Source organism: Perna viridis, chromosome 15, assembly GCF_037379345.1.
Source record: "Perna viridis isolate PV_CMFRI_1.1 ecotype Kerala chromosome 15, ASM3737934v1, whole genome shotgun sequence".
Classification (NCBI taxonomy): domain Eukaryota; kingdom Metazoa; phylum Mollusca; class Bivalvia; order Mytilida; family Mytilidae; genus Perna; species Perna viridis.
This window is the reverse complement of record NC_142459.1, coordinates 5669924-5739067: the sequence shown is the minus strand read 5'-3', so window position 1 is coordinate 5739067 and position 69144 is coordinate 5669924. Positions and strand designations below refer to the sequence as shown.

Below are 69144 nucleotides of genomic sequence, written 5' to 3'. Positions count from 1 at the left end.
AAAGTATGAAATATATATATGTATGGCAAGCTAAAGTGGACAAAATGAGTGTTTTCTAATATTACAAAATATTCATTTTTGTCCACTTTGGCTTGACAAATATATGAAGATAATCATGTTTTCATCCATTTCATGTTCATCGCCTGGATATATATAAAATATTTCTGCTCTGGTGTAAAACTCCATCGATTAATCAACCAATCAAATGTTTACAATATTAAGTGTTCAGCTATATGCATTTTTTTCAAGTTCAGAACCAAGTCTACTTTTTATGTACGTTCCAATGTTGTAACGTTTTCTTGCCGTAACATGCCCTGGATGCCAAAAAAGATTTAAAAGACATCGATCAATCTAATATCTGTATTCATACTGACACATACGCTTATTTAAACAGTTCATGGAGGCTGGTCTAAATGGTCTAGTTGGAACCTGTGTAGCGTAACATGTGCTGGAGGTATCCAGAACAGAACAAGAATGTGTGATTCACCAGAGCCTCAGTTTAATGGTTCTAACTGTAGTGGTGCCGACACTGAGAGACGCGATTGTAATACATTAAAGTGTCCTGGTAAAATAATTTTTGACAGTATTATCGTCGTTTGTATTGTAGAATCAATAAGTGAAATCTAGAATACAAGGTTTTTGTGTTGAGTCAGAAGAGAAGAGGTTTCTTTATAAGTCCAAAGCTGCAATAAACTACATTTTTCAGCCCGTGCAGGTCCGGGTGTTAAAAAAATAGGCCTGCAGCAGCGCTAAACTTGTCGTAAAAGGCGACTAAATAGTGCTCAGAACCTTAGCCGGGGGCTAGGGCGCTCTGCCCACAGAGCAACTGGGATGTGTGCCCTAGGTGTAGGAATGGGGTACCCCTGGCGTGTTACATGCTGGAGTTGTCAGGCTATAATACGGAAAACCTGACCGCAAACCATAGTGGTGCACCGTGTTAGGAAAGATGCCACGTTCCTCGCACGTTTAAGAACCCTGCTGTGGTATTCGATAGGAGTAGGAACCTTTGCGCTCCGCCACAGGAGGCTAAATTGCCCGACCTTACCCACCCCCTTTTTCCAGTGGCAATCAAAATTTGTCGACCCTATTATCCTTGTGACCCATCCTTTTTTTTCATTTCATGTTCATTTTATCATCCATTTCATGTTCATCGTCTGAATATAGCTGAAATATTGCTGCTCGGACGTTAAACCCCAACAGACAAAAAAAAACTAACGACTTTGCAGTTTCATGTTAATATTTGTCTTCAACGTCACTTTATCACAAACGATATAACAAATTGTTTATTATTTACACAGCACATTCATTTGTAAAGTGTGTATTTTCGCATATCGCATCATATTATGGTCTCAGGGTAGCGTGCTTACCTCGAGTGTGGGAGGTCGTGGGTTCGATACCGACCCGATCATCCTTTTATAAATTTATATTCACCTATGATTAACATTTTTGCACAAGGTTCAGGCATATCATCGAAAAAAAAACCAAACAGTTAAGATCGTTTTCTAATTTAAATTGCATATTTTTTGTAGTTAGCTCTTCCCAGTACCAGAAGGGAACTTTGATACCTCTTCCACCTTTATGGTTGCTGGTGATTGTCGTGGGTTTGACATTTGTATTATGCAATATAGTAGTATGTTGTATATGTCAGAATGGACGTGGTAACTATTCAGACTAGAAGATATTTTTATTTTCACGAAGCATCTCACATCCATATCTCTTTATTTCACATCGGGAATGATGACTACTGCATGTGGTATCACTAGTGGATAATGTACAGTTCTTGGAACGTGTTAACTTTCCATTCTATCGTGAATCGTGCATCGAACATGATGAATGGTACTTTGGAAAATCCGAATATATTACAGGTTTTAGCAGGTTTTAGTTTGGTTTATATATAAATGTGACGACTCTATTCGCTACACTGCTCCATCGGATCAAATTGATACAGGGAAGATATGTAAACGTATAGAAAGGTCTGAAAAATTCCCAACGATGTTAGAACTGTCAAATTTGCGATGCAATTTTTTGGTTATTCCCTCCGCGGGACTCGAACTCGTACCGCTGTGACATCTATGGCAACACCGCCTGCACCAAGTCCAGTGCCCTAGACCACTCAACCAGCTAAGCTATATAAAAATATAGCTTTCGCTGGCCGGGTCATTCCTCCTCGTAGGATTTATCTAGGGCTCTAACTTAGTACACGATAGTTCTGGGTGTTATTATGTAGGATAGAGGATCAAATTAATGATGCATGTCACAACAAATCAATATTATACAAACGTCTCAGAATGTGACGACTCTATTCGCTACACTGCTCCATCGGATCAAATTGATACAGGGAAGATAACGCAAACTTACAGAAGGGTCTGAAAAATTCCCAACGATGTTAGAACTGTCAAATTTGCGATGCAAATTTTTGGTCGTTCCCGACGCGGGACTCGAACTCGTACCGCTGTGACATTATGGCAACACTGCCTGCACAAAGTCCAGCGCCCCTAGACCACTCGTGCAGGCGGTGTTGCCATAGATGTCACAGCGGTACGAGTTCGATAGTCGTCACATACTGAGACGTGTATATATATATATATATATATATATATATATATATATATATATATATATATATATGAATTCTTACTGTATAATTTTCTTGAATTTTGTTTACGTTTTACATTAACAATTACGAATATTTTTAAACCGGGCGTAGTGGTAATACAATTTTCGTTTGACTATGTGTACAATATATACATTTTATGCATGAAAATAGCGCTACAATTATACATGCACATTTTCCAAAACTTTCAACAGTTCACTCTCAAATGAATTCCTTGCACTTTTCCGATATTTGTATTTTTTGGAGAAATTATAATTTATTTCTTCCTTTCGCCCTTTCATATATTTAATTTTTCATGTCTGATATAAATGAGAGTAAAAATATAATATACTATGCAAATGTATGACAATGTGATAAAACAGTTCTATCCTCGAAACTTTAATGTATACTATTTAACTATCCTCGAGTATTGTTTAAATACCAACCACAATTGATGACTTGGTGTGATTTTTTTTGCCAATTCAAAATCAGATTCATCTATTGCATCTTTTCAGTCACTGCATGTAGTGACCTAATAGAACAATTGACAAGTCTTAAATTTAATCAGATTAGTTTGTTTCATGAGACTTTTTATATAGACATCAAACAAACAATAATTGAAATTCAATTGATATCATTCACGAGAATATCTGCATGATGTTGTCAATCCACGATCAATAAAACTCCCCTAAGATAATTTACACCGAATACACGCTATGGTAGAACAGGCCAGATACCTGTGGGAATTTACGCAATCCAAGTACTGTATTTGAAAGTTAGCTTATAACAGATAATAATTATATTAAAGTATTAATAGGGTTGTTGTGTCTAATTCGCAAGCATACACATTTTCGTAAATGTGGGATTCTATATCAACCCTGAGTAATTATTGAAACTAAGACACAAATCCTACTTTTTAAAAACACACAATTTAATATTGATTATTATCACATAGAAACATAGACTACAGTTCTAAATCTAATTGAATCAAACCTAACAAACCAAAAAAAAAAAAAAAAAAAAAACAAATCAAACAAACTACCTCTAAATAAACGCAGAATGGATTTGCTGAGTTTAAAAAAAGTAACAGAATACGAAACACATACCACTAAAACAATATTATTTTAGGGCAAAAGAAAAGTTCAAACAAAAGGTACGTTCACCTTTATTTTCTTATTTGTTTCTTTTGAACATACATACATTATTACTTTGTATACTTTATAAATTAATTGTGAAGTTTACGCTCAAAACACAGTGTAATTGTAGTTGGTTATGATTGACGCTCAAGACATATTGTAACTGTAATTGAATCACGTGATTGAAAGAGGTTATTAATGAGGTTAATTCTTTCCTTGTTTAATTATATTCTTTAAAGATTGATAATTAATGCAGAGTGGAATGTCAATGCTTGAACATTTTAAAATAACGGGGTTTTTTTGTTTTGTTTTTTATTGTATTTAAATTGTAATTGATAGTGAATCAGACACAAACTTGTGACCAAAACAGAAGACAGAAGTTGATAGAGCTGAAGATGATGATCTACCTCTAAATAAATCGTTTGATTTCGACCTTCCGGCACAAAACTGCGATTATTGCCTTTAATTCTTACGTGTTAAACGATGAAAGATGGTATGAACAGGTCGACGAGAAAACGTACGAACAAATTCATGATTCTGAGTGAGAATATATATATATAATTTTTTGCCATTTTTTTATTGAAGATATTATTCAGTATATTGATCATCTGAAACTAAATAGGTTAAATATATCAGTTTGTTTGTTTGTTTGTTGGGGTTTCACGTCCTAGCAGCAATATTTCAGCTATATTCAGACGATGAACATGAAATGGATGATAAAATGAACATGAAATGAAAAAAAAAAGGATGGGACACACGGATAATAGGGTCGACAAATTTTGATTGCCACTGGAGAAAGGGGAGATATGTAAGGTCGGGCAATTTAGCCTCCTGTGGCGGAGCGCAAAGGTTCCTAGCGCTAAGCTTGTCGTAAAAGGCGACTAAATAGTGCTCAGAACCCTAGCTGGGAGCTAGGGCGCTCTGCCCCCAGAGCAACTGGGATGTGTACCCCTGGCGTGTTACATGCTGGGGTTGTCAGGCTATAATACGGAAAACCTGACCGCAAACCATAGTGGTGCACCGTGTTGGGAAAGATGCTACGTTCCTCGCACGTTAAAGAACCCTACTGTGGTATTCTTCCGGAGTAGGAACCACAGGGCTCCGCCACAGGAGGCTAAATTGCCTGATTCTACCCACCTCTCCCTATTTCCAGTGGCAATCAAAATTTGTCGACCTCATTGTCCTTGTGTCCCATCCCTTTTTCATTTCATCATCATTTTATGTTCATTTTATCATCAATTTCATGTTCATCGTCTGAATATAGCTGAAATATTGCTGCTCGGACGTTAAACTCCAACAAGCAAACAAACAAACAAACCTATCGAATACCACAGCAGGGTTCTTTAACGTGCGAGGAACGTGGCATCTTTTCCAACACGGTGCATCACTATGGTTTGCGGTCAGGTTTTCCGTATTATAGCCTGACAACCCCAGCATGAAACACGCCAGGGGTACCCCATTCCACCACCAAGGGCACACATCCCAGTTGCTCTGTGGGCAGAGCGCCTAGACCCGGCTAGGTTTCTGAGCACTATTTAGTCGCCTTATACGACAAGCTTAGCGCTGCTGCAGGCCTATTCTTTTAACACCCGGACCTGCACGGGGCTAAATATATCAGAGCTAAGGTTCATATTTTCATTGAAATAAAAAAAATGGAAAAAAATATTCAACGTAGCTCAAATAGTTACGTTTAGTAAAGTATAAAATACAAGCATTAGATTTGTTTCTACTTTTGCTGCTAAAACATTTGCATTAGTGTTTTTTAATCACGGGAACCAGGATTTTAGCAGAAGTAAAAAAAATGCTGGGATAAAGACTAGACGACGAAAACGCACACACACATAGAGAGCATGAAATAACCAAAATAACACGTACTTAGAAACAAAATCCTATCCCATAAACGGTATTATGTGTGAGTTGCGATATGAAAGTTTCATACGCAGGTGCTAACGTAATGTTACCACTACGGTATGAAAAATCATCGCTTTTGTCATATACTTTGGTAAATAGTTTTTCTTTTTCATCAATCTCTAGGTGTAAGTAAAGATATGAGGCTGATTTTCACGGTGTTTGTAGTATCCTTTATCTCAAGTGTTTTTAGGGTAGATGCAGTGTATAAAATCGCCGTAACTAGGATTGTATAACGATCTTGCGTCATCTATATTGCGGACGGAAGTTTGCCTGTCCAATTTCTTTACCTTCTTTAGTGTTCCTTTGCCTATCCAATTTCTTTACCCTCTTTACTGTTCATTTGCCTATCCAATTTCTTTACCCTTTTTACTGTTCGTTTTTGCCTATCCAATTTCTTTACCTTCTTTACTGTTCGTTTTCCTATCCAATTTCTTTACCCTCTTTACTGTTTGTTTGCTTATCCATTTTTTTTTTACATTCTTTACTGTTCATTTGCCTATCCAATTTCTTTACCTTCTTTACTGTTCGTTTACTTATCCAATTTCTTTACCCTATTTACTGTTCGTTTGAGTGGAATTTATGAAGTGAAGTCGATTGCTAAATCATAATCAATATAAAAAAGTACATGTAGAAATAAGGGATACATATTTAAAAAAAGGACTGATCCTATTCCGATTCATCACAATCAAGGATTGTGCATCATTTTTGAATGGTTGGGTAACTTGGTCCCTCTAAAAATCATATGATTTTCTTTTGCGCTTAAAACAAGTGAGATAATACAAGTGAGATAATAACCAATGATAAGAAAAAAAGATATAAACGGGCACAAGAACTACTAAATAAGATACCAGGCAAGTATATTGGAATAAGTAAAAGACAAAAAGAAATATTGGGAGATAATGCTTTTCATTTTTGGCCAAGTTGCAATTTGGCATTTAGGAGGGTGTAATTCGGTCGAGGGGAGGGGTGGATTTATTGATTGATTGTTGTTGTTTATTGCCGTTTCGGCTACCAGGGCCATATCACGGCAAGAACATTTAATGCAAGGAAAATATTAAAAGCAAGATCAAAGTCTCTTCATAAAATAATGAAATTAAAACAAACAGCTATTTACATATAAAAAGGTACATAAAAGGTGAACCTAAGACATAAAATACATATAGAAACATAACTTCGATAAAACATTTAAATTATTGAAAAATCAAGGAAGGTATCCAATTTAGATTTTATTAAATAAGCCGATGTTCCGCAAGAAATCGATAATGTTTTTAGATGAAACGGTCTTGAACAAATCAAATATATTGGCGCAGTCAAAAAAATTTTGCCTGATGTTGGCAAAATCCACACAATCTAGAAGAACATGTTTGATAGAGAAAGGGCAATCACATGGGATACACTCAGGTGGAGGATCACCAACAAGCAAATGGCCATGTGTAAATCTAGAATGTCCAATGCGGCATCTAGTCATGACCACTTGCTCTTTGCGATTGCCCGACCCGGATTGATGAACGCCTAGATCGGGTTTTATGGAATTGAGTTTGTTGTGTTCAAGACCGTCCCATCGGTCCTGCCACATCTTTAAAATATATTTCCTTATTAAAGGTTTCAAATCGGTGTATGGCAAACTAACGTTCTTTATTATTTCATTTAATGCCTTCTTGGCAACCCTGTCTACAACTGAATTCCCCTGAATACCAACATTACTGGGTACCCAGAGAAAAACAATCTCTATATCGAATTCCCGAAGTCAATGAATAAAATATAAAATTTGTAAGATAAGAGTGTTTTTCAGTTTGTGATTCTTAATTGCCAAAAGACAGCTCAAAGAGTCAGAACAAATAATAAACTGTGACAGATTAGATTGAGTAATCAATTTAAGTGCTAACAATATGGCTCGAGCTTCAGCTGTGAATATGGAAGCGCTTGATGGCAACCGTTCAGTTACAGTTCTGTCACCATGGACAGCAGCACATGCAACGCTATCGCCATCTTTTGAGCCATCTGTATACACCGTCAAAAAATCTGGATAATTTGCTTTAATTTCAGAAAATTTTTCTTGTAAAAATAAAGGATTGGTATCGGACTTTTTATATTCACGCAGATCAAAAATGAAAGAAGGGTGTGGAAGCTCCCATGGAGGGCATTTCGAAGTAACAACCGGTGTCACTGCATTGGTCTCCAAATGAATTGCTTCCAAATGAGGTTTTATTCGAATTCCAAAAGGAGGGGTTTTACTTTCATGTTTTCGATAAATGTCGACATAAATAAAATTAATGACACAGTCGTAGGCAGGGCTATCTGGGTAGGCCATAAGTTTACTTACATATTGAAGACCTAATTTCAAACGTCTGTCTCCAAGGGAGGGTTCATTTGCTTCGGCATAAAGGCTCTCAATAGGAGAGGTTCTGAAGGCACCAAGGCAAAGTCGCAACCCCTGGTGGTGAACAGCGTCTAAAATTTTAAGGTAAGATTTTTTGGCGGAACCATAAACAATAGATCCATAATCAAGTTTAGACCTAACCAAAGATCTATATAAATTTAATAAAATTGAGGTATCAGCACCCCAATCGGTACTGGACACCATTTTTAAAATATCTAGTGCCTTAAGACACCTAGATTTAAGTAATTTGATATGGGGAAGAAAAGAAAGTTTACTATCAAAAAGTAATCCAAGGAATTTTGTTTCTTCTACTATTTTGATTTTACTACAATAAAGAAAGAGCTCTGGGTCCGGATGCAGCTTTCGCTTTCGACAAAAGTGCATACCAACAATTTTAGATGTAGAAAACTTAAACCCATTCTCCAAAGCCCATTTCTCAATTCTTTTGAGGCAAAGTTGTAACTGCCTTTCAATATTACTCATATTTTATCCCCTGTAGCAGATCAAAAAGTCGTTTACATACAAGGAACCGTCAATATTGTCCTTCAAAACTTGGGCTAAAATATTAATTTTAATACTGAAGAGAGTGACAGAAAGAATACTTCCCTGAGGAACTCCCATTTCCTGTTCCTTCTCCTCAGAAAAAGTCGAATTTACCCTCACATTAAAATGACGATCTGACAAAAAATTAGACAAGAACAGAGGAAGTCTTCCTTTCAACCCCATATCAAATATATCTTTTAAAATACCATATTTCCACGTCGTGTCATAGGCTTTTTCTAAATCGAAAAAGACCGACACAACATGTTCATTTTTAGCAAATGCATTTCTGATGAGCGTTTCAAACCGGACTAAATGGTCAAGAGTACTTCTGCCTTGCCTAAAACCACACTGAATATTAGTAAGCTGTGCTTCTCAAGGAACCACACAAGGCGATCATTGACCATTCGTTCCATTGTCTTGCAGACGCAGCTTGTCAATGCGATCGGGCGATAATTTGAAGGATCCGTATGATCTTTTCCTGGTTTTGGAATAGGGACTACTGAAGCCGTTTTCCAAATGGACGGAACGTTACCAGAAGTCCATATCTCGTTCATTAACGCAAGAAGTGTATGTAGAGATGGCAATAACTCCAACATTGGTTATTAGATTTTTACAAAAAATTGTTTAATGGTAGATATCATAATTGCCATTTGCCAAAATTTGGCTAAACCTAACCATTTTTGAGTTATTTGCAAAACCTGCTTTTTGACTCCTATGTTCTATTTTTTGCAACAGCCATGTTTTTTGACAGACGTGCTCCAAATGATGACAAAAGCTCATTCGACTCTTCAGGTTAGCTAAAAACTGTAAAATTGCCCATTTTGACAATTAAGTGGAAATTACTCCTTCAAGGGGCCATCCAGTGGATAGTTTTGTAGAGCCTATCAAGCTGAAGGAGTACATTACCTTATGTTTTCCTCTGTCTATAATATTTTTCGAGTTAAAAGTCAAAAACTTTGTGTTGACAGCCATGTTTTATTTGTAGTCACTCTCTATACGTCCATTGGTCAGTGATCATGATTTGTGCAATATTTGGAGAGGATGGTGTACAAATGATAGCAATAGCTCAAATGACCTTTCTTGTCATTGCAGGTTAGGTGAGCATATACAAGTAGTATATAAACACAATCATTTCTTTAAAGTATGGGTCAAAATGAACAAAATTGATTTTTTTATCGTTTATTGTAATATGAATTGTATTTTTTTTGGAAAGATTAGAAATATTCAGACTTAAAATGATAAATTATGCAAGTTATGGCATTAGTAAACTACTGTAAAAAAAGCATACAATTATGTGTATGTACAAATATAGGTTACAACTTGATACCACTAGTCTTCTCTGGGACATAAAAAATTGGCAAACAATAATTGTTGAAGTTTTTACATCTTCTAAGTTAATTAACTAAGATAACACAGTTAGGCTTTAAAAGTGTAAAATAATGTTTATCACAGATTCTTTTCTGTAAAACAACCAAAAATAATTAATACATGTAAATACAATAATTAAGTACAAAACAGTATTTAAAAAAAGTACCAGTAGAAATAAAAGTTGTTATTAATTTAAAGCAATTTCTTCTTGCTCATCTCGGATCATTGTTTTTCTTTTAATAAAAGAGTTTAGATACTTGTAAAAAAAATTTTCGGCACACTGGGCATTTTGACCCCCTCTCCTCCAATTCTGCAGCACAAATGAAACAAATTATATGACCGCAACTTAGAAAAGAATCACAAAATCTGTCTGTACAAACAGTACACTTTGGAATTGGTGGAGCCTTCACAACCTGTAATAAAAAATAATCTTAAATATAACATGTATCTAACCCATATCTTTATGGTTTCACCAATGTATCAATTACATTTTTTGTACCAGTAAGCAATCATATTTTTATCATAATTTCAGTGCAATAACAGATCATATTATAGCCTTTAAAGTTTCATTTCAAATTTAATTGAAAGCAGTGGTGTAGGAGGAGTTGTGTATAAGAGTTTAGTAACCCCTAGGATTGACAAAAGTACAGACACCCCAATCACTATCCCCTGGCGGTACAATAACCTTATAGAGTTTTAATGTCGGTCATTTTGAAAATTGCCACCGGTCAGAAGTTGACATTATATAGAAAAGACAAGTATATCATGTCCTATTTCTACAACCAAGTTTATAATCATTCTGTTGACCCACTGAATTGTAGATTTTTTTTCCAAACTTTAAAAAATATTAAATGGTCACCATTTAAAAATGGCCAACGATCGTAAGTTGATATTATATGTAGATAGTCAGATAAACCATGTCCTGTTACTCAGCCAAGTTTGGAATTTATTAGTTGAGCAACTGATTTTTGAAGATTTTTTTTCAGTTCTTTTTATGTATTAGGTCTGCAATTTTGAAATGGCAGCCCACCTGGACTTGTTAATATGTGTCCTTAGTTAGACATTTTATCATCTTTATGTTCTATATTTCTACCAACTTGGAATTGATTGGTTGAGCGGCTGATTTTTAGGAATTTTTTTATATTTTTTTTTTCAAAATTTTGTCGATTGCCATTTTGAAACGTCGAACGACCAACGGTTCTGTGTCGATGTTGCACAACTTCAGGTGGGTCTTTTTTTGGTGCCAAGTATAGTAGCAATTATTTCAACCATTTCAGAGGACACCAAGAACAATTTAGTGGTTAGAAGAATAACTAGAGGCTCCTAGAAGCCTGAATCGCTCACATGAATCAAAGCCTAAAAATGCTAGCTATTTTAAAAATCACTGGTTAAAAATTTGGATAGAATATGGCCATTGTCACTAATTGCCAACTTCTAAAAATCTCCATTGGGAATTTTGAACATGAAAGAAGCGTGAAACAAATGTTCATGGTATTTGTTTGCATTATTCATGATTAATATCACTAATACTTTTCTGGTTCCTTACCGCATCCAAGATTTCTTTGTTAAACCTTTCTATTATAAAACAATAATTTGTTTCTATCTAAAATGATAAGACAATAATTTGTTTCTATCCAAAATGATAAATAGGATTGGTGACAATCAGGTGAGAAGATGCAAGCCATCAACTTATAGCCACAGCGACCATGTTGGTTGGTCAGCAGCCATGATTGGTGCAATCGTGATAGAGAACATTCTAGAGATAATTCGATGTGTGCAAAATTTCAAAGCAATCCCTTCAGTGGTTTTATAGAAGATTACATACAGACGACAGACAAAAGAGACAACAAGCTATGGCAATAGCTTACATGAACCTTTGGGTCAGATGAGCTTAAAATGTTCAAATCAATGTCACCAACACCCCCCACTTCGTTTGAGGAAATTAATAAATAAATGTTACCACTGGTGAAGATTCTGAACCATAGCTATGGTCCTGGTTAAAAGGTAATGTCCGATCAGGATCACTGGATACTGTTACTGGATTAATATGTGGAGAATTTAATGCAGGAATTCCAGGTAGGACTTCTTGACTATTTTGGGAATTCAATACTGGGATGTCAGCTCCTTGTTCTTGGTTGCTAATTGGAGAATTAAAAATGGCAGTATCAGGTAGGGCATCATCAGAACTACTATCTGTAACCACTACTGGGTCATCGTCCATTCCAGTTCCTAGCAGGTCAGGTAATTCAAAATCCTGACAAGAAAAAAATAAATACAAAATGTATAAAGTATATATAAAGTAAATATAATGTAGCTCTTTATCTTATCCCAATGTTATCATTCGCATTACACCTTACCAACCGAATGTCTTGTTATTTCCCATAACAATTGAAGATAGTATCACAAGATGTGAGCAACATGACATGTGAACAAAGCTAGCCAGAATCATATGTTTTATTCCTGCATAAAATTGGCATTGTGCATGAAACCTTTAGCAATTTACATTTATTTGCAATAAGAAATCAACAATGTGCGGCTTGTGCCTATGAACAGTATTAAACTGAATTTTAAAATCACTGCTTATAGGGGTTGTGTCACATACACTTATTCAGCATCTTATCATTATCTAAAATGTTTAATACCTTTCATTCAAATTATTATTAAATTTAAATATAAATTATAATTCTAAGAGGTTTTCAATTTTCATATTTTTAATTTATTATTTTACATGAAATAGACAAAACATTGGCCCAGGGGGCCTTAATTACTCTGAAGATACGATATTTTGAAAGACAAGGTAATAGACAACATTGAACAAGTTTTGAAAATGCTTTGACCAATAGTGATGACAATTGTCCACTTAACCCTACAGATCAAAGCATCTCTAAAACTACAGGATAAATCTATAATCTTATAAAATTTTACAGAACATATTGACAGCTATTAGAAATCATTAAACCCTTCCAAAAAACAAGAGCCTCCCAAAATCCTGCATCACTTTCCTGACTTAAGAGACACTGTAAATGACAACCAAATGAACATTTGAGCAAGCAGAGCATTTTTTTTAATAATATATTTGTAAATTGGTTTAAAATTTTAAGGCGAAAACTTCCACAGCACAGTCCTGATATTTCAAGAGCAATAATTTCTATGATTGATTGTTGTTGTTTATTGCCGTTTCGGCGACCAGGGCCATATCACGGCAAGAACATTTAATGCAAGGAAAATATTAAAATTAAGATCAAAGTCTCTTCATAAAATAATGAAATTAAAACAAGCAGCTATTTACATATAAAAAGGTACATAAAAGTTGAACCTAAGACATAAAATACATATAGAAACATAAATTCGATACAACATTTAAAATATTGAAAAACTAAGGAAGGTATCCAATTTAGATTTTATTAAATAAACCGATGTCCCGCAAGAAATCGATGATGTTTTCAGATGAAACGGTCTTGAACAAATCAAACATATTGGCGCAGTCAAAATAATTTTGCCTGGTGTTGGCAAAATCCACACAATCTAGAAGAACATCTTTGATAGAGAAAGGGCAATCACATGGGATACACTCAGGTGGAGGATCACCAACAAGCAAATGACCATGTGTAAATCTAGAATGTCCAATGCGGCATCTAGTCATGACCACTTGCTCTTTGCGATTGCTCGACCCGGATTGATGAACGCCTAGATCGGGTTTTATGGAATTGAGCTTGTTGTGTTCAAGACCGTCCCATCGGTCCTGCCACATCTTTAAGATATATTTCCTTATTAAAGGTTTAAAATCGGTGTATGGCAAACTAACGTCCTTTATTATTTCATTTAATGCCTTCTTGGCAACCCTGTCTACAACTGAATTCCCCTGAATACCAACATGACTGGGTACCCAGAGAAAAACAATCTCTATATCGAATTCCCGAAGTCGATGAATAAAATATAAAATTTGTAAGATAAGAGTGTTTTTCAGTTTGTGATTCTTAATTGCCAAAAGACAGCTCAAAGAGTCAGAACAAATAATAAACTGTGACAGATTAGATTGAGTAATCAATTTAAGTGCTAACAATATGGCTCGAGCTTCAGCTGTGAATATGGAAGCGCTTGATGGCAGCCGTTCAGTTACAGTTCTGTCACCATGGACAGCAGCACATGCAACGCTATCGCCATCTTTTGAGCCATCTGTATACACCGTCAAAAAAACTGGATAATTTGCTTTAATTTCAGAAAATTTTTCTTGTAAAAATAAAGGATTGGTATCGGACTTTTTATATTCACGCAGATCAAAAATGAAAGAAGGGTGTGGAAGCTCCCATGGAGGGCATTTCGAAGTAACAGCAGGTGTCACTGCATTGGTCTCCAAATGAATTGCTTCCAAATGAGGTTTTATTCGAATTTCAAAAGGAGGGGTTTTGCTTTCATGTTTTCGATAAATGTCGACATAAATAGGATTAATGACAAAGTCGTAGGCAGGGCTATCTGGGTAGGCCATACGTTTACTTACATATTGAAGACCTAATTTCAAACGTCTGTCTCCAAGGGAGGGTTCATTTGCCTCGGCATAAAGGCTCTCAATAGGAGAGGTTCTGAAGGCACCAAGGCAAAGTCGCAACCCCTGGTGGTGAACAGCGTCTAAAATTTTAAGGTAAGATTTTTTGGCGGAACCATAAACAATAGATCCATAATCAAGTTTAGACCTAACCAAAGATCTATATAAATTTAATAAAATTGAGGTATCAGCACCCCAATCGGTACTGGACACCATTTTTAAAATATCTAGTGCCTTAAGACACCTAGATTTAAGTAATTTGATATGGGGAAGAAAAGAAAGTTTACTATCAAAAAGTAATCCAAGGAATTTTGTTTCTTCTACTATTTTGATTTTATTACCATAAAGAAAGAGATCTGGGTCCGGATGCAGCTTTCGCTTTCGACAAAAGTGCATACCAACAGTTTTAGATGTAGAAAACTTAAACCGATTCTCCAAAGCCCATTTCTCAATTCTTTTGAGGCAAAGTTGTAACTGCCTTTCAATATTACTCATATTTTGTCCCCTGTAGCAGATCAAAAAGTCGTCTACATACAAGGAACCGTCAATATTGTCCTTCAAAACTTGGGCTAAACTATTAATTTTAATACTGAAGAGAGTGACAGAAAGAATACTTCCCTGAGGAACTCCCATTTCCTGTTCCTTCTCCTCAGAAAAAGTCGAATTTACCCTCACATTAAAATGACGATCTGACAAAAAATTAGACAAGAACAGAGGAAGTCTTCCTTTCAACCCCATATCAAATATATCTTTTAAAATACCATATTTCCACGTCGTGTCATAGGCTTTTTCTTAATCGAAAAAGACCGACACAACATGTTCATTTTTAGCAAATGCATTTCTGATGAGCGTTTCAAACCGGACTAAATGGTCAAGAGTACTTCTGCCTTGCCTAAAACCACACTGAATATTAGTGAGTAAGTTGTGCTTCTCAAGGAACCACACCAGGCGATCATTGACCATTCGTTCTATTGTCTTGCAGACGCAGCTTGTCAATGCGATCGGGCGATAATTTGAAGGATCCGTATGATCTTTTCCTGGTTTTGGAATAGGGACTACTGAAGCCGTTTTCCAGATGGACGGAACGTTACCAGAAGTCCATATCTCGTTCATTAACGTAAGAAGTGTATGTAGAGATGGATCAGGAAGATGTTTCAAAAGTTGATAGTGAATATTATCTAGCCCACTAGCGGTATCGTGGGCTTTAGCCAGTGACGATTTTAGTTCCTCTATAGAAAATTGAGAGTTGTAGGATTCAGCATTATTTGACTTGAAGTTTAATTTTGTCTTTTCTGCAGATGATTTAATTTTTTGAAAATCCGGTTTGTAGTTAGTTGAGGATGAATGTTTAGCGAATGTTTCAGCTAGCTTATTGGCGATATCTTTTTCGTTGGTTAGAGTGGTATTACCAACTTTAAGGTGTTTCACTGAAGAATTCGAATTTTTTCCTTGTACTTTTCTAATAAAATTCCATACTTTATTGAGGGGAGTGTGAGATTTAATACTAGAAACAAAATTTTTCCAAGAGGTTCGTCTGGCTTGTTTACATGTACGTCGAGCTTTTGCTCGAAATATTCGGAAGTTTGACAGATTTGCTGGTGTAGGATTTTTGTCAAACCGGCGATGGGCCTTGTTGCGTTCTTCGATCGCTTTGTCGCACTCATCAGTAAACCATGGTTTACTAGGCCTTTTTGGATTTGTCGAGGTTTTAGGTATTGTTTTATTAGCAATTGATGTCAGTCTTTCATTAAATAATAAAATGGGATCTTCAACATCCTTCATCGTTTCTAATCGTAATTCTTCAAGACAGTGGGCTTCAAATGAAGCCCAATCTGCTTTCTCAAGTTTAAAACGAGGTTGACGTTCCTCCGTTTTCGAGGATAAATGCTCCAAAATAATTGGAAAATGATCACTCCCGCACAAGTCATCATGAATTTGCCATGTAAACTCTGAAAGTACGAGAGGATCACAAATGCTTAAATCAATAGAAGAATACGATCCATTGCCTGAATGAAGGAACGTTGAAGATCCGTCATTAAATATGCACAAATCTTCTTGTTGAAGGAGCTCCTCAACTTTTTTACCTTTATCATTCGTATGATTACTTCCCCATAAAGGATTATGAGCATTAAAGTCACCCAAAATAATAAATGGTTTGGGCAACTGCTTAACCAAATCAACTAATTTATTTCTGCACAAAATTGAATTTGGGGGAATGTAAATGGAACAAACGGTTATGGTTTTATCAAGGGATAACCGAACGGCCACTGCTTGTAGATCGGTAGTTAAAGGAACTGAACTATGTATTACTCTGTCCCTAATAAAAATGGTAGATCCACCAGCAGCTCGTTCATTTGCCTCAGCAAATGTACTATACATTGTATATCCTTTTACGGAAATTTGATCCGTTTCTTTTAAATGAGTCTCCTGGAGACATAATGCAACTGGTAAAATAGACTGAACAAGAAGAGTTAATTCCAAAATATTAGCCTTTAAACCTCGACAATTCCATTGAAGTAATTTGGCCATTTTTATGGGTGACGAATGGGGGATATTTTCTCTGACTTGGATCCGCGACCACTACTCGATGACCTTCTAGTACGAGTGCCACCATTAAGGTCAATTCGAATTGACTGAGCGCGCTGCTCCTTGTATTTTTTCATGGCAACAGGATCTGTTTGGTCAATCTGATCAAGGTCGGGACCCAGCCAGTTTTCACCTGGACAAAGTCCATGATCTGTTGTTTCCATGTCAGATTCGGAATCCGAGTCCGACACCACAGGCGACACAATCTGTCGCCTAGACTTGGATTTCTCCAAGTCCTCCACACGAAAATTCCCCAACTTTTTGGGGGGTTGGACATTCTTCTGTTGAGATTTGGAAGACGATGACTGTTGTGATGATGGAGATGATTTTGAAGATGATCCGGAATTTTGGGATGACTGAGTCTGGGAACATTGGTGAGATTTCTTAGCTCTGGCCTTTTTAATTTCCTCTAAACATTTTTTGGATGGTTTCATTATTTTGGTGAATACCTCAGTGGGCAGTTTGGCAAGACCATTGATATCCTCTTTCCAACTCATGATTGTCTGCACCTCAACAGTCGAGGACAGACAAACACGCTTTGCAACACTAGCATAAGATGTTTTGCCAGATGCAAGAAAATTGTTGGAAAGGGACCACTTCTGGCGAGCTTCACTATATGAAATTTTGTTTTCAGTTTTTTATCTTTAAAATATCTTTTTCTTTCTTATAAAGACGGCAATCTTTAGATGATGACATGTGAGCTTCCTCACAGTTTCTGCATTTCATATCTTTTCTGCAGTCGATTCCCTCGTGTCCTTCTTCAGAGCATCGGAAACAAAACAGTTTTCCTCTACACTGGCCCTTTCCATGCCCAAACTTCTGGCATTTAAAACACCGAAGTGGGTTAGGAATATACAGACTGACAGCTGTCCTGTATGGACCAATGTAGACATGAGATGGCACTGAAGTGGAACTAAATGTTAACAGGATTGTTCTCATTGGTGTGGTTGCATCTGCACGTCGAGAAGTAAACCTTTTCACTGACTTAACGCCTTGTGATTTCAGTTCCTCACAGATCTCTTCATCAGTCAAGGCGTCGAGGTCTCGACCCCGGTATTTAGGGACACCCTGTGACTGATTTAGTGACTTGTGTGCAGATGAAACCACATCAAGGTCACCAATCCTGGTTGATTTTAACAATTTTTAACAAATTTGATGATTGGCCAGGTCTGAGGCATTCAATTAAAATTCCTGATCTTATTTTCTTTGTATCTTTAACATCACCAGCTACACCCTTGATAGTTTTCTGTATTAAAAAAGGAGAAAGGTCATTAACATTTTTGTCTTTATCTTTTGCAGAAATTACAATAAATCTTGGCCAGTTTTTATCACTTTCGTCAGAAGAATTGCAGACATCACTTTTTCGTTTTTTTGAAGAAGAAACATTGGACTCCCCGTTGTTTTATGTCGCCATGTTAAGTTTTAGTAAGTTTCATCGTCTCTGTTCCCCACCCGCCACCGAGTGCCAACACGGGCGATGCTAGGACTCTACGGATTTCCAGCAGATAGCATCAGGGATTCCAGAGACGACATACTCGAACAGAGCGTATCTATCAATGGCGCATAGACAGCGTACTACTCGATTGACCCATGAGCCACCGCCTTCTTCATTTGCCATTTGTAAGCTTTTGAAAATCTTAGAAACATTGGATTTAACAAAATGCCATCAGTAAAGCAGGTGGACAAATGAAGGGCATGGCGTGACCAGCCGATTGATCGAACCGGGTCCATCCGATCTCCCGTTTAGATGACCTAAGAGCCGAGTAGCATATACAGCCGTATCCTCGATCATCCAGCCATCGATGACACGGGGGTTACGTCACGACTGGAGTCTAGATACGACCTTCATCCACTAGGACCTCCTCGCCCACCAATAACTCACGGGTTGCAACTCACGGCAAACAAGTAGGTGAACCCACTTTTTATTTTAAACACCGGGCCCACGGTCGATGTTCGGATCGCTTTAGTCTGGCCTCTAACCTTTGACCTTTCCAGCATGGGTAACCCTACCAGGAGAAAAAACTCCAGCTGGCATAGCTCTTAGGATCACTGAGGCACGCAAGCCCCCCTACCACGACAAGGATAGCGATCCACAGGGGGGCAATAATTTCTACCAAAACATAAAACAATTTTACCAAATGAATTAGCTTGACATTTAAGCAAGCAAAAGCTTTTTATTATCTCCAAAGGTTTTCAATTTATAATGCGAAAACATTAAAAAATGTATTTTTAATCCAACACTTTTAGAGGTCATGTCAAAAAGTTTGATTCTGAACAATTTGTGCTTTGTAGTCAATTTGGATGTACCTAACACTTACCTTATGAATTTAAGCCTTTACAATTATGACAATAGGTTTTAATGTAGCCAGTAATTTTGCAAGATGCTATATTTTGCTATATTTCTAATGACCTTACAGTCACGAAAATAAAAACTCACTAAATTTAGGTTTGCCATACATTTGTTTTAGAGAAATGAAAGTCATCTTAAATGTAATACCCCCGTTTTTGTTAAAAATCATGAAATGTGTGGTCCGGAAAAAAAACTAACTATACTATAGTACAATTTAGGTACATTATTGGAAAAAATTTAAAAAGAAAAAAATCCATTACTCGAGCATGGACACTTAAAATCGTGTTAGTTGCAAGAGGAGAAGATGTGTACCAACATGGAAAGAGGAGGAATGGTACAAGTCACCGTGTTTGTGCTGTGTATCAAACTGGAAACCAACCCCTTCAGAGTAAAAGTAAGAAATCTGTTAAAAATATTTTTCCACACCTGCCTGCCACCTAATGTTCAATCAACTTCACCCACTTTGTGACAAAAACTGCATTTAATCACAGCTATGACACCCATGTTTTTAAAACCAATCAATAATTTTGTAAAAGACACAATAGAAAACAGCTGCACTAAATTTTAGTATATTTAACCAAGTGTTTTCTAGATTTTGAAAAAAATTAGTAGAGGTATCAAGTGATGACAGAAGCTCACAGGGCTTTCTAATAACTTTTATTTAACTTACTATTTGGGAAAAACAATTACTTTCCTTTTTGAAGTATATCTCCATATGTGCTATCCCATCTGAAATCAACAACTCTAGTTCCATCCCCATTTTGACTTCTTATCTGTACATAACGAAAACCATCATAATACACCATCCTAAACTAATCTTCACATAAGTTTTTCTTTGTGGTGTCTTCCTATTTAGCCAAATAAGAATAATATACATATGACATAAAGAGGTGTAGTTCTTTTAGTTTTATTTTTTCACAAAATAGGACAAGGTATACAATTTTTTTACAACAGATTTGGCAATTATATTAAAGAAAATGAAAGAACCACAGTGAGCAAGATCACAGTACCCCCACACCTTCCAAAATATATTGTGGTGGTTACAACAATCTTCACCTTTACCTTTAACTTCCTGAAAATTTATACCTTTTGAAGAAATTAACTGAAAATCAATTACATCCAAGTCTGTACAATAATAAACCATTTCTCAAAGTTTTGTGAAAAAAAAATGCCAAAATACAAAACAGTTTCATATAAACAAGTTAAAACTTTCACTGTCTTGTGTTATATCCAATAAGGAGGTGCATGACATTGATCAAAATAAAACTTCAGACTATTGAAGAATTATTATAGAAAAGATTTCCAGGTTTCAAAATAGTTGTTAAAACATTCTTAATTTTGTGTCTGTGACTTTGGTTTTGATCTTGGAGAAAATGAACAATTTTTCTAGTAACTGTTTATTTCAGTTGGTTAAAAATGTCATTAACTGATTGAATTTTCCTGCAATATTGCTAAGGGAGGTAATTTGTGTCCAAATATGCCAATTTTGATTACTTTTGAAAACGAAACATCCTCTTTTTTTCTAATGCAATGTACTAGTCAATGTAAAAAACTAACAAAATTTCAATGACAAAATTTTTATTAACACCCATTTTTTTATTGAAATTTTCCATTTTCTTCAACATTTCAATGAAATTCAACCAACCCTTGGAGTTATTTATTATGAAAATGAGTTGGGAAGTCAAAATTCCAAAAACATGTCATGACATATTTAGTTTTAAAGAAAATTCAATGACAAGAAAAAATTGCTCAAGGGTCATGTACCTCCTTAAACATGTTAAACACTCATCAGAGATGCTCAAGTCAGAAGTTGTAAGGCACCAGTAAACTGGAAGATGAGCACAATATAAAATTTAAAAAAATGACAAACAGGGTGCCAAATTCTAAACTAAGAGCACCTTATGTCTGAGAATAGAATAATCTTAGGATTTAAAGAAGAGGCCCTTAGAAGCCTGAATCGCTCATCTGACTCAAAGTGCACAATTTGACTAAAAATTGTCAGTTATTGAAAAAATGACAAGTTGAAAATTTGAAGGGAAATGTCAAATTAAAAAAATATTGTCACTGCCATTCAACTTAGCATACCATGTTTTCGATGTATACCAAATTTCATTGAATCATGAGCAACATGAAAATATATGCAATTAAATGACTGCCAACTTGAAAATGGCTAATCAGAAAATAATGTTTCATCAGCATTCAACTTGGTATACCATGTTTCTTAAAAATCTGACTTACTTATTAATTTGGCAGGGAAAAAGGTAGCAATCTTGAAAATGGCTGCTCAGAAAAAGTTTTGGTCGTTGACATTCAACTAAGCATATCAATTTTACTACTAAAACATATCATTTTTCACTTCTAAGCAATGGTTGGTGGCAACATTTAGCCAAATAAGCATTTGACCCCTATGTTCTATATTTAGCTATGCTGGCCATCTTGGTTGGTGGTCGGCCATACATTTCACTATTTTTTTTATTTTGCAGCAAAGTTTCAAAACAATCCCTTCACTGGATCTTAAGACAATGAGTTTTTATGACTAAAGGGCAATAACTCTAAGGAGTTGTCATACAACTTCCACTAAATTTTGCAGAGCTTTTTATGCTGAAGAAGAAAAGTTGCTTCGGTGTTCCTCTATCTATTATACTTTTTGAACTATAAGCCAAAAACTACGTTTTGATCCCTTTTTCTTTTTTAAGACACAGTGGCCATCTTGGTTGGTCAGCAGCCATAAATTTCACGAACTTGGTAGGGGACATTATAGACATGTGGCATACAAAAATTCAACGCTATCCCTTCAGTGGTTTCAGAGAAGAAGATTCTTAAAGAAAAGTTAATAGACAACATATGACAGGTGGAAAAAGGTCGCCAAGTGATGGCAATAGCTCATCTGACCCTTTGGGTAGGTGAGCTAATAATTCAGAAATTTCAACAGTATAAGGTACATACAGAAATGGAGTGTTCTTTTCCATTTTTCTTTGTCCTTACAAGCTTAACAATTTCTAGTAAGCTGTTTGCATCTGTACTTGTGGAACAAGAAGTCTGCTCTGAACATACACCTGTAAATATAACAAGAGGCTCCTAGGAGCTTGAAATGCTCACCTGACTCAAACTGTACAATTTGCCTCAAAAACATCATCTATTTAAAAAATAACTAGTTAAAAATTTGAATGGAAATCAGAGATTTTGTGCACACAAAAAAATGTGAGAAACAAATGTTCACATGGTTCCTGGACTTGTATTTGTCTGCATTATATATATTCTAATGCCTCACCCAATTCTTATTCCACATATAGGATTTCTTTGTTAAACCTTTCTATTAATATTTATTCTAAAATGATGGGTTCAATTGGTGACAATCAAGTAAAAATGTAGCCAAATCAGCATTTTAAGAGTTATATTCTATCTTTAGCTATGGTGGCCATCTTGGTTGGTCAGAAGCAATATATTTCAAAAACTTTGTACAAGACATCCTAATAATGAAGTATTCAAGTTATAAATGAATTCCTTCTGTGGTTTTAGAAAAGAAGATCTTTAATGTAAAGAAAAGTTAATGGACAGATGACGGTTTGTTTGTTTGTTGGGGTTTAACGTCCGAGCAGCAATATTTCAGCTATATTCAGACAATGAACATGAAATGGATGATAAAATGAACATGAAATGAAAAAAAAAGGATGGGTCACAAGGATAATAGGGTCGACAAATTTTGACTGCCACTGGAAAAAGGGGGATGGGTAAGGTCGGGCAATTTAGCCTCCTGTGGCGGAGCGCAAAGGTTCCTACTCCTATCGAATACCACAGCAGGGTTCTTTAACGTGCGAGGAACGTGGCATCTTTCCCAACACGGTGCACCACTATGGTTTGCGGTCAGGTTTTCCGTATTATAGCCTGACAACCCCAGCATGTAACATGCCAGGGGTACCCCATTCCACCACTTGGGGCACACATCCCAGTTGCTCTGTGGGCAGATCGTCCTAGCCCCCGGCTAGGGTTCTGAGCACTATTTAGTCGCCTTATACGACAAGCTTAGCGCTGCTGCAGGCCTATTCTTTTAACACCCGGACCTGCACGGGGCGACAGATGACAGACCTCAAGTGATGGCAATAGTTCACATGATTCTTTGGGTCATGTGAGCTAATTATAACTACAAGTAGTTGTCATGTTACCATTAAAATTTTGGTGGTTCTATTTAAAATGTTTTTAAAATAAATGATTTGTAATTATCATTGAGAAATTAACAAAAGAAAACATGATACCAAGCACAGAATAATGTACATGCATATGTACATGATATATCCATAACAAATTTAAAGCCTAAAATATATATGTACTGGTCTAAGTATGGGCCCAAAGTTCTAGTTTTGGATAGTGAGATAAACAAAACAATGAGTAACATTATAAAGTTGAACACAAACTTTGCTGGCCACTTAATAATTGTCATGTCTTAATTGGTACAGGTATCTACCAATTGTGTCCACAGGAAATCCCATTACAAATCTAAAATATATATTATAACACTTGGCTAGCAAATAAATTACCATGAGGAACATATTGTGGAACCCATCTTTCATCTCCTTGCAGGAGCATTAACTCTGTATTTCCTGCTAACAGTAGAAAATAATCCTCGTCTATTTCCACCCCATCACTGTTTAATACTATTGCTAATGGTTCATCACCAGTCATGAATTTTTCTTTGCCTGAATTGAAAACTACATAAATCATTCAGTATCTTTTTGTGCATCTGGTTCAATTACTTCCTTCAGTTCCCTTTATATACTACATGTATCTTACAAAACAAAAGATATAATTTACATAAATTTCAATGTCTTTTAATGAAAGCTGCTTAACTTTTGTTTTGTTTTAGATTAAAAAGTTTCTTTTGAAAAGACTGGGTAATCTTGTTTGATTGGAATAATTATTTTGCCTTTTGGCCAGTGGAACCTACATGTATTTGAAAAAGATTAAACATTATTAAGCATCATCAAACTAGTTATTTTTAAAATCATTTTCATCAATGTTTTCTTCAGATTCTCCAATTTCAGTTTATATTTCTTACTGTACAAATGAATTACTCATTTTTAATTCATAAATTTGGCCAAACTAACTTTAAAAATTTTTACATTTTTTTCCGCTATAATTTAAAACTCCTAACATCTGATATGCACCAAAAGGAACCTAATATCCAAAGCAGTTATGGAATTTAATTGTCTCAAAAAATAGGTTACCCTGGGTGTAAATATGCAATATTTTCTCTATATTTCTATACAAATTATTCAAAAAATTGTTCAGTTTATCTCAACTTCAACTGCCTTGCAAAGTATGAAAAAATAGGTTGCAAAGAGTTGGCCAGGTCAACATATTTTTTCATTCTTTGCAGGCAGTTGATGTTAAAATAAAGTCTGCAGAACAATTTAGGTTTGGTACTCAATTGTACTTATTTGTACTATACTGGAACATTATGAAAAACATCTGAATTATACTTAACTATACTTAACTAAAGTCTGAAAATTTTGAAAATAATTATGGAAGTATCCCTCATGTAGCAGCGGAGAAATTTATTAAGATATTTACAATAAGGTAAATACATCCTGAAAAAATAGGGCATCTAATGGGACATAATATGATATTCTGCCATGTAAAATCCAAAATTCAAAGTCAATAATTACATGAAATTTTAAATATTTTTCAGATTAAGCTGAAAATTTAACTTGGTCTTTATTTTATTGCATTTTACAGCTGTGTAAAATATAAGGCAATCCCTTAAAGGCCTTGAGGTGCTTTAAACTTATCACATAGACACTCAAAAATACATTCACTTTAGTTCTTCAAAGTGACCCAACTCAAAAAACATTTCTCAGATTAACCTGGAAATTAAACTTGACCTTTATCTAATTGTACTTTACAGCTGTGCAAAATACAATTCAAATCCCTTGACACGTTTTCAAGTTATCATCTGGAAACTGTGCGGGGGACAGATGAACAGACAGACACCGAACCAAACGGAGGATATAACATAATATCTCACCACTTGATGTGGCAGGGTATAAAAATACTAAGGCTAATGGTTAACAGGAAGTTGTTGTGCCTTTGACCCTAGAAGGGGGCTCAAGTCACCTAGTCAGTCACATACCTAATATGTCAGATTTCCCTTTAACAGAAGTCGAGAAATCTGTTTAAGGTTTGTGGATGCATAAATTTGTGGTTTAGACAACTTTATCATTCAAATCGATGAAAAATTTCCATTTCATTGGGTACTAAATTGTTGTGATTTTGTGAACTATATAAATACATGAAAAAAAACATAGGTAATCTGTCTGCTCACCTTGTTACATAGTATTTTTGATAAGCAGGAATGGACTTAAACCTTTCAATGTTTTAATTGGTCATCCACGAAGAAAAAGGAGGTCGCAGTCTGCATTCAAAGCCTGCATTGTGCTTAAAGCTTTCCTTTTGACAGGCAGCGTCCTAACATGTCGATTAACTCTCCTTGTTATTAAGTATAAAGTAACTATTTTTCAGCAGTAAAATATTGGTAATGTAAGTGGTCATCCATCCAGAAAATATAGATCACAGCCAGCATCCAAAGCATGCATTGTGCTTAGCATCACTAGATGCACCTACCATACCAGTATCATTTATGTGCCACTTGCCAGTCTTTAACCATTCTTCTGTAAGTGGTCATCCATCCAGAAAATATAGGTTGCAGCCAGCATCCGAAGCATGCGTTGTGCTTAGCATCACTAGGTGCACCTACCATACCAATATTATTGATGTGGCATTTGCAAGTAAGCGTGTATGGATCTTAACCATTCTTCTCTAAGTGGGTGCGGACGCCAATGCCAGGGGTATCACATAAGCCCCCTCCCCTTCGTGTTTTTGTTTGTTTGTTGGGGTTTAACGTCCGAGCAGCGATATTTCAGCTATATTCAGACAACGAACATGAAATGAATGATTAAATGAACATGAAATGAAAAAAAAGGGTGGGTCACAAGGATAATAGGGTCGACAAATTTTGATTGCCACTGGAAAAAGGGGGATGGGTAAGGTCGGGCAATTTAGCCTCCTGTGGCGGAGCGCAAAGGTTCCTACTCCTATCGAATACCACAGCAGGGTTCTTTAACGTGCGAGGAACGTGGCATCTTTCCCAACACGGTGCACCACTATGGTTGCGGTCAGGTTTTCCGTATTATAGCCTGACAACCCCAGCATATAACACGCCAGGGGTACCCCATTCCACCACCTGGGGCACACATCCCAGTTGCTCTGTGGGCAGAGCGCCTAGCCCCCGGCTAGGTTTCTGAGCACTATTTAGTCGCCTTATACGACAAGCTTAGCGCTGCTGCAGGCCTATTCTTTTAACACCCGGACCTGCACGGGGCCCCCTTCGTGAGGTGAGCTAAAATGTACTTATATTTGTTAATCAAGTCTTGAAATGAGTGCACGACAACTGCTTTTCTTGTCATTCTATTTTGACTGTATATTTTTAGCGGAATCTGTACTTTATCCTTGAATGAGAAAAAAGAACAAAACCTTGAGACGTTCCATGAAATCAAAACTACAATAAACATGTATAATTTAAGATACTGAACTTGAAGAGCTGAGAAGTAATGGCAGAAAATGCAAAAGCAAAAAAAAAAATTTCTCAATCATGCAAAAATATGACAAACTTGTTAAAAATTGACAATTTTTACCTTTAAAAATCGAAACTGCAATAAAATTTCAGGCAACAACAAAATATTTGCTACGCCTGACACATATGTGTTGTCTATTTTAAACTCACCAGAGACCTCTATATATGAAGCCAAGAGTTGCAATTTTGATATCTTTACCATGATTACACCCAACCTGTATAACATCCCAGTTGGGATATATTCCTATGGGGTTATTCCCAATCTGATGACCTACTTACAAAACAAACAAAACGATTTCCAGATGACTGTTAGCAGGGTTTGAAGACTTGGTTTAGCCTTGATTGGCAAATCGTTACCCCCAACTGGCCCCTTGATCACTTGAAGTATTTTTGGACATTTTAACCATTTATATGAAGTATTTGTGTGGTTTCCCTAAGTAGCAAATTATAAAAACTTTCCATGCGTTGTTATGGAACCCATATCTGTAATATGCACATATATTTGTCATAATTTTTTTTTAGAAATATGAACTCGTTCTAAATGCATTAATAAAAAAGGTTAAAAGTCTCTTGCCGCCTTACCATGATTAGTTCTGGAGTGAGGGTATACAAAGCAAGGGGACTGACACTGTAAGCAAAAGGATTTTTTGCTACGCATGACTGTGTTGTCTATTTAAAACTCATCAGAGGCGATCTATGAAGCCAAGAGTTGCAATTAATCTAAATTTATCTAATTATCTTGATACTAACCATGATTACACCCATTTAACCTTTTTTATTAATGCATTCAGGTTATAGATAAGATGTTGGAATGTTCAAATATAGTGATAACTTTTAAAAAAATGAACAGTACTTACATTTTAATTTTTTTTTATCTACGCTGACTGTCATTCACGTCAGCAACAACCCGTTTTTGCAATAAAGTATCAATGATTTAAGTCGAAACCCTGCTTATGACATAAGGTTAAACGAACGACCTTGTTTATTATTTGGATAAAACAAGACCCTGTTTTGCGGCACATACATGTACTAGTATATTACCTATTGTAATGCACCCCCTCCCTTCCGGACCCAAACACTCCTGGTAACCTTTCTTTATTTTACTTTAAAATAAAAAATTGTTGACATTTTTTTTAATCATTTTTGATAAATGTCATTTGAATTTCTCTGGCGTCCTCCTAGCTACCTTAATTTGAACACCATTTTCGGACCTGCTTCCCCACGCTTTGTACAAAAAATATAGAAGTAATATCCAGGAGAGGGAGAGGGAGTGACATGACATTTTTCACCTACCTGATTATCCATGGCGGTACTAGCACTGCACGTGTGCCTTCACCGTGGTAAAATTACGAGATAAACATCTTGCCGAAAATTCGAATATGTATGTCGCCTTGTCGAGAAAATTATGTAAACATGACTTGATAATAAATAATTGAGCTGGTCGACTTGTCGAGATAGCTATGTAGACATGTTGTGAAAATAGAGATTGAAATCGACTTTTTCAGATCATTATCTCGACAATCCGACTTCTTAATCCCGAAAAGTTAACATGATTATCTGGAAAATGCAACTTCACGGTGGCAGCTACGAGCAACATCTCGACCTCAGGATGAGAATTTGAGATATTTGATGTCGACTTGTCGAGAAAAATATGTCGACTTATCGAGATATTTTTCGTGACAAATCGACATAAAAATGGCATTAAGTCGACTTTCCAAGAAAATTAAGCCGACTTGTCGAAATAATTATGTCGACAGCTCAACATCTTGATGGCAGAAATAAGCCTCCATACGGACCTTATACTTACTCATCAAGACAAATACGGACAGCGTCAACAATACAAAACTAACGGATAACATCCTAGTCTAAAGTTCTCAACTGGAGATCAGTTAAAGAATTTGTAAGAAATGGATTTCCCTGATAGACTATCGGGAAACAAACTGTTTATGATTCAAATAAGCGTCAGATTCATTCAGGTAAGACTTTTTATTTCTTTCAAGTTAATTTAAGTAGAAAACCTTAACAAAGAAACACATGTGGTGTTTAAAGTCGTTTAAAGTGAAAATTTGGAATAGCTAAAGGCCAAAACCTTCACAAGGCACTTAAAATAAGATGCTAAAACATGTAATAATTGGTACCTACTATTCTTAAGTAAAACTTATGAATATGCCCATTCTGGAAGCACATTGTTTTCTGTATATTAAAAGACATATTAAACAAGAGCAGTGCTCCAGGTCCCCAGCCTCGCAACAAAAGTACAATTTCATGGAATTATGCAAAATTATATTTTGTTAAGTCAGTGCGACCTTAAACTTAAACCTATTCATCTCAAAATCAATAGGTGTCTTCCTTACTCAATAAGCCTTCAACTCTCCAAGTTTGATGAAATTCTATAAAAGCAAGCAAACGTTAAAGCTTCGCAAACCAATTTTCGCCCCACAATTATATTTTTGGGAAGTCCGTGTGACCTTTAATCTACTGGCTAATTCCATAGGTGCCTTTCTGTCCCCATGACCTTCAACTCTGCAAGTTTGGTGTAATTCTATGAAGGTGTCCGAAAGGTTACGCTACGGAAACCAATTTTTGCCTAGAAATTATATTATGTCAAGTCTGTGTGACCTTGACCTTCAAGTTACTGACCACAAATTCTTTAGGTGTTTTCCCTACCCCATATACCTTCAACTATCCAATGTTGGTGAAATTCTATGGCGTTCAAAATGTACGCTCCGGAAACCAAATTTCAATTCAAAAATCCGTTTCATGAAGACTTTTGACCACAAAATCAATACGCTCCGGAAACCAATTTCGGACGGACGGACGTACGGACAGAAACCCGAATTATATACTCCCTCGCATTCGCGAAAGGCGGGAAACAACAAATGTTTTACAAGATACCCAAGATAACAAACATAATGCAGAAACCATACTCTTGTCTAATACAAAGTCCCACTTAAAACATTTCAAAGGCCCTTTTATTTTTTTTTTTTTTTTTTTTTTTTTTTTTAGCCCCGTGCAAGTCCGGGTGTTAAAAGAATAGGCCTGCAGCAGCGCTAAGCTTGTCGTTTAAGGCGACTAAATAGTGCTCAGAACCCTAGCCGGGGGCTAGGACGATCTGCCCACAGAGCAACGGGGATGTGTGCCCCAGGTGGTGGAATGGGGTACCCCTGGCATGTTATATGCTGGGCTTGTCAGGCTATAATACGGAAAACCTGACCGCAAACCATAGTGGTGCATCGTGTTGGGAAAGATGCCACGTTCCTCGCACGTTAAAGAACCCTGCTGTGGTATTCGTTAGGAGTAGGAACTTTTGCGCTCCGCCACAGGAGGCTAAATTGCCCGACCTTACCCATCCCCCCTTTTTCTAGTGGCAATCAAAATTTGCCGACCCTGTTTTCCTTGTGACCCATCCTTTTTTTTTCATTTCATGTTCATTGTCTGAATATAGCTGAAATATTGCTGCTCGGACGTTAAACCCCAACAATACGTACAGAGACTGATCTATCAAATGATAACAACTGGTTCTAAAATCATACTCAAACTCAACGAGTACATGGAATATTGAAATAAATGTTTCCGTCCGTCCGAGTTCGTGGAAATTATGTCGACTCTTAAAAGATGAATTGATTGCAAATTTGGCATCTGACTTTATTGAACGTAAGTTAAAGTTTGTACCATATGCACTTATAGGAGGGCTTTAAGTAGCAGCCGTCTTTAAAACTATTTGAAATGTATGTCATAACACACATTTTGGTTACCCTCACTTTGATCATTTGGTGAGTTGCCGTGGTAGCAAGTAACACATATTCTATTTATATAATATTTAAATACTTCGAATTGGTCATTAAACGTTTGATACATGCTTAATCAGATATACATGAAAAACGTTCTAAACATCAAACTTACTGTATTGAGAAATTACATTTATGTGAAAATCTTTATTGCCTACTTGATATAAATACATGTAAACCTTTTTAATCTATTTCATTACTATATATTCAGCAATAAATGTAATCAATATTATTTAATGTTTCAACCGCAGCTACACTGCTGGTTCCGCTCGGTGGTTTATTTTGACGGGTGTAAAATTTGGCAGTTATAAGACAAAAAGTATGCCAAAAACTTTTCGTTTCGAATTTTGAAAGATGCTAAGTGGTTCACTGTAGTTAAACGCAGAGTAAATACTACGTGAACTTTATTTTGACGCTTTTAAACATACCGCTTTAAATTTGCCAAAATTCGCATATCGCTAGTACATGTATAACTCGCTATAAGGAACCGTCTTTAGAAACACGTGCTTTTAATGCAATATTCATTATAATGTCAAAACAATTTGATAACCTCGGATGCATCATTGGGTCTCTACCCTAATTTATAATTGATCCACTGAATTTGTTCACACCGCTTTTAGTACGCCCAATTAGCATACTGCTAAAACCTTAATTTTAACGTTGAAACACACAAACAACGTCGGATATTTCATGGCGTTTTTATCATATTACATGGTTGATCCATTTCATTGTCTTTGTATATGTACATACTTGTTAGTGTTGTCTTTGTCGTAATTACCTTCAAATGTTTTATTGCAATAGCTGTTTTGAATTGACAGTTTGTAACGGTTCGATAATGACAATAGTGGATTTGCATTTAGTGTTGCCAGGCAAACTACTTTTTTATGAAATAAATATGAATCAATAAAGTCCGGTATAAAATATATGATAACTTCAAAGAAATATCCTTAAAAAGCTTTTGGAAGATTAATAGAATGAAATTATTTTTGAGAAATTAGATGAATGTTAAAAATGTTAGAACTGTTCAAGATATTGCTTCCAATATTTTTGTTTTTTTTTACTCTATATTTTTGAAGAGCATGCGTATGTTTTACAGTTAAATTAAGGAAGAAAACTTAGGGAAAGGGACATAACTCTTGAAATCAGTGATATATTTGTATCATATTCAATTTCACCAAACCCTATCAAGCTTTCACATGAAACAGAATGGCATCAGTCCGAGTTACTTTGATGCTTACATGAGATTGATGTAATATAACATTCCAATATTTTGTAAGAGTTGTGACCTAATCACATGTCCACCTCGTTAAGACAACACAAATGTTTAGATTATCTTTTCGCAAACATGCTTAATTGAAAGGGTAATCAAGGGAATCAAGGTTATAGCGGCAATCAAAAGAATGTAATCCAGGGACGAAGACCAGACATGGAAAACAGACATACAAAACAAAGAACATAAAATAACTAAAATCATACATACAAAGTAACAAAAGCAAATGAGCAACTCGGACTCGACTAAAACAGGGTCATTGGACCAGGTGCACCGGTAGGGTAAGCTCTTCTACCTGAAAGGAAAACGGAAGATAGGGAACAAAAAGTGATAATACGGACAGGTAATAGTCGAGCTGAAAACGGTTTTATTACAATAAGGCTATGTTCCATTGATGATGACCGCAGATAGTAAAACTATAACAACTTTTAAAAATGGGAACTTGGAATAAAATCTTTATTGTCATAAAAAAGCAACTTGTAGGAAGAATCAGTATAACGTAAAGTACAAAAAAAAATTTGCAACAAAATCAGTCGGAAATCCTATAAAACAAAACCTACTTAATCAATGCAATGAATAAAGTGTCACTATCTATAAAAATTAAATACATCCTATAAAAGCACAAGGCGGTTGATAACGTGATTAATGTGACGATATCAATTTTGATTCAGACAATGAGATACATAAACTCAAACGGCCTTTTGCAGCTTAGTAGGACATAATTGGCCAAGTGTCCGCGCCCAAATGACTAACTGGTTTGATTAATTGATTGATTATTGGAGTTTAACGCCTGAGCAGTAATATTTCAGCTATATTCAGAAGATTATTGATTGATTGATTGTTATGTTTTAATGCCGTTTCGGCGACCAGGGCCATATCACAGCAATAAAAATTAACAATATGAAAATATTAAAAGCGAGATACAAGTCTCTTCATAAAATATTAAAATTAAAACAAAATGCTATTTACATATAAAAAGGTACGTAAAAGGCAAATCTAACACTTAAATTACACATGGAAACATTACTTCGACGAACATGAAATGGGTGATAAGATGAACATGATATGATCGATTGATTGATTGATTGATTGTTGGGATTAAACGCCAAGAAGCAATACTTCAGTTACATCAGGGTGATGAACATGAAATGGATGATAAAATGAACATGAAATGATGATGAAATAAAAAACGGGATTGGACACAAGGATAATGGGGTGGGAAAATGTTGACGGTCGCTAGAAATAGGGAGAGGTGTGTAGGGTCGGGCAATTTAGCTTACTGTGGCAGAGTCAAATTGTTCCTACTCCGATATAATACCACAGAAGGGTTCTTTTGGGTGCATTTTTCCTGACACAACGCCCCACTAAAGTCTGCGGGCATATTATCCGTATTATGGCCGGACGACCCAAATATATTGCATGCCAGGGTTATCCCATTCCACCACCTGGGGCATACCACCCAGTTGCTCTGTGAACATAGTGTTCTAGCCCTCGGCCAGGGTTCTTAGTACAATTTAGTTGTCTTTTAAAGCAAGCTTAGCGCTGCTACGTGTTTATTCATTGAACACACCTTTGGCGCAAATTCAGTTGAACTAAATCTGATATGATTCAAGTCGGAAAAGTATGACTACTAAGCTAGTGAATACCTTTGGTAATTCATGGAGTAGTTTCGGTCCAGTAATATTTAAATAAAAAGATATTTCAAATTTAAATCCTATGGAAAGTGCTTTCCAACTGTGACAATTACCTACATGCAGTTATACCATTTGACATGTGATTAAATCAAAAAAGATTGATTGATTGATTGATTATTGCTATTTATTGCCGTTTCGGCGACCAAGGCCATATCACGGCAAGAACATTTAATGCAAGGAAAATATTAAAATTAAGATCAAAGTCTCTTCATAAAATAATGAAATTAAAAAGAAGCAGCTATTTACATATAAAAAGGTACATAAAAGGTGAACCTAAGACATAAAATACATATAGAAACATAAATTCGATAAAACATTTAAAATATTGAAAAATTAAGGAAGGTATCCAATTTAGATTTTATTAAATAAACTGATGTCCCGCAAGAAATCGATGATGTTTTCAGATGAAACGGTCTTGAACAAATCAAACATATTGGCGCAGTCAAAATAATTTTGCCTGATGTTGGCAAAATCCACACAATCTAGAAGAACATATTTGATAGAGAAAGGGCAATCACATGGGATACACTCAGGTGGAGGATCACCAACAAGCAAATGGCCATGTGTAAATCTAGAATGTCCAATGCGGCATCTAGTCATGACCACTTGCTCTTTGCGATTGCCCGACCCGGATTGATGAACGCCTAGATCGGGTTTTATGGAATTGAGTTTGTTGTGTTCAAGACCGTCCCAACGGTCCTGCCACATCTTTAAAATATATTTCCTTATTAAAGGTTTAAAATCGGTGTATGGCAAACTAACGTCCTTTATTATTTCATTTAATGCCTTTTTGGCAACCCTGTCTACAACTGAATTCCCCTGAATACCAACATGACTGGGTACCCAGAGAAAAACAATCTCTTTATCAAATTCCCGAAGTCGATGAATAAAATACAAAATTTGTAAAATAAGAGTGTTTTTCAGTTTGTGATTCTTAATTGCCAAAAGACAGCTCAAAGAGTCAGAACAAATAATAAACTGTGACAGATTAGATTGAGTAATCAATTTAAGGGCTAACAATATGGCTCGAGCTTCAGCTGTGAATATGGAAGCGCTCGATGGCAACCGTTCAGTTACAGTTCTGTCACCATGGACAGCAGCACATGCAACGCTATCGCCATCTTTTGAGCCATCTGTATACACCGTCGAAAAATCCGGATAATTTGCTTTAATTTCAGAAAATTTTTGTTGTAAAAATAAAGGATTGGTATCGGACTTTTTATATTCACGCAGATCAAAAATGAAAGAAGGATGTGGAAGCTCCCATGGAGGGCATTTCGAAGTAACAACAGGTGTCACTGCATTGGTCTCCAGATGAATTGCTTCCAAATGAGGTTTTATTCGAATTCCAAAAGGAGGGGTTTTGCTTTCATGTTTTCGATAAATGTCGACATAAATAGGATTAATGACACAGTCGTAGGCAGGGCTATCTGGGTAGGCCATAAGTTTACTTACATATTGAAGACCTAATTTCAAACGTCTGTCTCCAAGGGATGGTTCATTTCCCTCGGCATAAAGGCTCTCAATAGGAGAGGTTCTGAAGGCACCAAGGCAAAGTCGCAACCCTTGGTGGTGAACAGCGTCTAAAATTTTAAGGTAGGATTTTTTGGCGGAACCATAAACAATAGATCCATAATCAAGTTTAGACCTAACCAAAGATCTATATAAATTTAATAAAATTGAGGTATCAGCACCCCAATCGGTACTGGACACCATTTTTAAAATATCTAGTGCCTTAAGACACCTAGATTTAAGTAATTTGATATGGGGAAGAAAAGAAAGTTTACTATCAAAAAGTAATCCAAGGAATTTTGTTTCTTCTACTATTTTGATTTTATTACCATAAAGAAAGAGATCTGGGTCCGGATGCAGCTTTCGCTTTCGACAAAAGTGCATACCAACAGTTTTAGATGTAGAAAACTTAAACCCATTCTCCAAAGCCCATTGCTCAATTCTTTTGAGGCAAAGTTGTAACTGCCTTTCAATATTACTCATATTTTGTCCCCTGTAGCAGATCAAAAAGTCGTCTACATACAAGGAACCGTCAATATTGTCCTTCAAAACTTGGGCTAAACTATTAATTTTAATACTGAAGAGAGTGACAGAAAGAATACTTCCCTGAGGAACACCCATTTCATGTTCCTTCTCCTCAGAAAAAGTCGAATTTACCCTCACATTAAAATGACGATCTGACAAAAAATTAGACAAGAACAGAGGAAATCTTCCTTTCAACCCCATATCAAATATATCTTTTAAAATACCATATTTCCACGTCGTGTCATAGGCTTTTTCTAAATCGAAAAAGACCGACACAACATGTTCTTTTTTAGCAAATGCATTTCTGATGAGCGTTTCAAACCGGACTAAATGGTCAAGAGTACTTCTGCCTTGCCTAAAACCACACTGAATATTAGTGAGTAAGTTGTGCTTCTCAAAGAACCACACAAGGCGATCATTGACCATTCGTTCCATAGTCTTGCAGACGCAGCTTGTCAATGCGATCGGGCGATAATTTGAAGGATCCGTATGATCCTTTCCTGGTTTTGGAATAGGGACAACTGAAGCCGTTTTCCAGATGGACGGAACGTTACCAGAAGTCCATATCTCGTTCATTAACGCAAGAAGTGTATGTAGAGATGGATCAGGAAGATGTTTCAAAAGTTGATAGTGAATATTATCTAGCCCACTAGCTGTATCGTGGGCTTTAGCCAGTGACGATTTTAGTTCCTCTATAGAAAATTGAGAGTTGTAGGATTCAGCATTATTTGACTTGAAGTTTAATTTTGTCTTTTCTGCAGATGATTTAATTTTTTGAAAATCCGGTTTGTAGTTAGTTGAGGATGAATGTTTAGCGAATGTTTCAGCTAGCTTATTGGCGATATCTTTTTCGGTGGTTAGAGTGGTATTACCAACTTTAAGGTGTTTCACTGAAGAATTCGAATTTTTTCCTTTTACTTTTCTAATAAAATTCCATACTTTATTGAGGGGAGTGTGAGATTTAATACTAGAAACAAAATTTTTCCAAGAGGTTCGTCTGGCTTGTTTACATGTACGTCGAGCTTTTGCTCGAAATATTCGGAAGTTTGACAGATTTGCTGGTGTAGGATTTTTGTCAAACCGGCGATGGGCCTTGTTGCGTTCTTCGATCGCTTTGTCGCACTCATCAGTAAACCATGGTTTACTAGGCCTTTTTGGATTTGTCGAGGTTTTAGGTATTGTTTTATTAGCAATTGATGTCAGTCTTTCATTAAATAATAAAATGGGATCTTCAACATCCCTCATCGTTTCTAATCGTAATTCTTCAAGACAGTGGGCTTCAAATGAAGCCCAATCTGCTTTCTCAAGTTTAAAACGAGGTTGACGTTCCTCCGTTTTGGAGGATAAATGCTCCAAATTAATTGGAAAATGATCACTCCCGCACAAGTCATCATGAACTCGCCATGTAAACTCTGAAAGTACGAGAGGATCACAAATGCTTAAATCAATAGAAGAATACGATCCATTGCCTGAATGAAGGAACGTTGAAGATCCGTCATTAAATATGCACAAATCTTCTTGCTGAAGGAGCTCCTCAACTTTTTTACCTTTATCATTCGTATGATTACTTCCCCATAAAGGATTATGAGCATTAAAGTCACCCAAAATAATAAATGGTTTGGGCAACTGCTTAACCACATCAACTAATTTATTTCTGCACAAAATTGAATTTGGGGGAATGTAAATGGAACAAACGGTTATGGTTTTATCAAGGGATAACCGAACGGCCACTGCTTGTAGATCGGTAGTTGAAGGAACTGAACTATGTATTACTCTGTCCCTAATAAAAATGGTAGATCCACCAGCAGCTCGTTCATTTGCCTCAGCAAATGTACTATACATTGTATATCCTTTTACGGAAATTCGATCCGTTTCTTTTAAATGAGTCTCCTGGAGACATAATGCAACTGGTAAAATAGACTGAACAAGAAGAGTTAATTCCAAAATATTAGCCTTTAAACCTCGACAATTCCATTGAAGTAATTTGGCCATTTTTATGGGTGACGAATGGGGGATATTTTCTCTGACTTGGATCCGCGACCACGACTCGATGACCTTCTAGTACGAGTGCCACCATTAAGGTCAATTCGAATTGACTGAGCGCGCTGCTCCTTGTATTTTTTCATGGCAACAGGATCTGTTTGGTCAATCTGATCAAGGTCGGGACCCAGCCAGTTTTCACCTGGACAAAGTCCAGGATCTGTTGTTTCCATGTCAGATTCGGAATCCGAGTCCGACACCACAGGCGACACAATCTGTCGCCTAGACTTGGATTTCTCCAAGTCCTCCACACGGAAATTCCCCAACTTTTTTGGGGGTTGGACATTCTTCTGTTGAGATTTGGAAGACGATGACTGTTGTGATGATGGAGATGATTTTGAAGATGATCCGGAATTTTGGGATGACTGAGTCTGGGAACATTGGTGAGATTTCTTAGCTCTGGCCTTTTTAATTTCCTCTAAACATTTTTTGGATGGTTTCATTATTTTGGTGGATACCTCAGTGGGCAGTTTGGCAAGACCATTGATATCCTCTTTCCAACTCATGATCGTCTGCACCTCAACAGTCGAGGACAGACAAGCACGCTTTGCAACACTAGCATAAGATGTTTTGCCAGACGCAAGAAAATTGTTGGAAAGGGACCACTTCTGGCGAGCTTCACTATATGAAATTTTGTTTTCAGTTTTTATCTTTAAAATATCTTTTTCTTTCTTATAAAGAGGGCAATCTTTAGATGATGACATGTGAGCTTCCTCACAGTTTCTGCATTTCAGATCTTTTCTGCAGTCGATTCCCTCGTGTCCTTCTTCAGAGCATCGGTAACAAAACAGTTTTCCTCTACACTGGCCCTTTCCATGCCCAAACTTCTGGCATTTAAAACACCGAAGTGGGTTAGGAATATACAGACTGACAGCTGTCCTGTATGGACCAATGTAGACATGAGATGGCACTGAAGTGGAACTAAATGTTAACAGGATTGTTCTCATTGGTGTGGTTGCATCTGCACGTCGAGAAGTAAATCTTTTCACTGACTTAACGCCTTGTGATTTCAGTTCCTCACAGATCTCTTCATCAGTCAAGGCGTCGAGGTCTCGACCCCGGTATTTAAGGACACCCTGTGACTGATTTAGTGACTTGTGTGCAGATGAAACCACATCAAGGTCACCAATCCTGGTTAATTTTAACACATTTGATGATTGGCCAGGTCTGAGGCATTCAATTAAAATTCCTGATCTTATTTTCTTTGTATCTTTAACATCACCAGCTACACCCTTGATAGTTTTCTGTATTAAAAAAGGAGAAAGGTCATTAACATTTTTGTCTTTATCTTTTGCAGAAATTACAATAAATCTTGGCCAGTTTTTATCACTTTCGTCAGAAGAATTGCAGACATCACTTTTTCGTTTTTTTTGAATAGGAAACATTGAACTCCCCGTTGTTTTTTGTCGCCATGTTAAGTTTTAGTAAGTTTCATCGTCTCTGTTCCCCACCAGCCACCGAGTGCCAACACGGGCGATGCTAGGACTCTACGGATTTCCAGCAGATAGCATCAGGGATTCCAGAGACGACATACTCGAACAGAGCGTATCTATCAATGGCGCATAGACAGCGTACTACTCGATTGACCCATGAGCCACCGCCTTCTTCATTTGCCATTTGTAAGCTTTTGAAAATATTTGAAACATTGGATTTAACAAAATGCCATCAGTAAAGCAGGTGGACAAATGAAGGGCATGGCGTGACCAGCCGATTGATCGAAACCGGGTCCATCCGATCTCCCGTTTAGATGACCTAAGAGCCGAGTGGCATATACAGCCGTATCCTCGATCATCCAGCCTTCGATGACACGGGGGTTACGTCACGACTGGAGTCTAGATACGACCTTCATCCACTAGGACCTCCTCGCCCACCAATAACTCACGGGTTGCAACTCACGGCAAACAAGTAGGTGAACCCACTTTTTATTTTAAACACCGGGCCCACGGTCGATGTTCGGATCGCTTTAGTCTGGCCTCTAACCTTTGACCTTTCCAGCATGGGTAACCCTACCAGGAGAAAAAACTCCAGCTGGCATAGCTCTTAGGATCACTGAGGCACGCAAGCCCCCCTACCACGACAAGGATAGCGATCCACAGGGGGGAATCAAAAAAGATAAATATCTCATTAAAGTATTTGAAATAAATCATAGCAGTGATGTAAAAAATAGAGTCACAGAAATGAATTTTATGCATTCATTTATATCCTCGCAAATGTCGGTGCTGTTGCTTAGTTGAGCAGTCTTATAGTGGGAATAGATAACTGGAATATTATAAAAGGAGAAGATATCGACCAATACCTGTGTAATAGTGTCTTTGATGGTCGTTTAACGTATAGGTATGTTTTAACTCTATATTACCTTTAGTTACTTCTCGAATGCAGTTTTGTAAACAAAAATAGATAGTATATATTGTATATATCTTGTCAGTATAATTCTACGTGCTGACAGACTGTTCTTATCATGGTAGAAAAACTCACTGAAATCCTGCAGTATTAAAACAGCAGGTGGTCATAAAATGTTGATGAGACTGTAGCCGTATCATTGCGACAAATGTATTTTTTTTTCAATTTAGTACAAAATTTGTTCTTAATAAGACCTTTACCATTCGGAAAATAATTTTTTGTGACGCTTACCTTGCCGGTGCACTTGGTCCATGCTCCCAGTTTTTAGTGGAGTCCGCGTTGCTTATTTACGTTTGTTACTTTGTATGTATACTTTTATTTACTTTATGTTCTTTGTTTTGTATGTCTGTTTTCCATGTCTGGTCTTTGTCCCTGGATAACATTCTTTTGACTGCCGCTATAACCTTAGTTCCCTTGATTACTCTTTTTGAGAATAGAAAGTGCGAAGCAGGATGTTTAAACTAGCACAATAAAAACAAAACCTTTGTTGCTTTGTAAAAATCATTTTGGTTATTTTATGTTCTCTGGTGTGTGTGTGCTTTCCCTATTTGATCTGTGTCCCTGGGTTACATTCGTTTGATTGCCGCTATAACCTTGGTTCCCTTGATTACCCTTTGTTTGGTTATGTTTCAAAAGTCTCTGAAACAGTGAATCTGGGCATTGAAAGAAAAATTTACATAAAAAAAATCAAAGATGTTATATGTACTAACATTGCAAAATCTAAAATAATAATAGCTTATTCCACATTTTTACGTTACTAGTTGTCATTGTATTGTTGATTTAAAATAAACTCTACGGAAAAAAAAATGTTTCATTTTACTCCAAAGTTTTACAAAAGTTGCATCCACAACTCATTTCTGATTATTAAAATAACAGCATCTAAGGAGTAATTTTTAAGTTTGCAGTTAATTTGATTTCCGATAGAAGGAGGGGATGCACTGTTTTACCATTATTTCGCTCGTCTGTTATGAGATCATTTTTCATAAGTTTAGTCTGTCAGTACAAATCACATCCTCTTGACATTTAAATATTTTCTACCATTCTGCCCCGTGCAGGTCCGGGTGTTAAAAGATTAGGCCTTCAGCAGCCCTAAGCTTGTCGTAAAAGGCGACTAAATAGTGCTCAGAACCCTAGCCGGGGGCTAGGGCGCTCTACCCACAGAGCAACTGGGGATGTGTGCCCCAGGTGGTGGAATGGGGTACCCCTGGCGTGTTGCATGCTGGGGTTGTCAGGCTATAATACAGAGAACCTGACCGCAAACTATAGTGGTGCATCGTGTTGGGAAAGATGCCACGTTCCTCGCACGTTAAAGAACCCTACTGTGGTATTCTCCCGGAGTAAGAACCATAGGGCACCGCCACAGGAGGCTAAATTGCCCGACCCTACCCACATCTCCCTATTTCCAGTGGCAATCTAAATTTGTCGACCCCATTGTCCTTGTATCCGATCCCTTTTTCATTTCATCACCATTTCATATTCATTTTATCATCAATTTCATGTTCATCGTCTGAATATAGCTGAAATATTGCTGTTCGGACGTCAAACCCCAACAAACAAACAAACAAACCCAACACGGTGCACCGATTGACAACCCCAGCATGTCACACGCCAGGGGTACCTATCCCAGTTGCTCTGTGGGCAGAGTGCCCTAGGCCCCGGCTAAGGTTCTCAGCACTATTTGGTCCAGTTTTTCGACAAGTTTAGCGCTGCTGCAGGCATATTCTTTTGACCCCGGACCTGGACGGGTCGAATTACATATTTAAAATGTTAATATACATTTTAGATTTTGTAAAAAGAATATTTGTTTGTTTGTTGGCGTTTAACGTCCGAGCAGCAATATTTCAGCTATATTCAGACAATGAACATGAAATGGATGATAAAATGAATATGAAATGAAAAAAAAAAGGATGGGTCACAAGGATAAAAAGAATAATCCTGAAAGCTAAACCAGTTAGTTTTTATAATCACTTGGACACAGTTTAAACTATTTTTAACCATGGTAAAATTGTTTAAAATATTTCCTTCATTCCAAACTAAATTCGTTCAAGACAAGTTTTGTCAGTAGTTTTAACGCATTCTATATCTACATCTGTTTGTAACATCTAAATGCAGACACACGAAAATTAACCAATACGTACAGCATATGTTAATTTTTCAACAGATAAAAGCATTCACACTTATTGTGAATTCAATTTTATTGCATCCGTTTTAGGTTCTGAAAAATGTAAATTTAAAAATGCAAATTTCAAACTCGGTTGTGTAAGAATATTAAGTATAATAATATTCTCTGTTGTACATGTTGGCTAAAGAGAGGAGACGCTGAATATTAGAAAGGTAGGATAATATCCAAAACCTAGTTCAAAATCAAACATGAAAACGATATGATTTAACTATATTTTTAAAAATATTGAGGCAGATATCCATATAACGAGGCCCCGTGCAGGTCCGGGTGTCAAAAGAATAGGCCTGCAGCAGCGCTAAGCTTGTCGTAAAAGGCGACTAAATAGTGCTCAGAAACCTAGCCGGGGGCTAGGCGCTCTGCCCACAGAGCAACTGGGATGTGTGCCCCAGGTGGTGGAATGGGGTACCCCTGGCGTGTTACATGCTGGGGTTGTCAGGCTATAATACGGAAAACCTGACCGCAAACCATAGTGGTGCACCGTGTTGGGAAAGATGCCATGTTCCTCGCACGTTAAAGAACCCTGCTGTGGTATTCGATAGGAGTAGGAACCTGTGCGCTCAGCCACAGGAGGCTAAATTGCCCGACCTTACCCATCCCTCCCTTTAGCTAGTGGCAATCAAAATTTGTCGACCCTACTGTCCTTGTGTCCCATCCCGTTTTTCATTTCATCATCATTTCATGTTCATTTTCTGGATATAGCTGAAATATTGCTGCTCGGACGTTAAACCCCAACAATCAATCAATCTTTCCAGTAATAACTCTTGTAAACCGGGAAGCGATTTGTACAATATGATTCAAACTGGCACAAACCATCTATTTCGTACATCCTGTTCAGAATAAGAAACATTCCTGAACTTATTTTCTGGTCAATTGAAACCAAAATATGATTTTTTCAAATAAAAACTTTTTTTCAAATTTTTGTTTGGAATTATTTGAATCGATTTTTAATGATTGATTGTTGGGGTTTAACGTCCGAGCAGCAATATTTCAGCTATATTCAGACAATGAACATGAAATGGATGATAAAATGAACATGAAATGAAAAAAAAGGATGGGTCACAAGGATAATAGGGTCGACAAATTTTGATTGCCACTGGAAAAAAAGGGGGATGGGTAAGGTCGGGCAATTTAGCCTCCTGTGGCGGAGCGCAAAGGTTCCTACTACTATCGAATACCACAGCAGTGTTCTTTAACGTGCGAGGAACGTGGCATCTTTCCGAATCGAAGGCAATGGGATAAAAGTATCAAAGCGACTGATACAAAGTAATCTGGTTTGCCAAAGAAACAAGTCAGATAGTTTGTTACAATTAAAATAATAATTTTACAATGCTTGACAAATGTTGTAAAAAATGAGCAAAGTTCATATTTTTAGGAACCATTTCGTTATGTGTATGTCAAGATTTGTATGGTTAAGATATTTTCATACGTTCATAATTGAAATAGTTAAATTAATGAAAACTAAAATAAAAAAATTGTTGTTGTTTCCAGTATGACATTATTCAGTTATACTAACATCAGCTTCATTGTTTATTTTAGAATTATCCTTTATTTTCAGGTCAAAGATACGTATAGACGTTGGCAAATCATAAGTAGTCAGTAAATCATAAGATGAATGCCATATTTAGTACAAGTAGTGGTGAGAAGTCATATTCAGAGTACGCTAAATATGTAACCAATGTTCACTCCGAACAGATGGTGCTTCTACACAGAACCAGTTTTAGGCATGTGCAAAATTCTTCCTTTATTCATTATTGACTGCATTTAAAAGTGTAAGTTCGCCACTTTTACAAGTAGGATTAAGTAGATTCAGATAGCCGAAAAAGGTAACAATGCAAAGTATTACATTGCAAAGATCAAAAAAGGAAGATATTAGTATTTTTCTATCGTATAGTCTCTGGTTCTCTGTTCCCGCCATTTTTATGCTTATGACATCACAAGCATTCAAAAGGGGAAATAACTCCGGTTAAACTCCCGGCAATATTACATACATCTAAAGACCGAAAAATTAGCTGAACAACATGAGACCGATGTATCCGAAATATACAAGCAATTGTTATCGTGAAAAATATTTTTTTGTACTTTTTCTATTCTTGTTCTTTTTTTAAAACATTTTTTACATTGCTATTATATATCATTTATTGATATTTTTGTATTCATGAAATTTTAAATAAAAAAAAAACACATTTTGTTATTAAAAATTTAATATGAAATAAAACCTAAATTAAAAGACGAACAATGGATATTGTTACAATAGCCTGAATAATTGGGATCTGAGTGATTTGTAAATGATATTTAAAGGGTGAGATGCCCTGTAAGCATAACTTGGCTAAAAGCAGTCAATTGTTTGTTTGTTTGTTGGGGTTTAACGTCCGAGCAGCAATATTTCAGCTATATTCAGACAATGAACATGTAATGGATGATAAAATGAACATGAAATGAAAAAAAGAAAGGATGGGTCACAAGGATAATAGGGTCGACTAATTTTGATTACCACTGGAAAAAGGGGGGGATGGGTAAGGTCGGGGTACCCGTGGTATGTTACATGCTGGGGTTGTCAGGCTATAATACGGAAAACCTGACCGCAAACCATAGTGGTGCACCGTGTTGGGAAAGATGCCACGTTCCACGCACGTTAAAGAACCCTGCTGTGGTATTCGATAGGAGTAGGAACCTTTGTGCTCCGCCACAGGAGGCTAAATTGCCCGACCTTACCCATCCCCCCCTTTTTCTAGTGGCAATCAAAATTTGTCAACCCTATTATCCTTGTGACCCATCCTTTTTTTTATCATTTCATGTTCATTTTATCATCCATTTCATGTTCTTTGTCTGAATATAGCTGAAATATTGCTGCTCGGACGTTAAACTCCAACAAACAAACAAACTGATATTTCGATGCCAATTTCATACTTATTATAAATATTTGAGATTTAAGAGTTGGTTTTAATGGTCAGTATAGTGTTCCAAATGCATATACACAATTTGGAAAAAAATAGGAACTAACACTTTAAATATGACGGATACGAGTTGTGTAATATTTACTTAGGTTAAAAAAAGCTAGGGGAGAACGACAAGAAGATCCAAGCGTTTATTGAAACATATCTGTAGAGAGAAATTATTTGTAAATTTTCCGGCCAAATCTTATTTTTAACTCTGACCTCTGGCAGAATGCTAACAAACTTCCATCACCTTTTCACTAAAGAGTCCTCTCAATGGAATCCGCAGTGAAATTTACAAAAAAGCAGATCTAAAAACTCCTGGAGGAGGTCATCAATAGGCTACTATTATCATGAACTTGTTCGTAGTGCCTATAATAGAATCAGGCGGAAGATGATTGTTTGTGGCCTTTGCCCATCCAAAGAGTAAAGAAACTTGTCAAGTAAGTCAAGTAACCTCAATAAACTTTACAACTGTCGTATCTCATAAACGTTTTAATATTGCAGAAAATCTGACGAACGGGAAGTCCACAGGGTTGGTCGTAGCTGGTTTTGGAACCAGTGATGGTGGACACGTTCTCCCATTGCTCAATAAAAAAATAGGTGAAGTATCATTTCTATTCATTAAGTTTCTTTTTAACGGTTTTGAAATTTGTTTTTTGTTTTTGTTTTTTTTGGTTGTTGTAATTATTATTATAGAAGATGTTATACGAACAGTAACATTTAATATTAACATACTCCATGTAAACTTCTTGTATTTTGATTGGTTCATTGTTTGAGTAATGTTTTGCTATATGTCGTCTCTATGTAATCAAGGAAACCAAGATTCTAGCGGATATCAAAAGAATTTTATCCAGGGACAAAGACCAGACATGAAAAACAGACAAACAAAACGTGTGTTTGCTTGTTGGGGTTTAACGTCCGAGCAGCAATATTTCAGCTATAATCAGACAATGAACATGAAATGGATGATAAAATGAACATGAAATGAAAAAAAAGGTCACAAGGATAATAGGGTCGACAAATTTCTATGCCTATTCTTTTGACAGCCGGACCTGCACGGGGCGCCACTGGAAATAAGGAGAGGTGGTTAGGGTAGAGCAATTTAGCCTCCTGTCTCGGAGCGCAAAGGTGTGACATCTACACCATGAAAACTGAATTGTTCAACGTCGTATCTTCGCTTTCATTTCCTCTTTCGTCTACGCCTGACTTAACGTTTAACGAACAAATCGGCGGGTATTTCTAGAAAGGCAGTGTATTATTTTAGTTATTTTATGTTCTTCGTTTTGTCTTTTTCCAGTGGCAATCAAAATGAAAAAAGGGATGGGACGCAAGGATAATAGGGTCGATAAATTTTGACTGCCACATGAAAAAGGGAGGGATGGGTAAGGTCGGGGAATTTAACCCCCTGTAACGGAGTGCAAAGGTTCCTACTTCTATTGGATACCACAGCAGGGTTCTTTAACGTGCAAGGAACGTGGCATCTTTCCCGACACGGTGCACCACTATGGTTTCCGGTCAGGTTTTCCGTATTATAGCCTGACAACCCCAGCATGTATTACGCCAGGAGTACCCATCCCAGTTGCTCTGTGGGCAGAGCGCCTAGCCCCCGCTAGGTTCCTGAGCACTATTTAGTCGCCTTTAACGACAAGCTTAGCGCTGCTGCATGCCTATTCTTTTGACACCCGGACCTGATTTCAGTGAATTGCGACGACTTTCGCAGAAACTGTACTTGTGTTACTCACTTATCATAGTATTAATAAATTGAAACTTTGTCAACACAATCGGAAGGTATAATTTGTTAAAACATTGGTGAAAGATCCGTATATATTGAATGCAAATAATAATGGCTTCAACCAGTTCTCACCAAAATATATTTCAACACTATAGCTGGCGGTATGAAACTGTCACTTTCTCAGTATTACACTTCCTTTGTATTTAACGTATCTCTATACCCTGAATGTAGATTATCTATAAATTTTAACACTTATATCATGCACCTAATTTCCAGATTGCTTAAAGAATCGAGGATTTTCAAGAGACTTGACGTTTCTGTTTAATGACCTACCAAGAACCAATTTTAATGTTGTAGTTGAAAAGGTCAAGGGTAAGTTAAGTTTTCTATTTTCTATTAAATAATGAATTCAGACGGCCTAATTAATTTGTTCAGCTTGAAATGACAATAATTAGCCGGGACAAAAATAAGGACTAATATAATTATATGAGTCGTCTATGCAATCAAATGTGCCATACATGAAAATCATATCACTTGCAATATATGATAATCAAATGAATCGAGCATAATAAATAATCACATATTTCAGTTACGATTAGTTTTCAGGCCAGAATTGGCATATGATAATCATCAGAAGTTAATTTTTATAGAATTATCATATGGATACCATAAAGTTACCTAAAACCTCGACAATTCCAAAAAGGCCTAGTAAACCATGGTTTACTGATGAGTGCGATAAAGCGATCGAAGAACGCCCATCGCCGGTTTGACAAAAATCCTACACCAGCAAATCTGTCAAACTTCCGAATATTTCGAGCAAAAACTCGACGTACATGTAAACAAGCCAGACGAACCTCTTGGAAAAATTTTGTTTCTAGTATTAAATCTCACACTCCCCTCAATAAAGTAAGGAATTTTAATAGAAAAGTAAAAGAAAAACTTCGAATTCTTCAGTGAAACACCTTAAAGTTGGTAATACCACTCTAACCACCGAAAAAGATATCGCCAATAAGCTAGCCGAAACATTCGCTAAACATTCATCCTCAACTAACTACAAACCGGATTTTCAAAAAATTAAATCATCTGCAGAAAAGACAAAATTAAACTTAAAGTCAAATAATGCTGAATCCTACGACTCTCAATTTTCTGTAGAGGAACTAAATTCGTCACTGGCTAAAGCCCACGATACAGCTAGTGGGCTAGATAATATTCACTATCAACTTTTGAAACATCTTCCTGATCCATCTCGACATACACTTATTGCGTTAATGAACGAGGTATGGACTTTTGGTAACGTTCCGTCCATCTGGAAAACGGCTTCAGTTGCCCCTATCCCAAAACCAGGAAAGGATCATACTTCAAATTATCGCCCGATTGCATTGACAAGCTGCGTCTGCAAGACAATGGAACGAATGGTCAATGATCGCCTTGTGTGGTTCCTTGAGAAGCACAACTTACTCACTAATATTCAGTGTGGTTTTAGGCAAGGCAGAAGTACTCTTGTCCATTTAGTCCGGTTTGAAACGTTCATCAGAAATGCATTTGCTAAAAATGAACATGTTGTGTCGTTCCTTTTCGATTTAGAAAAAGCCTATGACACGACGTGGAGATATGGTATTTTAAAAGATATATTTGATATGGGGTTGAAAGGAAGACTTCCTCCGTTCTTGTCTAATTTTTTGTCAGATCGTCATTTTAATGTAAGAGTAAATTCGACTTTTTCTGAGAAGGAATAGGAAATGGGAGTTCCTCAGGGAAGTATTCTTTTTGTCACTCTCTTCAGTATTAAAATTAATAGTTAAGCCCAAGTTTTGAAGGACAATATTGACGGTGCCTTGTATGTAGACGACTTTTGCATCTGCTGCAAGATACAAAATATGAGTAATATTGAAAGGCAGTTACAACTTTTCCTCAAAAGAATTGAGAAATGGGCTTTAGAGTTTTGTACATCTAAAACTGTTTGTATGTACTTTTGTCGAAAGCGAAAGCTGCATCCGGACCCAGATCTCTTTCTTTATGGTAATGAAATCAAAATAGTAGAAACAAAATTCCTTGGTTTACTTTTCAATAGTAAACTTTCTTTTCTTCCCCATATCAAATTACTTAAATCTAGGTGTCTTAAGGCACTAGATATTTTAAAAATGGTGTCCAGTACCGATTGGGGTGCTGATACTTCAATATTAATCGTCTGATTATGGATCTATTGTTGATGGTTCCACCAAAAACTCTACCCTTAAAATTTTAGATGCTGTTCACCACCAGAAGTTGCGACTTTGCCTTAGTATCTTCAGAACCTCTCCTATTGAGTTTGTTTGTCCGAGCAGCAATATTTCAGCTATATTCAGACGATGAACATGAAATTGATGATAGAATGAACATGAAATGATGATGAAATGAAAAAGGGATGGGACACAAGGACAATGGGGTCGACAAATTTTGATTGCTACTGGAAATAGGGAGATGTGGGTAGGGTCAGGCAATTTAGCCTCCTGTGGCGGAGCCCTGTGGTTCCTACTCCGGGAGAATACCACAGTAGGGTTCATTAACTTGCGAGGAACGTGGCATCTTTCCCAACACGATGCACCACTATGGTTTCCGGTCAGGTTTTCCGTATTATAGCCTGACAACCCCAGCATGTACCACGCCAGTGGTACCCAATTCCACCACCTGGGGCACACATCCCAGTTGCTCTGTGGGCAGAGCGCCCTAGCCCCCGGCTAAGGTTCTGAGCACTATTTAGTCGCCTGTTACGACAAGCTTAGCGCTGCTGCAGGCCTATTCTTTTAACACCCGGACAATTAGTCCACGCTACGTATATATTGATAATATAGGTAAAACATGTTTTAAATTGATGAAATCTCAGAAAACATAAAAACACAAAATATACTATTTCAGTAGTAGACTTACGGTAAGGCAGGAAATTCTAATTGAAAGAATTACGTCACTAGAACATTAGAATGACTTACAGTATGCAAGTTTCCAAGTGACACTGATATTACATGACAACAATTCCAAACAAGGGTTCAATTACTTGAGCTAAGATGTCACCCTTAAGCAAATCCGCTCTTTTTAAACTCGGATATTCAAGTATTGAATAAATATTTTAAATTGGTTCATTGATGCGTATATCTTCCATTAAGTGGTAATTTTCTTTTGATTGATTGATATTGATTATAGGGTTTTAACGCCCGAGCAGCAATATTTCAGCTATATTCAGGCGAGGAACATGAATGGATGATAAAATGAACGTGAAATGATGGAGATGAAATGAGAAAAGGGGATATGGCACAAGGATAATATGGTCGACGAATTTTGATTGCCAAAAGATTGATTGTTGGAGTCTAACGTCCGAGCATGGAATTGATGATAAAATGAACATGAAATGATGATGAAATGAAAAAAGGGATGGGACAAAAGGACAGTAGGGTCCACAAATTTTGATTGCCACCGGAAATAGGGAGAGATGGGTAGGGTTGGGCAATTTAGCCTCCTGTGGCGGAGCCCTATGGTTCCTACTTCGGGAGAATACCACAGTAGGGTTCTTTAACGTGCGAGGAACGTGGCATCTTTCCCAACACGGTGCACCACTATGGTTTGCGGTCAGGTTTTCCGTATTATAGCCTGACAACCCCAGCATGTAACACGCCACAAGAAAAGGGAGGGATGGGTAGGGTCGGGCAATTTAACCTCCTGTTGCGAAGCGCAAAGGTTCTTACTCCTATCGAATACCACAACTGGGTTCTTTCACATGTGAGGGACGTAGCATCTTTCCCATCACGTTGAATCACTATGGTTTGCAATGATGTTTTCCGCATTATAGCCTGACAACCCCAGCATGAGGTATGCTAAGCGTACCCCATTCAACCACCTTGGATAAAACAACCCAGTTGCTCTGTAGGAAGAGTGTTTTGAGCATTAAGTCGCCTTTACCACAAGCTTAGGGCTACTGCGGTCGTATTATTTTTAACTTCCGGACTCCCATTTATGTTTTAACTGTCATTTACAATTTTGTTAAAATGGGTCCCATTTCTTCACCTCTTTTGTGGTATTTTATTTACACTACATCAAATACTTTACTAAGATTGGACATTGCCTAAAATGCTGACCCTTATTACACAACCAGCTTGAAATGTGAACATGCTGTCCGCCCGTTCGTCTATCAGACCGTAATCGCTGAATGGAATTTGAGGAAACTTACATACAATTTTTACCACATGATGCTTTTGTGCACCTTCTTTCTTTGTTTTTCCATCTTAGTCCCTTTTTGGGGCCCAATGCAGGTCCGGGTGTTAAAAGAATAGGCCTGCAGCAGCGCTAAGCTTGTCGTATAAGGCGACTAAATAGTGCTCAGAAACCTAGCCGGCGGCTAGGCTCTCTGCCCACAGAGCAACTGGGATGTGTGCCTCAGGTGGTGGAATGGGGTACCCCTGGCGTGTTACATGCTGGGGTTGTCAGGCTATAATACGGAAAACCTGACCGCAAACCATGGTGGTGCACTGTGTTGGGAAAGATGCCACGTTCCTCGCACGTTAAAGAACCCTGCTGTGGTATTCGATAGGAGTAGGAACCTTTGCGCTCCGCCACTGGAGGCTAAATTGCCCGGCCTTACCCATCCCCTCTTTTTCCAGTGGCAATCAAAATTTGTCGATCCTTGTGACCCATCCTTTTTTTTCATTTCATGTTCATTTTATCATCCATTTCATGTTCATTGTCTGAATGTAGCTGAAATATTGCTGCTCGGAGTCGGAGGTTAAACCCCAACAAACAAACAAACCCTTTTTGGGTTTCCCGTTGATTGGTTGATCGAGGGAGGGAGTGGAGCATCTTTTATTCAGGAACTTCTAAATGGAGTTTCATGACACATTCAAATCTTATTTTATTCAATTGCAAAATAAAAAAAAACAACAACAAATACAAATATTAAACAGAAAAAAAACACGATCTGCTTCATGTATAATGGAACCACCCTGATTCGTCGTTAGTAAATGTATTCATACTTAGTAAAAATAACGAGAAGAAACTTGCAATCTGAAGATGTTGTCAGGTTGTCAGGCTATAATACGGAAAACCTGACCGCTAACCATAGTGGTGCACCGTGTTGGGAAAGATGCCACGTTCCTCGCACGTTAAAGAACCCTACTGTGGTATTCTCCCGGAGTAGGAACCATAGGGCTCCGCCACAGGAGGCTAAATTGCCCGACCCTGCCCGCCTCTCCCCATTTCCAGTGGCAATCGAAATTTGTCGACCCCTTTGTCCTTGTGTCCCACCCCTTTTTCATTCCATCATTTCATGTTCATTTTATCATCAATTTCATGTTCATTGTCTGAATATAGCTGAAACATTGCTGCTCGGACGTTAAACCCCAACAAACAAACAAAACTGTTATATTATGTTAAAAGTGTAAAGATGTAAAAGAATATATATGGTCAGGTTTAATTGATAACTATGCATACTTATATAACAGAAATATCCGGGAGAATACCACAATAGGGTTCTTTAACGTGCGAGGAACGTGGCATCTTTCCCCAACACGTTGCACCACTATGGTTTGTGGTCAGGTTTTCCGTATTATAGCCTGACAACCCCAGCATGTTACACGCCAGGGGTACCCCATTCCACCATCTGGGGCACACATCCCAGTTGCTCTGTGGGCAGAGCGCCCTAGCCCCGGCTAGGGTTCTGAGCACTATTTAGTCGCCTTATACGACAAGTTTAGCGCAGGTCTATTCTTTTGACACCCGGACCTGCACGGGGCAACATAATATAACAGCATAATTTGATTGAAATATAGTGATAAGTATAAGGCACTTCATGCAGGGGTTGTCAGGCTATGATAGGGAAGGCCTGACGTTAAACCCCAACAAACAAACAAACAAACATAAGGCACTTCACTTAACACTACTAACCTTCTGGGTACGTGAATTTAAAGAGGAATTATTTTCTAGAAGACAGGAAACCATTGACTTGTAACATCTTTCTACTGCCTTATGCATTGGTGTTTCTCCCTGCAATTAATACACCATATGATTCTATTTTTATAACAAAGATTTCAGACATTTTCAACAGTTTGTCTAATATGTTATCGAATATATAAAGAAAACTATGCGAGTACATATCCAACTAAGTGTTACTAGTATTGTATTGTTAACAATTTCATGTTTACATTGAATCTATGAATTGACGCATTTAAGAAAAATAAATTGAAGATATTCTTCACGACAATGTCAACAAATTATGTATGTACACATAAGGGATTCACGAAAAAAAAAGTATTTGGACACTATCCACTTAAAGCACACTCACACAATTGTCTTTGGAATTAACCGACGCCCCTTTATTTAATAGAAGCGAAGCTGTAAGATCGTTGTTATTTAGTACTGCTAGGTGTAAAGGTCTGGAACCCTTTCAGAAAATACATGACATGACTTGATATAAATAAAATCATATAAAATATCATGTAGGAAAATGATAATTTTCAATTAAAAAAAAATCATCGATTTTAAACATAGCATTAATCCATTATACTACATAGTGAAGTATTTTAACTTTTTTGTTATAACTTCACTCTTGTTCAAGTTGGTTTCTTTTCAGGTTATATTATTTTAACATGGAAAAAAAGCACTCTTTTCGAGTTTAATAATTCAAAAACAATAAGGTTCACTTCATTTAACACACTAATGATTTACTCCCATTTCATAAACATCCTGATTTCAATGGGAACTGAAAAGTCATAGCAAAACAGAAAGGTGGTGCGAAAAACGAATTCACAGATCTGATATTGTGAAATAGCGACGTTTGTGATTATAATTTCCAACGAAAACATTTGATTTTCTCTTATGATTTTTTTCCCATTGTAATAGATAACAAAATAATTTACAATAACATATGGAAATTTAAGATAAGGAAAACCAGAAAGCATTAAACAATCTAAAGCAGTTATAACTTGAATCCGAAAATGTTATCAGCGAATCGTCCGACAGAGGTACCCGTCGTTTTGCAAGTCAGTAAAATTGGGTAATAGTCGAATCATGCTTTTATTTATATATATAACGGTCTGTATATCGCCATAGATTCAATGATTCTTTAGAAGAGTTAGAATCAGCATATTTAAACAATTGAAATTTTCTTTTAAATCTTACGTCAATTCTTCCCGTAAGACTAACAAATAATGTTTACATGTCCTTAACATTAAGAATGTTCGACATGGATTCTACATTCAGATTATATGACAATTAAGGAGGTAGACCTAGGGTATTGGACAGAATTCATAAAAATCGTTGGAACGTTTGTAGTCAGCATTTAACATCAACCTCATGTAAGCATCAGAATAACCTCGACTTATTTCAGAACCGTGCAGATCCGGGTGTCAAAAGAATAGGCCTGCAGCTGCATCCCTTTCATGTTAAACCCCAACAATCAATCAATCGACTTATTTCATTTTGTTTCAAATAAAAGCTTGACAGGCTTTGTTGAAATTGAATATGATACAAACATATCACTGAATTCATGATTTATGTCCCTTACTCTAAGTCCACCTCCTTAATTCAAATAATACTTTTGCGTATTTATGAGACTTACATTCTTGTCTTTTGCATTGATCTTTGCCCCTTTATCCAATAAAACGGAAACAATAGAGTCGAAACCATGATATGCTGCATTGTGGAGAGGTGTTAATCTCTGTAAAATACATTACACTCCATTTAACGACCGTTTACCGCTAACTCAGTAAATAAAATGACACATTCAGTTCGAGTGTCTACTCAGTTAATGAGAATAGAACACAAACACTTTTGTCGATCGTTAATTGTTTGTCAGTTTGTCTTGCTCTGTTAATAAAATAATATATATGTTAACTATATAACGTTAAACTTCTTTTTATTCATTAAAAAATACATACATATTTTAATATTCATTTTCAAAATTTTGTTATGCGGACACGTATTTTAAGGATTAACCTCTCGGCAGAAGAAATAGAACCAATTACATAAGAATATATAGTCACAACCCAATAAATCGAAATGGGAATCTAATCCAGACGTTCTACCATGGAAATAATGATATATCATTGTTATCAGTAAGTTTAAGTTATAATTTATAATATAATTCATGCGTGTAGAGTCAGACTAATGGGTAGTTGAAAACCCTCGGAAACATTTCATCAAACTACAGTCTCAATAATCCAATGGTTTATAAATATAACAATACTTATCACATATAAATAATGCAATATATCAGATTTTAATAGCAAAGGTGACATTTTAATAATTTATCTGTGTTATATTGTTTATAAAATTCAAGAGTCATCTTTGTGAGCTTCAAAATCGATCATACACCTGCCTTTTCAAACAGGTTGCTGTTTCTTTTTTCTTCATTATACTACTGTTACAAGAGCCCTTTTTATCAGAATTTTCCATGGCAAAGGAATCATTATTTGTCTGATGAGTTACAACAACGATATCAATATACCCAAGACAAAAAAAAAAAAAAAAACAATGTCTGTGAGTGTAAATGTTTTTAAGAATCATGCAATTTTCACTGAAAGTGATTTATTGATGTCAGATATTTTATCCAAATTGACTTTAAATCAGTTGGATATATAAGAAAAACAATGAATAAAATGGAAAAAATGAAAAATGTTTTCACCGTTACCATAGCAACAACCACTCCTTAGCAACCACTAATTTAGGGCCTAATAATCACAAAAACATCACAATTTGATTGTATATTTTTTGTATCTAATGGTGGAAATTTACCAAACTAAATAATTAAATTAATGAAGTGTGTCTTATGGAAAACAATTTACAAAAAAGTACAAAGCAATCTGATTGGTTAAGATCTGGTTACCATAGCAACCAAAATTCTTAATTTTTGGCAATTTGAAATATACGAAAATACGCTATCTTCAGACCAATTTTGCTAACAAGAGCAAGAAGACATTAATTAAATGTATTCATGGATGTGTAGTAGATGCTCTCCACTGAAACATATCAAAAATAAAAATATGTAGCATATCTTTGTTTTCTGCTCATTTGGACCTTAAATCACCCCCTGTAAGGACTTTTCTTCTTAATTTTTTTCATACAAACTTTGACCAGACCATAACCTTGTTGTCTTTTGATCTAGACTTCTAATATTTGGTATGTTGGTATATCCTCTCAGGGTGGAGTGTCGCGTACCAGAGTGAGTGACCTTTGACCTTGACCTTTAAACTCAAGGTCAAATAACATACAAATTTTGGCAAAATACGATACACAATTTTGTCTGTGCCATTACTTTTTGGTCTTTGTACTTAGATATCTGACCTTGGCTCCAAGGTCAAAAGTCATCCAATCTAAAACATTTCACTCTAACTTGATATGATTTACTAATATGTCAAACAGGTCAGATATCTAAGTACATTTGACTCCAAGGTAGCCCGTGCAGGTCCGGGTGTTAAAAGAATAGGCCTGCAGCAGCGCTAAGCTTGTAAAAGGCGACTAAATAGTGCTCAGAATCCAAGCCGGGGGCTAGTGTACTTTGCCAACAGAGCAACTGGGATGTGTGCCCCAGGTGAAGGAATGGGGTACCCCTGGCGTGTTACATGCTGGGGTTATCAGGCTATAATGCGGAAAACCTGACCGCAAACCGTAGTGGTGCACCGTGTTAGGAAAGATGCCACGCTCCTCGCACATTAAAGAACCCTACTGTGGTATTCTCCCGGAGTAGGAATAATAGGGCTCCGCCACAGGAGGCTAAATTGCTCCACCCTACCCACCTCTCCCTCTATTTCCAGTGGCAATCAAAATTCTTGACCCCATTGTCCTTGTGTCCCATCCCTTTTTCATTTCATCATCATTTCATGTTCATTTTATCACCAATTTCATGTTCATCGTCTGAATATAGCTGAAATACTGCTGCTCGGACGTTAAACCCCAACAAACAAAACAGGACTCCAAGGTCAAATGACATAAAAAATTTTGGCCAGGCCATAATTTTCTTTTTACTTGGACATCTGATATTTGGTATGGGGTTATGTTTTCTCAAGGCGAGGCGCCTCGTACTAGATTGGTTGACATTTGAACTTGACTTTTGACCTCATGGTCAAATAACATATCAACTTTTGACTTGATGAGTGTTAATGAGGACAGATGTCATATGACTGATACTAAATTGTTTTTATTAATTTTTGTATTTTGAGAGAATTCCATCAGACCCAAAAATAATATTTCTTGCTTTTGTTGATCAACTCTTGACAATATATCCCATTTCCTTTTTTTTAACTACTGTTTTACTGAAATGCACATCTTCTTATCAAAATGTCCCAGGATTACATTCTTCTGATTTCCGCTAGAATCTTGGTTTCCATGATTACTCTTCTAAACATGAACATGTAGGTTCTTGTTTACAGAATATTTCAAAATGATTTATAATTTTGTTGTTTAAACATAATGTCACAATACTGTGACTTACTCAGCATGGGATTTTGTGCCAGAAATTTAGATAAGAACAATTGGAAAATCAACATTTATCATATATTATAGAAGCATTATAAATGGATAACTAGAGGCTTAAAAGAGTCTGAATCGTTCACCTGGTTTACCATTTGTTTATCCGAAAAATGGCAATGAGACAGGCTAAGATAAAATTAACTGAATAGTCAAATGCAGGAAATGCTTTTACTAGCATTTTATGACCTGAACCAGAATTTTGCTGAAGGCAGCAGTTTTTGAATTATTTAAAAAAAAACTCTTCTGACCCCTTTGTTCCATTTTTAGTGTAGGCAGCCATAAACATTTTTAATGGATTAAAAAACACAAGTCATTTCGGGCACAATTCACTAAAGAATTAATATTCTCTATTTCCATTAACTAATCTTAAATGGTTTTAGAGAAGAAGATTTTCAAAATTGCACATATAAATGTGGAAAAATTAAGAATTGTTTCAGGAGCCATAACTCCTACAGTAGTAAACGAATCATTTCGAAAATGTCGGTATTGGTCAATGACGTAATTGTCGTAAAAGGCGAGGGGGCTAGGGTGCTCTGCCCACAGAGCAACTGGGATGTGTGCCCCAGGTGGAATGGGGTACCCCTGGTGTGTTACATGCAGGGGTTGTCAGGCTATAATACGAATAACCTTACCGCAAACCATAGTGGTGCACTGTTTTGGGAAAGATGCCACGTTCCTCGCACGTTAAAGAACCCTACTGTGGTATTCTCCCGAAGTAGGAACCATAGGACTCCGCCGCAGGAGGCTAAATTGCCCGACCCTACCCACCTCTCCCTATTTCCAGTGGCAATCAAAATTTGTCGATCCCATTGTCCTTGTGTCCGTATTAACAAAAAATATGCACAAATCATACCCGTTTATTTTTCTATATAAATCACTAAGTAAAGACTTAACTTTCGTATTGAATAGGTATCATAAACATATGCAACTTACATAATCGTTGTGTGCATTTACAGAAGCCCTAAAATCAAGTAAACACAATGTAATAGATACACGACCATTATCTGCTGCCTTGTGTAGTGGTCTGTCTCCCTGGAAATGAAAAATCACACGATCAGTTATTTATTTTGTTGATAACTCAAGTCCAGGTCTTTGTTTATCATTATCAATTGAGTCCTTTTGCATGAATTCATTTATTGTAATTTTATCTTTTCATGTATCGTTTTGTTTGTTTGTTTGTTGGGTTTAACGTCCGAGCAGCAATATTTCAGCTATATTCAGACGATGAACATGGAATTAATGACAAAATGAACATGATGAAATGAAAAAGGGATGGGACACAGGGACAATGGGGTCGACAAATTTTGATTGCCACTGGAAATAGAGGGAGATGGGTAGGGTCGGGCAATTTAGCCTCCTGTGGCGGAACCCTATGGTTCCTACTCCGGGAGAATACCAAAGTAGGGTTCTTTAACGTGCGAGGAACGTGGCATCTTTCCCAACACGGTGCACCACTATGGTTTGCGGTCAGGTTTTTCGTAGTTTTCGTAGTTTCATGGTTTTTCAATAGTGGTGCACCGTGTTGGAAAAGATGCCACGTTCCTCGCACGTTAAAGAACCCTGTTGGATGGAACCTTTGCGCTCCGCAACAGGAGGCTAAATTTCCCCGACCCTACTCATTCCTCTCATTTTGTGGCAATCAAAATGTTTTGACTCTATTATCCTTTTTTTCATTTCATCATCATTTCATGTTCATTTTATCATCCCTTTCATGTTCATCGCGGCTCTGGCGTTAAACCCTAACAATCAATCAATCAATCAATCAATTAGATCATGTGATTTTAGCCTCATATTTCATATTTCGTCCTACACTTACAGATCTAAAAAAAACAACTATTGACCAAGCTATACGACAAACGCGATGACATTTTTCTTTGTTTTCAACTTTGACTTCAGTTGTGGCAATATCCCTTTAGCAATTGCGTATTGAGTTTTCATAATACAACTCATACGTTATGTCCGAGCTTGCCGTAACTACGCAGACTTTATGTATCGCATTATTTCTGGAAAATGATTATGATGCTGCATAAATGTTATAGTCGACATCATGAACTCATAGATCGATACGGTGTATCTATCTGCAATAGAAAACTGACTTGTTTAACGTATCGTCGTTTTTCTATCCTCTTTCGTCTACCCTAGATTGGACGTTTTGTGACCAAAAGCAGAGGACACCTACCCTACCGGTACACCTGGTCCATGCTCCCAGTTGTTGTTGTTGTTGGGAGTCCGAGTTATTATGGTTATTTTGTGGTCTTTGTTCCTGGACTCCCTTCTTTTGATTTCCATTAGAATCTAGGCTCCCTTGATTACTCTTTCAATATTTTAATGTACCCAGCTTTCTCTTTGATTCGTTCTCATTAAGCAATCCAAGTTATGTTGTATTACCTAGCGTGGTACTATAACGTCATCAACGTCGATTGGTCCACACTACGATTCAAATAATCTCAAACAGAACACTTTTACTTAATGTTAATAAAGTATATAATTATCAGGAATGTATCATATAGAATACCGGAGGACGATTCTATTGTACGCGAGGAACGTGGCATATTTCTTATTATGTTGCTCCACTTTGGTTTGCCTGTCATGTTTTCCGTATCATGGCCTGACGACCCCAGCATGTAGCATGCCAGGGATTACCTATTCCACCATGTGGGGAACACAAGCCAGTTGTTCCGTGTCGACATATTCCGAAACATCTGTCAGAATTTTTTAACATCAGTTATTAATGGTGCTCATATTGAATGGAAGAATGATTGTGTCAGCCCAAGGTCACCCATTAGTCATCAACGATGAGGAAACCCTCACACCACAGAACAGGCTGCATCTTGCCCTTTATGCTCAAGAGACATAACTGAAGATGAAAACGACACAAGACATACAGAGGCCAAAAATTCCTGATTTAGGATAGCCGCGAAGAGTGCGGAAAAATTTTTGCTCTATTAAAAACACCTAAACAGCAGTTAGCTGACATGCCAGCTATCAACATGGTACTTGCATTAATATATGAACTTAAGAATGATCGATTGATTGACTGTAGGGGTTTAACGACCGAGCAGCAATACTTCAGCTATATACAGGCGGTGAACATGAAATGGATAATAAAATGGTCATGAAATGTGACGAAATAAAAAATGAGATGGGACACAAAGATAATGGGGAAAGGGAGAGGTGGGTTGGGTCGGGCAATTTAGCCTCCTGTGGCGGTTCCTACTCCGATAGAATACCACAGATGGGGTCTTTAGCGTGCGAAGAACGTGACATCTTTCAAACACGTTGCACCTCTATGGTTTGCGGTCAGGTTTTCCGTATAATGGCCTGACGACCCCAAAAAGTAACATTCCAGGGTTACCCCATTCAATCACCTGGGACTCACAACCCAGTTGCTCTGTGGGCAGAACACCCTAAACCCCGGCCAGGGTTCTGAGCACTATTTAGTCGCTTTTTACAAGGTAAGCACAGCTGCGGGCCTATTCTTTTGACACCCGTACCCGCACGGGGAACTTGAGAATGAAATGCTTTAAATTCGGAAATGTTGTGGGATGGAGAATTCCAGGTCACAAATCAATGTCTTCCTTAATTTCATTATCAGTGCGTGTTGGAAGTCTTTCATAATCTGATATACTGGGGTCGTCAGTCCGTAATACAGAGAACCTCACCGCAAATCAAAGTGGCGCACCGTGTTGAGAAAAATTGACTGATCGATTGTTGCTTTTTAATGCCATTCTGGCGACCTGGGTTATATCACGGTAAGAACATTTAACAATCTGAAAATAATAAAAACAAGATCGAAGTCTCTTAATACAAAAAAATAAATTAAAACAAAATGCTCTTTATATATAAAAAGATGACCCGTGCAGGTCCGGGTGTTAAAAGAATAGGCCTGCAGCAGCGCTAAGCTTGTCGTATAAGGCGACTAAATAGTGCTCAGAAACCTAGCCGGGGGCTAGGCGCTCTGCCCACAGAGCAACTGGGATGTGTGCCCCAGGTGGTGGAATGGGGTACCCCTGGCGTCTTGCATGCTTGGGTTGTCAGGCTATAATACAGAAAACCTGACCGCAAACCATAGTGGTGCACCGTGTTGGGAAAGATGCCACGTTCCTCGCACGTTAAAGAACCCTGCTGTGGTATTCGATAGGAGTAGGAACCTTTGCGCTTCGCCATAGGAGGCTAAATTGCCCGACCTTACCCATCCCCCTTTTTTCAGTGGCAATCAAAATTTGTCGACCCTATTATCCTTGTGACCCATCCTTGTTTTCTTCATTTCACGTTCATTTTATCATCCATTTCATGTTCATTGTCTGAATATAGCTGAAATATTGCTGCTCGGACGTTAAACCGCAACAAACAAATATATAAAAAGATAAGTAAAAAGGTAAATTTAAGATATAAAATAAACATAGAAACTAAACTTCGATATAACGTTTCTCACACGTTAAAGAACCCTGTTGTAGTACTCGAAAAAAAGAAGGAACCTTTGCGTTCCGCCAAAGGAGGTTAAATTGATCGAACCCCCACCTCTCCATAATTTATCGGCCCTGTTGTCCTTGTGTCCAATTCATCGTCCAAATATAGCTAAAATATTGCTGCTTGGATGTTAAACATCAAAAATCAATGTACTAGAATGTTCAATGACGCTATCTGATATCCTACCGTTTCTTTCTCTGCATAATTCACATCAGCTCCTCTTTCAATCAGTTTTTTTATTTCATTAACATTTCCAAATACAGCCGCTTGTAGCAGTTCCTGATAAATAGGTAATAAATTTCGATTACTAATGTATAAACATTCTACTAAAACATCTATGCTATGAAAAACTTCCTTAATCTGTTAATAGTACCAGTTAAATTTTCATAACCTTTTCTCCGCTTATACCCTATGTTGGAATTTGGCAATAACTCCAACATGGCATAGTGTTGCACCGTGTTGGGAAAGATGCCACGTTCCTCGCACGTTAAAGAACCCTACTGTGGTATTCTCCCGGAGTAAGGACCATAGGGCTCCGCCACAGGAGGCTAAATTGCCCGACCCTACCCATCTCTCCCTATTTCCAGTGGCAATCAAAATTTGTCGACCCCATTGTCCTTGTGTCCCATCCCTTTTTCATTTTATCATCATTTCATGTTCTTTTTTCATCAATTTCATGTTCATCGTCAGAATATAGCTGAAATATTGCTGCTCGGACGTTAAACCCAACAAACAAACAAACCAACATGGCTTAACAGATCAAAATGAAAATTTGACCACAAATAGATCTTATGCTGAACACTTTTACCTTTGCAAGAATTAGGCTAAACCTAACGGTTTTGGAGATATGTGCGAAAAACTACCCCTGTATTCTTTTTTTTTTTTGTAACGGTGGTCATGTTTTTTGACGGATCAGTTCTATGCATAATACCATGAGAAACATTTATACCAATATTAGTTCTAATTGGTCCAGTTGTATTAGAGGAGAAAATATTTGAAGAAACAACATTAAAATAGGAGTAAAAAGGATAATAACTTAAAGTTGGTGTTACAGATTAAAGCAATAATCTGACCACAGATAGATCTTATCATGAATAACACTTTTATTGTGTCAGAATTTGGCTGAAACAAACAGTTTATGAGATATAAGCGAAAAACCCGTATGTTCATTTTTCGTTGTATTGGCGGCCTTGTTTTTTTATGGAACAAAAATCCTGACTTCAGTGCTGTACAAAATACCCCAAGGTAAATTCTTACCAGGTTTTAGTAATACAGCTGGACAGAGTAGAACACAAATTGGTTTGAACGTTTCTTATGGTATTTTGCATATGCATAGAAATCCGTCGAAAACTATGACCGATTGATTGTTGGGGTTCAACGCCCGAGCAGCAATATATCAGCTATATTAAGGCGATGAACATGAAATGATGACGAAGAAATGAGAAGAAGAATGGGACACAAGGATAATAGGGTCGACAAATTTCAATTGCCACTAGAAAAAAGGAGGGATGGGTTTGATCGGGCAATCTATCCTCCTGTGGCGGAGCGCAAAGGTTCCTACTCCTATTGAATACCACAACAGGGTTCTTTAACGTGCGAGGAACGTGGCATCTTTCCCAACACGGTGCACCACTATGGTTTGCGGTCAGTTTTTCCGTATTATAGCCTGACAATCCCAGCATGTAACACGCCAGGGGTACCCCATTCCACCACATGGGGCACAGAACCCATTTGCTCTGTAGGCAGAGCGGGCTAGCACGGACCAGGTTCCTGAGCACTATTAAGAAGTTTTACGGCAAGCTTAACGCTGCTACATGTCTATTCTTTTGACAACCGCACCTACAAAAAGTTAATCATTTGGTTAGGGACATATACGTGGAGGCCAGGAAAAATCGCAATAATTTGCAGTTAATTAATTACATGCTGGGATTGTCAGGCTATGATACGGAAAACCTGACCGCAAACCCTAGTGGTGAATCGTGTTGGGAAAGATGCCACGTTCCTCGCACGTTAAAAAAAACCCTGCTGTGGTATTCTCCCGGAGTAGGAACCAAAGCGCTCCGCCACAGGAGGCTAAATTGCCCGACCCTACCCACCTCTCCTTATTTCCAGTGGCAATCAAAATTAGTCGACCCCATTATCCATGTGTCCCATCCCATTTTTCATTTCGTCATCTACTTCATGTTCATCGCCTGAATATAGCTGAAATATTGCTGCTCGGGCGTTAACCCCAACAAACAAACAAATTTGTATTAGCTCAATCGTCATGGTCTGGTCTATGTTGTACTTTTTACAGATATGGACAAAGTGACGCAATGTTAACGAAAAGTTAAGTCATAACGAAGCATTCTGTTACAACAAAAAACGGCGGACCTCAATTTTGTTGTATTTTTCCACACACTGGCAACAATTCTATGGCCCCGTGCAGGTACGGATGTCAAACGAATCTGCCTGCAGCAGCGCTAAGCTTGCCGGAAAAGGCGACTAAATAGTGCTCAGAACCTTAACCGGGGGCTAGGGCGCTCTGGCCACAGAGGAACTGGGTTGTGTGCCCCAGGTTGTGGAATGGGGTACCCCTGGTGTGTTACATGCTGAGGTTGTCAGGCTATAATACAGAAACCTGACTGCAAACCATAGTGGTGCCCCGTGTTGGGAAAGATGCTGAATTGCCCGACCTTACCCATCCCCCTTTTCCCAGTGGCAATCAAAATTTGTCGACCCTATTACCCTTGTGACCCGTCCTTTTTTTCATTTCATGTTCATTTTATCATCCATTTCATGTTCATTGTCTAAATATGGCTGAAATATTGCTGCTCGGACGTTAAACCCCCAACAATCAATCAACAATACTATAATTATTGTCTAATTTACCTTTTTGGCGACCAGGGTTGCAAGAGAATTTTATTACAAAATGGAAATATAACATAATATTGATTTTTGAAAAATATTTTTCTTCATACCTCGTTTATACTGTTCATTGCAGTGTCCTTGTCTTTTAGTCTTTATTCCATCTAAAATCAAATAAAAGAAGAAAAACTAATAACTAGTCTAGATGAAATCTCTGCACTCCACATAGACACTAGTGTTTAGGAAGAACACTGGTTCGGATTTACCCTATTTTAGTCTTGGATGACGCCCTTGCACACGAAAGATTTTTTAGCTGCTAAATAGACTTTCTATACGCATGAACAACAGTATACTAGTAGATGAAATTATTTTTAAAATGTTTATACCTTAAAATAGAATTGGTTTCACCATGCTGATTTGGATCAAATGCCATTGGAAAATGTTTGACGATCACGCAAGATTTCAAAATGAACAGCATTCTAATGTCCATCGCGTTAAAAAAGTGCGGAAAACATTAAATTTACTGAAACGTAACGGCCGTAACTCCTGTAAAAATCATTAAAAAACCAAAAATCAATTGGTAAACCAAAAATGTGGAAAACTTTAAATTCATTGAAATTTTCAAGCGCCGTAACTTCTGTAAAAAATCATTCAACCGTAATCGTAACTTTTCTTAATAAGGCCACATACAAAAAACAAACTTATTTGGTGAAATCATTACAAGAAAATGTGCAAAAACTGCGGAGAGACAGACGGACGCCCGGTATTTCCTTTGTCCCCACGCTACGCGTCGCGGGGGACAAAATTGAAATTTCTCACAATATTAAAGGGAACTCGCTTACACTATGAACAAAAATAAGTACTGTCTGTCCCAGGAACAGTGATTTTCCCACTGACTTGAGCAGTGAATTCCTGTCAAATTACTATGCAAGAACTATAAAATGCTATTATTTGGTGCAGGACATGGCAGTACATAACAGTCCTTACCCTCCTACTATTATGAACTGTCTATCACTTAAACAGTCGTTTGTTTGTTTGTTGGGGTTTAACGTCCGAGCAGCAATATTTCAGCTATATTCAGACGATGAACATGAAATGATGAAATAAAAAAGGGGTGGGACACAAGGACAATGGGTCAAAAAATTTGATTGCCACTGGAAATAGGGAGAGATGGGTACAGTCGGGCAATTTAGCCTCCTGTGGCGGAGCCCTATGGTTCCTACTCCGGGAGAATACCACAGTAGGGTTCTTTAACGTGCGAGGAACGTGGCATCTTTCCCAACACGGTGCACCACTATGGTTTGCGGTCAGGTTTTCCGTATTATAGCCTGACAACCCCAGCATGTAACATGCCAGGGGTATCCCATCCCAGTTGCTCTTTGGGCAGAGCGCCCTAGCCCCCGTCTAGGGTTCTGAGCGCCTTTTACGACAAGCTTAGCGCTGCTGCAGGTCTATTCTTTTGACACCCGGACCTGCACGGGGCTAAACAACATTTAAAACATCCATAAAATTATTAATACAGTCGTGTAAATGCAATAAAATGCATCTCCTTCACAACACATATATCATTGCTAACGGGAGAGCATGATTTGACTCACAAAATGTTAGGCCTCCACCGATGATCGAACCCTAGACCGCTCGATGACAAGCCAGCAACCAACCGATTCGGCTAAAGAATTAGTCCTGTAGCCAAGTGAATTAACTAGCTATTTAAATAGCACTACCTACTACAACATGAAATGAAAAAAAAGGATGGGACACAAGGATAAGAGGATCGACAAATTTTGATTGCCACTAGAAAAAGGGGGATGGGTAAGGTCGGGCAATTCAACCTCCTGTGGCGGAGCGCAAAGGTTCCTACTCCTATCGAATACCACAGCAAGGTTCTTTAACGTGCGTTGCAAGTTCTGATTATAGTTGATTTTATTCTACATCAAAAGGTGATTCGAAATTCCACCCATTTATCATCAATCTTTAAGAAATTACGCATCGTTCTACAATATTCAACAGTTCACTTGATCACTACGAACTAAATTATTACAGTGTTCATTCTTTTTAAATGTGATTAATGACTGCGTTGACATTGAAACCCAAAATTAACTTACTATAAAATCATGAATCGGATGAATGCATACATTGATTTCATTCACACTGTCTACAACTTGTTAATTTGAAATCCGCGACTAAATGTATGAGTATTTCTTTAAACTCTACCTTTTTATCAGACTGCTGTGTTTTTTAAGCTTGGTTTATGTCGTAGTTTAGACAACTATCATGGTGGAACAATACAGGAGAATTGTTCAAATGGAATGGTATTTTTATGTCCTGCAAAAATAATATTCTTTCACCATCATCCGTCTCTCCCTCATATTTCTTACGATACAAAACGCATGCACAAACTATAATGATACTTTAAAATAATGTATGAATGTACAGTGGGAATACATTTTATTCTTTTATGACAAAATCTTACTTTTCGCTTTGAAGTGATTGAAATAATAGAAAAACCGTTTTTTTTAAGTTTCTAAGGCGCTTTCGGCAACTAAAATGAAACTATGGAAATCCGTATATACCTACGGTAGTGATGTCGATTTATACTTTGAAAAGATTCCAATATTTATTCCGGGGGCTAGGGCGCTTTGTCCACAGAGCAACTGGGATGTGTGCCCCAGGTGGTGGAATGGGGTACCCCCTGCCGTGTTACATGCTGGGGTTGTCAGGCTATAATACGGAAAACCTGACCGCAAACCATAGTGGTGCACCGTGTTGGGAAAGATGCCACGTTCCTCGCAAGTTAAAGAACCCTATTGTGGTATTCTCCCGGAGTAGGAACCATAGGGCTCTGCCACAGGAGGCTAAATTGCCCGACCCTACCCACCTCCCCCTATTTCCAGTGGCAATCAAAATTTGTCGAGCCATTGTCCTTGTGTCCCGTCCCTTTTTCATTTCATCATCATTTCATGTTCATTTTATCATCCATTTCATGTTCATCAGTCTGAATAGAGCCGAAATATTGCTGCTTGGACGTTAAACCCCAACAAACAAACAAATAAATGTTGTTTAAACTATTATGGGCGTGCGAGTAATATTCACATAATAATGAAACACTGAGTAAACAATTATACTAAAAAAAAATAAGCCGGGCCTACTAAAATCGTAAGAAATGTGAAATAAGCAAACGTCTAAAGAATGTTAAAGCTGAAATCTAAAGTGATGATTTAAACCCTTAATTATTGTCTTTTCTCTTCAAGTATATCTAGATAGCATTTCCGATAGACGTCTTTTTAATGAAAAATTGTAATCGCCTGCAGACGTTGACGTAAACATTGATTATGACATGTAGTATTTTATGTTATATACTGTGAAATTACTTTTGTTCTAGGGGTACCAGTTTTCGTGCTTTTCGTGGGTAGGCCGATCCACGAAATTTGGTTCCCAACGAAAAGGAGTATCCAATCGATGTGTATACTGAAAACCTCAAAACCACTTATTCAAGAATCCACGAACTTGTGTTTCATCCTTTATCCATGAAAATTGGTATCCACGACATAAAGTACTTCCACAGTAGTAGAAAATACTCTTGAAGTGCCTTAACTGTCCTGCGTATGGCCTGATAACCCCAACACGTAGCATGACTGGGGTACCCCATTCCACTACCCCCCGTGCAGGTCCGGTGTTAAAAGAATAGGCCTGCATTAAGCTTGTCGTAAAAGGCGACTAAATAGTGCTCAGAACCCTAGCCAGGGGCTAGAGCGCTCTGCCTACAGAGCAACTGGGATGCGTGTCCCAGGTGGTGGAATTGGATACCCCTGGCGTGTTACATGCTGGGGTTGTCAGGCTATAATACGGAAAGCCTGACTGCCAACCATAGTGGTGCACCGTGTTGGGAAAGATGCCACGTTCCTCGCACGTTAAAGAACCCTACTGGGGTATTCTCCCGGAGTAGGAACCATAGGGCTCCGCCACAGGAGGCTAAATTGCCCGACCCTACCCATCTCTCCCCATTTCCAGTGGCAATCAAAATTTGTCGAACTATTGTCCTTGTGTCCCATCCCTTTTTCATTTCTTCATCGTTTCATGTTCATTTTAACATCAATTTCATGTTCATCGTCTGAATATAGCTGAAATATTGCTGCTCGGACGTTAAACCCCAACAAACAAACAAACAAACAAACATGTTCTCGTTCATCGTCTGAATATAGCTGAAATATTGCTGCTCGGAC

The 69144-nt window shown here is 37.3% G+C and overlaps 2 protein-coding genes across 7 annotated transcripts in view; both read right to left on the bottom strand.

The window, feature by feature from the left end:
• Positions 1-9573: 9573 nt before the first annotated feature.
• LOC148596691 (uncharacterized) lies at positions 9574-33330 on the bottom strand. Of its 3 annotated transcripts, XM_088563864.1 has the most exons (6): positions 25730-33330; positions 23946-24104; positions 22357-22466; positions 20081-20258; positions 11892-12185; positions 9574-10344 (listed from the first exon to the last, which is right to left on the bottom strand). In XM_088563864.1, exons 4-6 carry the CDS (start codon positions 20168-20170, stop codon positions 10168-10170), a joined length of 561 nt encoding a protein of 186 aa, XP_088419990.1. In that variant the 5' UTR covers positions 20171-20258; positions 22357-22466; positions 23946-24104; positions 25730-33330; the 3' UTR covers positions 9574-10167. The 3 variants fall into 3 exon arrangements, with proteins under 3 accessions (XP_088419990.1, XP_088419989.1, XP_088419991.1); XM_088563863.1 differs by having other exon boundaries at positions 23946-33330; XM_088563865.1 differs by having other exon boundaries at positions 20081-20183; positions 23946-33330.
• A 19558-nt stretch (positions 33331-52888) lies between these two features.
• Positions 52889-69144, bottom strand: part of LOC148596690 (uncharacterized) — a 16632-nt gene continuing 376 nt past the window's right edge. Inside the window, exons 2-8 of one of the 4 annotated variants that reach the window (XM_088564207.1) lie at positions 67136-67246; positions 65035-65085; positions 62261-62353; positions 58538-58636; positions 54696-54794; positions 53421-53519; positions 52970-53122 (exon numbers count right to left, since the gene is read on the bottom strand). In XM_088564207.1, coding sequence (XP_088420333.1) covers positions 53006-53122; positions 53421-53519; positions 54696-54794; positions 58538-58636; positions 62261-62353; positions 65035-65052 — 525 coding nt within the window. In that variant the 5' untranslated portion in view covers positions 65053-65085; positions 67136-67246 and the 3' untranslated portion in view covers positions 52970-53005. Of the gene's footprint in view, positions 53123-53420; positions 53520-54695; positions 54795-58537; positions 58637-62260; positions 62354-65034; positions 65086-67135; positions 67247-69144 lie in introns of all 4 variants that reach the window. The other 3 variants (XM_088564210.1, XM_088564206.1, XM_088564208.1) reach the window with 3 other exon arrangements.

Coding starts and splice junctions, on each gene's coding strand:
- LOC148596691 (XM_088563863.1), bottom strand. CDS start 20,170: ATGGGGATGGAACTAGAGTTGTTGATTTCAGATGGGATAGCACATATG. Junction 12,186..20,080: donor GTAATTGTTTTTCCCAAATA/GTAAGTTAAATA, acceptor TTTTCTTGTCAG/GATTTTGAATTACCTGACCT. Junction 10,345..11,891: donor GTTCAGAATCTTCACCAGTG/GTAACATTTATT, acceptor TTTTTATTACAG/GTTGTGAAGGCTCCACCAAT.